A 61079-nucleotide genomic window follows, 5' to 3' on the forward strand; every position below is an offset into this window, starting at 1 on the left:
CAAAATAGGTTTTAAAACAAATATATTTATTTTATTTTACTTTTGTAAATATTTAAGTTACATAATTAACAAATACACAGTACAAATTTACAGACATGTATTTACAAGTACAGATAAAGAACATATGCATTATGATGTGTTGACATTATTTTTAATAAATATATATCTAGGCACACAGGACATTTCAGCATACTGGTAATCAGGATGTAAGAGCCCCCCCCCCCCCCCCCACCCAAATTTTATATATATATGGTAAATATTTTACAGAGATCAAATTTGTTTTAATAACAGACCATAGTCCAAATTTTTAGCTTGAAGGCCACAATAAATTTTTAATTGGTTTATTTTCCAAAACTGGGGATACTATTAAAACCACCCCCATCTTGGTTGCCATCAGTTATGAGGTACAATGTACTTGTATTTTAAATCTCAAAATGTGTTATTAACTTAATATGCTAAAAAAAAAAAAAACCTGTTTCATTAAAAGCTGTCTTTTAATATGGACCAAAATTTACAGTATAAATTTCAAGATTTTATTGTAATTGAGGGTAGCTATTTTAATATTACCTATGAATGTCAATATATTTACTGCACAAATGTTTATTCAAACCATGTACAGTAGGTAGGTAGCCAAAAGTCTAGCTTGAAAAGGTACAAAAGAATAAACTACTGTAGTTTAAGACCATTAAAGAAATACTAACAATAACAACCTAATTCCATACATGTCAGTTAATAAAACAGTGGTATAACACCCCATTACAAATTTTATTCAAGAAAAACTTTTCAACAGCTCATTAAATGTTGTTGAGCAAAAATCTGGTAACAGAAACTCTTTTCTTTTTCAGTCAGAATTTATATCAATTTGTAAAAGACAAATGCCAATTGTACGGAGTAAAATCAATTATTGGAACTGCTACAGTAGATCTGCCCCATGTTCAGCCAGCAAACATTTCACTAACGTTCGCAAACTATTTGATATGGATTTCGACATGGCCATTTGGTTTATCATGAAGCGCACAAACCAGTCTAGCGAACGTTGTTCTGCTCGGGCTGGCTGAACACAGCCCAGTTTCCAACATCTTTAAACATAGCAAAACTATTTAACAAAAAGAGATTACAAGTAATCAGTGTACACATGATAATAGCAATTAATTTTCTTTTTAGATTTACAAGACAATTAAGTAGCCAAGTTTGAAATGAAACAATAAGTAAAACATTAATACAAATTTCATTGAAAAATATATGGAATATTTTATAGATTGAAAAAAAAAGAAAAGAATTATATTTGTTCATTTTGAACTTTTCAGCTGCCATTTTTGCTACCCTAACACCATGGGGTTAATTTTTAAACAATCAAAGTGGTCTGATTAAACATATGTAAGTATTGAGATGAGTGAACAGCATATGTTTGTACCAGTATCAACACGTGATATTGGTGTCAACAAAAACCACTTTAAATATATATAATATAACAAACAAACAAAAATAGAGAGATCTTTTGTGCATTATATCTTTTTCCTTTTTAAAGGTATGTCTGAAGAACGAACATCCATTTTTATTGATTTCTGCTTTACTTAAATTTAGCACAATACCTACATAGTCAATCTAAAATCTACTTGTGGAATACATACACTATTAAATGGTGAGAAAAAAGTATAATAATATCTATGATGATAATAATAATATATTATTATAAAAAATGTACAAAGCCTGTTTATGTCTTCTACATGTGTAAACCGGCCTCGGTGGCGTCGTGGTAGGCCATCGGTCTACAGGCTGGTAGGTACTGGGTTCGGATCCCAGTCGAGGCATGGGATTTTTAATCCAGATACCAACTCCAAACCCTGAGTGAGTGCTCCGCAAGGCTCAATGGGTAGGTGTAAACCACTTGCACCGACCAGTGATCCATAACTGGTTCAACAAAGGCCATGGTTTGTGCTATCCTGCCTGTGGGAAGCGCAAATAAAAGATCCCTTGCTGCTAATCCGAAGAGTAGCCCATGCAGTGGCGACAGCGGGTTTCCTCTCAAAATCTGTGTGGCCTTAACCATATGTCTGACGCCATATAACCGTAAATAAAATGTGTTGAGTGCGTCGTTAAATAAAACATTTCTTTCTTTCTTTCTACATGTGTAACTACATAACACTTACAATCCTTAATCACCTGCGTTTAAGAAAAACAGGCTTCTTAATTCAGCTCTATGTTTTCAGAGGTAAGCACATTCAGTACAAGTTGACTGGTCTCCAGTGAGATCCTCTTTAATTTACATACATATAATTATATAACATTAATATATCACAATGCACGAGAATTACAGGTACATAACAGTTAAAAAAAACCCACCAGTGTGTGTGTGTGTGCATGTGCACATGCATATGCATATATATATATATATATATATATATATATATATATATATATATAAATAAAGATCGAATTTAATGTTCTATCTTTTCATATATTCATCCAATACACTTCATTCTAATAACTTTTATACATATATACATGTGTATATATATATATATATATATATATATAAAAGTTATATATATACATATACACACACACACACACGCACACACAGTTGAATCCCGTTGGCTCAAACCCCGTCGGTGCTCGAGAAAGTGTTCGACCCACTGGGTAGTTCAACCGAACCATTCGGTCAACATCGGATATTTCCGTAATATCAGTTAGAAAGTTGAATTAGATACATATTTTGGTAACTGCAAACTTAAAAATTTCATTAAGGTGTTATATAGCAAAATATCAGAGTGAAAGAATTTATTACAAATTATTTCGACTGTGTGAAGCAGAGGCCATTTTGTGCACTAATATAGCTAATAACACAGACAGGACCGATAATTTAGTTCGAGAAAAAGCTTATAGTCGACCCTGGGCGTGTTTGACCCATCATCAGTTAATGTAAGGGTTTACCGAACAAAAAACTCGGGACTTCGTTTTTGGTTCGAGTGTTGCGGTGTGATCAACCCTTCCGAGGTCGAGCCAACGAGATTCTACTGTATATATATATATTTATCATATAATATCTTACATTTTCAGTGCAATCAAAGTATGTGATATTTTTCAGATCACATACTTTAAGAATTTGATAACTTTGCAAATTAGATGTAAATTAATCGAGGTCACGACACTAGCTTTATTGACATTTAAGCAAATGTACTAGGGTGACATTCCATAACTGACGTATGCATTCGTGTGTTTTGGTATCGTCAATATCATATATTAGGAATAAAAATAATGTATTATGCTCGCATAATACAATTTTTATTCCTAATATATATTGATGATACCGAAAAACTCTGGTAATAACCTCTATATATACATGTGTGAGTGTGTGTGTGTGTATTCAAAGTGAACCATATGTCCAAATGTAATGGTGTGCAATACAAATTACAATTATGTAGTAAATATGTCTCACCTATATGTCAAGGATGGGAATTGTGAGAACTTTGTATCATGACATATTGAGACATAGGTATCCTGTATCACAATACATATCATAATTTCTTACACACCCATTGCAGGGCTTCAAATAGCGGCCTGCGAAAGGCAAAAAAGAAGACAATATTTTTGACCTAGCAGATACAATAGAAATTCACCTGCTACCAACCCCCATCAAAATTGCAGGTCATTTTTCAAGAGAAAAATGCATGCATGATTAATTGGCTCATGATTCTGCAGTAAAATACATCTCAGAGGTCCTATGTCCTATCCCAAACCCTTCCCTCATCCCATACTGTCTATATTCTCAGAGGTCCTATTGTTTTCACACACCATCCCAAACCCTTCCCTCATCCCATACTATCTATATTCTCAGCAGATCATATTTTGTCTTAGCAGGATATATTTCTATTGTCACGCTATTAAAAAAAATAACAGCAAGCTATATTTTACTTCATACATGTATTTCAAGCCCTGCACCATATGTTATTTATGATCACACACGTTATTGATTCAAATACATTGTAATGGCTGGCCCTAGGTGATGACCCAATTGCCACAGCCATACCATCCAATGAAATAAACATTATCAAAATTGACAGCCTTATGTCATATACGTTAGTGTGAAAATGACTGCTCCGTAATGCATAAATGTACTCTAATACTACATGTAATATTTTCTCTGTTACTTACAACAGCAGTAAAAGCATTGAGCAAGGTGTCAGTCCTCTCCCCCCGGCCTACCCCTATATGTAGTCCGAATTACCAAGTGTATCTGTATAGGCTGCATGCAATTTTGAGGAGTCTGGGAGCCTGAGGCTCACAAAATTCATATAGGACTCTCTAGCTTGGCTAGCATACATGTACAAGGCCGCATGGCTCATAAAAGTTATTTGTACAAATTACATTGATTCTTAGAAATGACACAGTCAACATATATCTCAAAATCCTGGGAAAACACAGTCTTGAATAGCGATCTTTTCCATGGTTTCATGCAAAACATTTAGTGTATCTTCTGTTCTACTGGAGATGCACGGCATGGCTTGCTGGGTTGGTGGCGGGCTCTAAAGACTTGTAAACAGGGAGTTCTTATGACACTTAAACTTTTTAAACCAAAATCGCATACTGATATTAGGGGCGTGTTGTACTAGCTCAGCACTGCTCAACACTGAGAGTGAAGACCCTCAACAGCATTCCACTGTAAACAGTGTTGTACAGATCACTGAGAAGTACTTCTCAATGCTGACAACTTTCTTTTTTTTAAACACAGGTTGGGTGTATCGTATAGGTATAATCACACAGGTAGGTAACAATAGGATATGAAGTGTATTCAATAGTAGGTGACAGGCGGTGATTTCTGTCAGTTATTCCTACCATTACCAGTCTTCTATGCATTGAATAAATATAGCACACCAAAAGGCCAGTGTAGTTTTCATGCTGGGGTGTTGTTAAACATTCATTCATTTAGTAAACATAGCCATCCCCTTATCTTAAGTAGCTTCCTATTTTTAATGATGTTAACACCCTGGATACGCTCAACTATGCATTCAGGAAATATAACACACCCAATAACTGATGTATTTTTTGTGCTGGGGTGTCATTAAATATTCATTCATTCATTCAGTAAATATAGCCATCCCCTTTTCTTAAACAGCTTCCTATTTTCAAAGATATGGACACCCTGTATACGCGCCACTGTATAAATATAGCACACCCAATAGCCGATGTATTTTTCATTCTGGGGTGTCATTAAACATTCGTTCAATCGTTCATTTAGTAAATATAGCCACTTTTCTCCAACAGATTTTCAAAGATATGAACACCCTGGATATGCACAACTACGCATTCAGGAAATATAGCACAACAGCCGATGTATTTTTCATTCTGCAGTGTTGTTGAACATTCGTTCGTTCGTCCTTTTGTTCATTCATTCATTCAGTAAAAATAGCCAGCCACTTTTCTCCAACAACCTCCTATTCTGACAGATAATGAATAACCTGGATACGTATCCCAAAATGTGGGTTACGAGACAATACGGATCATGATACATGTACTTAACTTTTCATATCCATAGATATAAGTTTTAAGTACAATTCAAAAGGAAAATATCTTGTATTTGACATGACAACAATTCTTTCTTCAGGCATGTTTTAAACGTATATATGTATGTATATTTTTTATCATTTATGTCATCTTTTTGCTCCAAATGTATTAAAATATGTACATATCGAAATATATCACGATACAGCTGCCCTAAATCAGTGTATCACTTAATAACACAGTATCATCATACATCATTTCAGCTCTAGAATATCAAGAACACGGCTCACCCTGCCCACTGCCAAATTAGACAATCGCTAAATTTGATACAAAGTGGCTACAATATTTAGGAGATAACCATATGGAGTTTTTAGATTTGTGGGTGTTATTGTCGACCCTTGAACTGTCAACTTGGCCTGTTCCAGTTGCTAATGACGTCCCTTTCTAATGATGTCATTAGCTTTCCGGGTGTTATTTTCATTTGATCCCAGAAAAAGAATGCAGTTTACCAATCATATTACAGAACACACTCGCCATCAGTTTACAATAGTATCCGACTACTAAAATTTTCCTTAAACTAGTCTCAATCATTTTCAGAATATTCTACAAATCTGAAAACTGGCTAAAAGAAAATTCTTTCCAGCGTGTTCCCTTGCGTGATACATATGTGTGTTCTGGACACTGACAGATGTAACGTAATTATAAATACAAGTGTGTCCTGGACATTAACAGATGTAACATAATTATAAATATGTGTGTTCCCAACACCGATAGACGAGTTTAAAACACTGTGCTCCTATTGGATCAAGTCCGTCTGTGTAGCGAGGACGGTGATCGTGATCAGTATGGCGAGAATCAGGAAGGGCAGCCACGTCTTGATGAATGCACACAATCTGTAAGAAAAGGAAAGGAATGTTTACACGTCAACATATTTTAAACTACAGATATTTGGTGTTTAACAGGGTTATTTTGATAGGAGAGACGGAGCAGGGCAGGGCAGGGCAGGGCAGGGCAGGGCAGGGCAGGGCAGGGCAGACAGAGTGACAAGGGGAAGAGACAGTGGAAGAGAGGAAAAGAGATAGGGGATAGAGTTGGGGATGTGGGATAGAGAGAGGTGGGAAGGACAGACAGGGGGAGGAAGAGAGAGATTGCAGTGAGAAAGATATTCACTATCACAGGATAGTACATACAATGGGGTTTTTTATGTATCATTACGAAGCAGTGGTCGGGATGGGAAAACACCCAAATCCACTATGGGCAACCTATACTGTGAAACATCACACCTACGGCAATTGCTCTCCCACTGAGCTATATCCCGTCCCACATGTAAATAGTGTTTTCCCTAACTTGTTTTAGCATGGTGCAGCATCATGCCTCAATAGTCTAGCACCATCTTGCCTTAATCAGCACCATGCTGCCCTGAGATTAAATAAGCCTTTTTCACTAATTAATTCTAAAATTGCCTTTATAAAACACCCAAAAAGGTATTATTAATAATTAAAATATGCCTTTTATATCTTTTGCCATTCATTTATTAAAGCAAGCACATAAATTACATTAATGTTTATTTCAATTAATTTTTGTGTATTTTTAATGAAAAACAAGTACCCCGAAAATGGTGAAAATGCCCCAGAAGTGTTTGGTCTACCATGCCTTGCCAAATTTCTAGGGAAATCACTATGTAAATATAAATGATGTTATGTCTCGGGTATAAAACATTTCAGCTTTAATGCAATTTCATTACAACCGAAATACTGTATCTTCATTCACTGTTCCATTAAAAAATTAAACTATGGTTAGCTTTTACATTTATTTTAGGCATAGAGTATTCTGGAATACTGTATATTCTTGGATCTAACACACGGAAGAATATTATTTCCCGATGGACTTGATACACTATGACATACTAACCCGACATATCTGCCAAATATCAGCATGAGAAAGCACAGCTTAATCATATTCCACGACGAACTGTTCCCATAATTCATCAAGTTCAGTGCCATGGCAACATGTGAGTGACAGTTGTCACAGCAAAGGTTGTGCTGAAATTGTGCAAATCAGCACTGATATTACAAACACAATAACTCATAAATACAAACAAAACTAAACACAAATAGCAACAACAATTTATATCCTTTACAAAAATAATAGCACAACTTATGTATACTTTGTATAAAAAGGGTGGCAATTTTTACCTCCCATGTAACATGTAAGTTTGTATGGTATCAATATAAAAGTTAGAGAAGCAATTAATCACTCTCCTCAATTTTATTTTCTTGGAGAGGTTTGCAGTAAATGTACAATGGCAGAAAGTTTTGTAATTTTTATTTTTTTAAATTAATATTTCACTTTTTTTGTACATAATCATATGATATACATAGTATGGAGAAAACTTGGACCATTTTCTTTCTTTTTTAATCCTTAACCTGACCTCAAACAATAGCATATTCCCCTGTGGAAACTAGACTAGTCTGAATATCCCAACAGCCAGTGGGATGCAGTAGTGGATCCAGGGGGGGGGGGGGTGTCCAGGGGGTCTGGACTTCCTCCCCCCCCCCCCCCCCACACACACCTTTGAAAACCAATCATAACCTTTAAGGGGAAACCTGATTATATTAACTGTTCTAAATGCTGTAAGAGGTGCGCTGTGTAAAAGGAGAGATCAGTTATCACATTTGGACACACACACCCCCCCTTTCAGAAATCACACATCCACGCCTGCAATGTCTAAAATCTTCCAGCGAGTCTTCTTCTTCCTGTTCCAGTCACGTGACTAACACTTCCTTCTTTCTCCTTCACTGGTTTGGTTCGGACGTCTTTTTTCTTTACTCCAGTCAAATCTAAGCCATTGTTTGAGGTCAGGTTAAGTACAAAAGAAATTGTTTGTTTCTTTTTAAAACAGCACCCAATTTGAATACAACAATATGTGACATAAATGACCGGAAACTTTAAGTTTTCAAAAACGAGATGTACATAATATAATGGCTTAATGAGAAAAGACAAGGAAGAAAAGAAAAGGAAAAAAACAACACAAAAACATGTGTAATTATAACATGATAATCAAGTTTCTGCGGAACAGCCCTTACCATCCGGTGACCATATTCGTCCGAAGCTTTCGCCACCGCAGCATCCCACCCATCTTTCCCACCTCTCACCTTCTCAACATCCAGCTGCCAATATCTGTAACACAAAACCACTATATCTAATACTATAGTAAAAGACACCAGACCCTGTACTTATAAATCTTTTAGTCTAGACTCAATCTTTAATGATGTCACACGCATATAATTTGTATGGAGTTGTCATGACATTAAGTCTCAGACTCTATTAGAGGCTTGAGTCTAGACTCTAAAAGGTTTATAAGCACCAGGCCAGACCATGTGCTTATATAGAAGATAAAACATTAATTTCCAGTTATTATCAAATTTATGTCCCGAGTGAAATGTTTTTTTTTTACTTGTCACAAGCTTTAGAGACAAATAAAAATTATTTTATGAGGGCCATAAACATGATATTAACTGGTAACGAGTTTGTTATTCTATTTATTACCTCAGCTTTTTAGTTTCGATATCAATGCATGAACATACCACTCTGTTTTGAGCATTAAGAAATTGCTGTAACTTTGTATTCTATTCACGTTCAAAGATAATTAAAAACAAAAAGTTCTATTTATTCCATTCAAAAATTCTATAATGAGTTTTATGCAAATACTATTTGATTACAAATTTAACACCTAAAAAACTGAGAGGCTTAAAAAAAAGAAGTTTGTTTTGTTTGCTGACACCACTAGAGCACATTGATTTATTAAACATCAGCTATTGGATGTCAAACATTTGGTAATTTTGACATACAGTCTTAGAGAGGAAACCTGCTACATTTTTCCATTAGTAGCAAGGGATCTTTTATATGCATCATCCCACAGACAGGATAATACATAGAATCGTCAATGGCCTTTGATATACCAGTTGTTGTGCACTGACTGGAACAAGAAATAGCCCAATGGGTCCACCAACGCGGATCGATCCCAGACCGACCACCTACCAAGCGAGCGTTTTACCACTTGGCTACATCCTGACTCTGTGAGAGGCATAAATATAAATGTCACGTCATTATCTATGTTTGCCAAACCATAATGACATCATATTTAGTACTGACTAAGTCAATGTTTTGCACATGCAAGTGCCAAATCGTCCAATAATATTATGTTCCACATATGTGTATTAATTTCTCAGACGAGCACTCTACCACTGACCTACATTCCCCCCCCCCCCCAAGTCTGTCATAAGATGAATACTTACTTTGTTGGATCTCCAAAGCCCATGTTGTCTTCCTGTAATTAAATAATGATTAATAATAACACAAAGTTAGATAAATAAAAACAATAGTGGAATAAAAAATATATTAAATTTAGCCTAAGGTGTCATTAAAGAAATATTAATTTTCTTATTTCCACTTTGAAAATGACATACTAGTATATATTTGATTTAAAATTACATGTATTTGATTTAAAATGGCACATACAGTCAAACCTGTTATAGCGGCCACCTGTAGTCAGCAGTCACCTGCCTTAAGCGGCCACTTTTTTCCCTCAATAATCGATTTATAATGTAAATGCACCTGTAGTAAGTGGTCACCTGTCTAACGCGGCCAGCGGCCACCTAAATCAGATCCCAAATCGTTAAAAATTGTGTAAAATACCTGTATTAAGTGGCCACATTAAATGTTTACTATTCATATTATTATACAAAGGGATATTTTAACAACAGCGATAAGGTGCAGCAAATAACCGATCTTCACACCTTCAGGAATACTAGTACCCATTCAGTCCCGACATCTGTTTATCAATTAAGAAAGTATGACTCTGTAATACATCTACGGTAATTGGTTCTGGACAGGCTATGCTTGACATTTGTAGTTTCACTTATTATGACAATACACCGCATGAAGTAGTAACTAAGGAATTAAATAATTAAATAGAAAAAGAAAACAAACTTGTTGAGAACAGTTAATTTAATACATTCCATTTGCATTTTTTTTTGGAAGGAGATGACATGTCATAAGTTGATTTATAGTCAACTGTGAAGCACACATCTGTTGATTAGCAGTACAGACGGTAAAATAAGAAACAACAACAAATGTTTTAAAGACTATATATATGACAACCTGTACTCAGCGCCACCTATCTTAAGCGGTCACTTTTATCTACTCCCTTGTGTGACCGCTTAAGACAGGTTTGACTGTATTTAATTTACGAGCACATACTGAGACATAGTAAGGCCCAGCGAAGTCCCGGATAACACCAGCTGTGGTGCCAATGCCCATGTGTCCAATGAACGGGAACAGCCACCTAAAAATAAAAATAAATGAATGTATTATTAAAAAACAAAATGCATAACAGTATTGGTATACATGTATATGAACAAAACACATTTTAAAAGCACACTATAACGACACATAACAAAACATACACAGTCTACCAAGTTATTACATCTTCATTATGCATATATGTTAAACAACATCAAAAAATGTTAACCTTTACCATGAAGATTCACAGTACTTATTTTAAAAACATTTTAATTGCCATACTATTGTTAAGTACCATGTCTAAAATATACGAATCTTTATAAATTTGGCATAGCGAATCACACCAGAACGCTTGACAAACTGAATTTTTCCTTTAAAAAAATAATTAAACAATGTGTTCGTCAACTGTGCATAGTTACATGTAAGCAACATATTTTTTCATGTAATGGCCTTAAATTTGGAAAATGACAAACATCACATGTGCAGTATGATACTGTTTGCAAACGCATGCGCCTGAACATTTAAATGAAACCCCTTTCAATAATGTTCTGGTTAAATATGTAGGTGCTGATGGGATCTTTCCTGTAGTGTGTAATAAGTGAAATATTTGTTATCAGTTAACTCGAAAATGATTACGGTAATGGTATTTAACATCAAACAAAGGGTTATTGTTGTATTAGACTGGGAATCTTTGCCTACCCAGTGGTACTGGTAGGCAGCAATTATCTGTTTTCACTACACAATTATCTCTGACAGCAGAGAGCAATGATAACTGTCCAAATGTTTGCTTAGCTCTCTAACGGCAGAATATCGTGGAAAACCATGAATCGGGCTACCCCGTAAACCGGTCTATTTACATATATGACTGGGTTTTTTAAGAAATCTGCATTGCCTGACATTAAAATATATTTGTTGAATTAAGAAAACCTTCCCAAAAACAAAGTTCACAAATGAGGAAAAGACAAGTAGACATTCAAAATATTTTTATACATAGGGAAATGTATGTACACAACTGCCATTTTGCACTGTGCACACTATATTAAATGGTGTGTAAGAATCATAGTCACTTCGTACCCAAGTCATATCGTACCATCCATTTCGTACCATGCTGCCTGGTCATTTCGTACCCTAGTCATTTTGTACCTTGGTCATTTCGTACCACTGCAAAAAGTTATTTCGTACCCTAGTCAATTCGTACCATTGTGAAAAGTTATTTCGTACCCCAGTCATTTCGTACCCAAGTCATTTCTTACCCTAGTCATTTCATACCAGTATATAGAAAACAAATTGACTATAGCATAAAAGCAGTGGGGTTTTTTTTTAATACTTTATTTGGACAGTTTGAAAATCACAACACTTTATTGTGCAGCATATCGTTATTGATAACCATAATACCTGTCAACTGTTATTTCCATTTTACCTGACAAGAGCCGTATATGGTATTTACTACTAACTGCCAACTTCGATTTTGTGTGAAATGGCTCCAGATAATTGGTCAAAAACAACAAAACAACATAATGGACCAACAAAATATTATTTATTTATTAGGTCTTCTTTTCAAACTTTATTTTGTAAAAGACACTACCGGGGTGATTGTTATAAATTGTTATGCTATGGTACAATATGACTTTCAGTTATGGTATGAAAAGACTAGGGTACGAAATGACTTTTTACAATGGTATGAAAATGACCAGGGTACGAAATGACCAGGGTACGAAATGACCAAATTAGGTACGAAATGACTATGGTACGAAATGACCATGGCACAAAGTGACTAGCAACCGTGTGTAATATTAAACAAACCTAAATAAACAAGTTGTACACAGCTGTCAATGTCACGTCTCGTCTGCTTTACAGATTCATTGCATAAGAGTTTTGATGACATCACATGACATGCGTCACTCTTGTAAAACAAAGCTCGGTTTACAGGAGTAGCTGAAGATTGTCAGCATTAGACTATGACATGCCTTTAATCTCTTCACAACAGAAAATGGCATGGATATAAAAAAATAAGTTTGTTTTGTTTAACAACACCACTAAAGCACATTGATATATTGATCATCAGCTATTGGATGTCAAACATTTGGTAATTCTGACTCGTAGTCAATAGAGGAAACCCGCTACATTTTCTTAATGCAGCAAGGGATCTTTTAAATGCACTTTCCCACAGACATGCCACAGCTAGCCTTTGACCAGTTGTGGTGCACTGGTTGGAATAAGAAAAAACCCAATCAGTTGAACGGATCCACTGAGGTGGTTCGATCCTGTGATGCAAGCAAATCTTGAAAGCAAGCCCTCAACCGACTGAGCTAAATCCCGCCCCCAGCATGGATATTAAAACTTTTTGGTTGATTAAAGTCAATAAGGTAAAACATTACTTCATCAAATCAATCTTACATTACAATATGTGTGTGCAGAAACCATTTCCCGTTAATAAGCCGGTTCAGCCAACTTCAGGGTTAGGCTAGCCCGAGTACTCTGACTGTAAGAGAGCTAGACGGACATTTGGACATAAATACGCTCTCATTACACTCAGAGACCAAGCTATGTATTTTTTTGGCAATTCCCGACAACCAAAAAGTTGGCAAAGATTTCCGCTCTAATATCACAATCCTATGTTTGACGTTAAATACTTTTACATCGATCATTTTCGAGTTAATTGATTTAAAAAAATCCACATATTAATCAGTATTACACACACTACAGAAAGAAACCCGACAGCACCCACATTCAGCTAAGCTTCGGCAAACTCCAGACAGCAGAATTCTAAGTTCGCCCAGTGGACGATCACGTGATCTACATCACGAAATAGGTCATCGAGCTTTGTAATTCTTGCGACGGAGTGTCACGAAGCGTAGCTGAATGTGGGTGCTGTCGGATTTCTTTCTGTACTATGTGTATTAGTGATTAATATAGCTCTCTTACAGTCAGAGTACTCGGGCTAGGTTAGGCCTACTCTTAGTAACTCTACATACCGGGCTAACATCTGATGTACAGAATTAAAATTAACAAATTAAGCAAAAAATTGCTGTGCCAAATTTATAAAGATTTGTATATTTTAGACATAATACTTAACAACAGTATGGCAATTAAAAATTTTAAGTAAGTAATGTGAATCTTCATGCTAATGATTAAAATTTTGTGATGTGTCGGAAACAGGTTCAGTGGTGTTACAATATTATGAAGACGCTTACGTTAAACAAGGGATTGGAGTCCACACGATGCAATGCGGATATCTACATTTTTTGTGGTCTATCAAGTTGTTTCCACTGTATGAAGGAAGCGAGTCCTTCATTGTGATAGTCGTACGCTCCGATTTTAAATCTGAAGATGACATTTGCAGGTACTTGTTTTCCGGATGTTGATGTTTTTATTGGTAGTCTGCGAACGCGGACAAACGGCATACCATAGGACCAGAGTAGACACCAGAATGCGCATTATAAAAGTTGGTTAAAGTTAGTTTTGTTTTGTTTAACGACACCACTAGAGCACATTGATTAATTAATCATCGGCTATTGGATGTCAAACATTTGGTAATTCTGACTCGTAGTCATCAGAGGAAACCAGCTACATTTTCCCCAATGCAGCAAGGGATCTTTTATATCATATATATGCATTTAACGGTTAACCACAGACAGGAAAGCACATACCACGGCCTTTGACCAGTTGTTGTACAATAGTTGGAACGAGAGACCCCCCTCCCCCAAATAAATTGAGTGGATTCACCGAGGTGGTTCGATCCTGCGACGCAAGCACCTCAAGCGAGCACTCAACCGACTGAGCTAAATCCCGCCCCTTATAAATAAAAGTTGGTCGTCATTGAGTCACGCGCGGATTTCTTTGGGTTTTTTTAATAATAATAATAAGAACAACAACAACAATAACAACAATAATAATAATAATAATAATATTAATTAATAGTGATGATAATAATAGTAATGATAACGATAATGATATAATAGATGATGTCCCAACAACGAACCAGTTAAAATTCAAAGTAATATATAACCACTCACGTACCCCCCACCCCCACCCCCACCCCCATTATGTTGGTAGAGCGCGTACCTTAGGTGTCTGGATCGTAGGTTCCAAACTCCTTGACTGATCCACTGGGTCTTTCCCGTCCCAACCAGTGCCCTGCGGCTGGTATATCAAAGTGAGTATATACATGTGTATATGTATGTGAGATTGTGCATATTAAAATATCTGGCTATAGAATTACTAAATGTTTATTAAACTTTAATATTCAATAGACGATACATTAATCAATTAATATGCTATAGTGGTGTCGTTAAACAGAAGAAACTGTTTTATATATATATACAAAAATTACTTGAGAAACTCGATCGTATACGAGCTGGGGGTGGGTGGGTGAATAGCAGGCGATCCTTTCATGGGCGGATCCAAGGGGGGGGGACCAGGGGGACGCGTCCCCCCAAAAAAATTGTTCAAGTGCCCTCAAAATGTCCAAGTGCCCTTTTTGTTTGTAGAATTTTTTTTTTTTTAAGTAAACAATAATTATATTGTAGATAAATGAAATCAAGATTTTCGTGTACATGCGCAAGCTTGCAGATATGTGTCTGTGTTATTGAGTCTCAATGGGGCCCCATTGAGGTTCTAACGCGAGTGACGCCAATTTACTTCATTATTGCTAGTATATTATGACGTAGAACTGTAGGAATTCATATTAATTGTAAATATCAAAACTTGTAGTAAGGTGCCCTTTTGACGAGTCAATGTGCCCTTCTTTTTTGGTCCCCCCCCCCTAAAAATATTTCCTGGATCCGCCCATGCCTTTCATTACAGCAATGAATTTAGGGCTTTAGTCAAGGCAATAAACGTTGTGCCCAACATGCCTATACCCAAAATAACCATGCCCAAATTAACTACAAATCTGCCGACCTCAAAAATATTTCACCTCGAAACCACTGAAAAGTAAGTCTTATTAGATAAATAACTTGAAATGCATTTCCCCTTATTGCTATGTTGTAGAGGAGAGCTAGAGAGGATTGTGTGTAATACTTCGGCAATCGTCGATGACGTATCCCAGTGGTAAAGCGCTCGCTTGATGCGCGGTCGGTTTGGCATCGATCCCCGTCGGTGGGCCCATTGGGCTATTTCTCGCTCCAGCCAGTGCACCACGACTGGTACATCAAAGGCCTGTCTATGGGATGGTGCATATAAAAGATCCTTTGCTGCCAATCGAAAGGAGTAGCCCATGAAGTGGCGACAGCGGGTTTCCTCCTTCAATATCTGTGTGGTCCGTAACCATATGTCTGACGCCATATAACCGTAAATAAAATGTGTTGAGTGCGTCGTTAAATAAAACATTTCCTTCCTTCCTTCGTCGATGACTAAATGGTAGTCGGCTACTGTGTCTAAAATACTTTTTTTATTTCCTAAATCTGATGCCACAGAGCTTTAGTTTGATTATTCTCAAGTCTAGTCATGACATTAAACTTATAATCATACCAGCACTACACGAAAAACCCCGACACCTCTAACCTATGCATAACGAACCTGCGCTGTACTTTCTCGTGGTGACGTCGGTCTACAGGCTGGTAGGTAGGCCTACTGGGTTCGGATCCCAGTCGAGGCATGGGATTTTTAATCCAGATACCGACTCCGAACCCCGAGTGAGTGCTCCGCAAGGCTCAATGGGTAGGTGTAAACCACTTGCACCGACCAGTGATCCATAATTGGTTCAACAAAGGCCATGGTTTGTGCTATCCTGCCTGTGGGAAGCGCAAATAAAAGATCCCTTGCTGCTAATCGGAAAGAGTAGCCCATGTAGTGGCGACAGCGGGTTTCCTCTCAAAATCTGTGTGGTCCTTAACCATATGTTTGACGCCATATAACCGTAAATAAAATGTGTTGAGTGCGTCGTTAAATAAAACATTTCTTCTTTCTTTCGTGGTGACGTAACCCGAGTACTCTGACTGTAAGAGAGCTGGACGGCCATTTGGGCAGATATACGCTCTCATTACAGTCAGAGACCAAGCTATGTAATTTTCATTCAATCGCTGCCCACTAAAGAGTTGTCAAAAATTCCCGCTTCGGGCACTTGTATTATTGCATGAGACGGCCCCTGGAAAACGTCCAATGGCTGAGTGGCCGATCATGTGACGCTACGTCACAATATAGGTCGGCGAACTTTCTGCTGTCCGAAGTTTACCGAAGCTTAGCTGAATGTGGGTGCTGTCGGGTTTCTTTCTGTAGTGTGTGTATTAGTGATTAATATCTGGATTCTTTTTAATCACGGAACTCGAAAATGATCATGTAAATGTATTTGACGTCAAACATAGGATTGTTGTGGTATTAGAGCGGGAATCTCCAGTGGCGTAGCGTAGGTTGCCAACGCCCGGGACAAGGCAAGTATTGCGCCCCGTCCCGTAACCAGTGGACCGTTAGCACTCCCTGAGTCCCTTCAACCAGTCCAGAATTTTGCGCCCGAGGCAACGGCCCCGGTGGCCCCGCCCACGCTACGCCACCTGGAATCTTTCTGACTACTCTTTGGTGGGCAGCGATTTCAAGAAAGAAACTTACGTAGCTTGGTCTCTAACTGTTGGCCTAATGAGAGCGTATAACTGTCCAAATGTCCGCACAGCTCTCTTACAGTCAGAGTACTCGGGCTAGTGGTGACGTAGAGTAAAGTGTGTGCCCACGTGTCATTTTCTTCATAAACTTGGCTCATTTACCTTCGACAAACTCAAATTGCCCTTTTTAGAATTTTACCACCCATCTCCACTTGTATATTCGCCAATCTGATAGGATGTCAGTGGCGTAGGAAGGTGCCAAAACGTGGGGAGTGCACACACACACACACACACACACACACACACACAGTTGAATCCCTTTGGCTCGAACCCCGTCGGTGCGCGTGAAAGAGTTCGACCCATCGGGTAGTTCACCTTATCCATTCGGTCAAGTGTAAATCGGGACTTCGTTTTTGGTTCGAGCATTGTGGTGTATTCGATACTCCCGAGTTTGACAGAACGAGATTCTACTGTATATATAAACCATAGCTGCTGCTACTGGATCAAAGTGCAAAGCATCTCCCCTTGCGCCCACCCCCACCCCGATTCCTTCGCCAAGTATGGGAATGGGAACTGTATTTACGTGCCCAAGTCCCTAGGGTTCAGGTACGCCTACCCCGGACTCAACCTCTGACTTCGCCAGTGATCGATTCCGGGGCAGGAGGGTACGCCAATGTATGTTCTCTTGTCTGTGAGACTGCATGTATAAAACTGTTTTGCCCCTTTTAAAATGGTGGATTCAAGTAACAAAACCGCTAATCGATTAATTGTATACGATTCTGTTGAATCCCTGATTACAAAACCAATAATATTATCATTTCCAATATAACAATATTTGCATGTCAAAAACTACAAGCAGGTATTGTACTGAACACCGTGTAGGCCTAAATTATTCACTGGATCTAAAATTATAACGGTTCATAACATTTGTTATGTTTTAATAAATTATGCAGTCACCGCGGTAACAAACACTAACTGCTGAAACGTACGAATATTAATACCATAAAGCTGTATTAAATATTTAATAATAGCTTATTTCGGTCAAGTGCTGTTGCGTATAAATATATACTCTGTCAAAAAAGAAACGCATAGGTGATAGGGAAAGAAGAAACGTTTTTGATTTTACAAAATATCGGGATTTTTTTTACAATGTTGCTGAAATTCACAAAGCTCTCTTAGGTTCTGCTAGACAACAAAGCGTCCTCTTTGCAAGTCTTTTAGCATTGCACTGCGAGATCGCAAAGTTGCGAGAGTTTAGTGAATTAGGCCCATGGAATGGGACAGCATGCCCAAATGCACCCTAAAACAAATTTAACGCACGTTGTGCGACAATTGCAGGAAATCGGCGTTAAATGGTCAGATTTTGGCGAATACACGTGAAACTCGGGGAAAAGATTGAGGTAGTGATGGGTATTTAAAGCTGCAATGTTCGCAATGATGCCTCATTTCCATTTCGACGTAGATGAGTTACAAGATGCCGACATTGCAATAGGCTGCCTCCAGTGAGGTGAATCGCAGTCAGCAGTCGCACGCCACACGAACGTCCATCAGAGCATCATTTCACGTCTCTGGGGCAGGTACCAGCAGTTTCAGTCACCTGAAGACCGGCCCAGAAGTGGAAGACCTCGCATAACAACTGCAGCACAAAATCGCTACATCCGGGTTCTGCACTTGTGCCATCGAACTGCCACAGAAACGAACACTGATGGACGCATACCTGGTTTGAGAAGGGTGTCTGCACAAACTATTCGGAACCGACTTCGAGAAGCTGGTTTAGAGCCTATGGGCTAGGAGACAGTATGTTGGCCCCGTCCTGCGACGTCAACATCGACATTTACGTGTTCGCTGGTTCACAAATGTACAGGGGTGGAACTTGGGAAACTGGCGGCGGGTATAGTTCAGCGACGAGTCACGTTTCCTTCTACAGCGACGTGATGGACGACAACGTGTTTACAGACGCCGCAATGAACATTTTGCCAACAACTGCGTCACCCAAGTTGACAGATTCTGTGGAGGGAGTGTCATGATGTGGGGAGCCATCTCATACACCGGCAGAAGTGAACTTGTGTTCGTACAAGGCAACCTGACAGCTGTACGCTACCGAAATGAAATTGTTCGTCGTCACATGCTTCCCATTTTGGATCGACAGAGAGAACTCTTTCAGCAGGACAATTCCAAGCCGCATACGGCACGTGTAACAATGGATTTCCTTCAGAATGAGAACAATAATGTGCTGCCATGGCCATCAAGATCGCCAGATCTCAACAACATTGAACATCTATGGGACGAACTGGACAGACGTGTACGCCAGCGTGACCCGGAGCCTCGGACGCTTCCGCAACTGTCACATGCACTGCAGGAAGAATGGGCTAGGATTCCACGTGCCCGGACTTAGATACTCATTCAGTTTATGCCAAGGAGATGTCGCGCAGTGATTGCTGCTGCTAGTGACCACACAAGGTACTGCCGTCAGCGCCCTCGCGCGACGCTGTTTGATGACAAAATCGCCTCCACTGCCGTCAGTCCATAGCAAGAACATTGTCACATACTCATGTTAAATTTGACTGTGATACGATCATAAATAACGAAATTATGCCACTTTGTGTTAAAGTGCTGTTCCAGATGTATGATGTATTGAGCTATATCAATCAAGATATTATTTAATATGATTAGAAAATTAAAAAACAAAAATGTAAAAAAAATTATATACCGGTATATTTTCCATTTAAAAATATTCCCCTAAAAAACAGAACCAGCTGAATTCGTTTCGGGAATTTCCGTAAGATTTGATCCGTGACGTCACGAAGGGAACTCCTTTCGATAGTCAGCGCCATTGTGCATTGCTTCTTTTGTGTTTATTATGGTTAAACGGCGTGTTGTTGGCGGCTGTAGCAATACAAAAGCCGATAAATTTAGTCTTCACGCATTTCCTAGTAATGTTGCTGTGAGAAAGCTGTGTGAATTTGATTAAAACAACGTGGAAATACTCGACAGGAAGAAAATGCCGGAGACCGTTGCGACAGCAGACACTTTAGTTTCGATTCGTCCGAACTGGCTTGTCGGCTTAAGCGAGATATGGGAATATCATGTGTTATGGCTTTTAAAAAAAGATGCCGTACCAACAATTTTTCTGCGACACAAAACAAATGACAACATGCCGACGCCATCCACACCGAAACGACCTTGGGGTGCATATCGTCAATGTCGCAAATTGCGTTATGCTTTCCAACTCCGGTCAGTTTATTTTCTCATGCACGGTTCGTGCAATCATCGAAATCCGATTTGTTGTCGTTTGCATCTCGTCCATTTGTGAGATTTTTCTTTACAGTTCGAGAACATTAAAACAATAAAGTACAGACAAGTAAGTATCTATAGCCTAGTCCGTCCCATCCTACAAAAATGTAGGGTTGTTGTTTTTTGTAAAAAAGAAAAGAAAAAAAAGAAGAAGCTAATTTTGTATGCATCTTAGAAAACAATCGGCTCAGAAATAAATTACTTGTAAATTCCATAGTATGAAAAAAGGCGTTCTCTGTAAAACAGACTATAAATACATTAAATTAATTTTACTATACCTTCCCAGAGAAAACCTTTTTTCATACTATGGAATGTGCTATAAGTTATTTATTTCTGAGCAGGCTGTTTTCACAACTGCACACAAAAATATAGTATTGTTTTGTTATTTCCAAAACACTTTTACTTGTAATTTTTACGCCAAACTAAACTGAAATTATTCACTTAAAAAAACATCTTCATAGATGGATGGGACGGACTAAAAGTCGCTTTTGTTTATTTCTTAAATTTAAAATAAGTTATTTATTTCTGAGCAGACCGTTTTTACAACTGCACAGAAAATAGTATTGTTTTGTATTTCCAAAACACTTTTACTTTTTTTTTTTCTTTTTTTTTTTACGTCAAACTAAACTGAAATTATAATAAATAAAAAACCCATCTTCATAGAGGGATGGGACGGACTAAAAGTCATTTGTGTTTATTTCTTAAAATTACCGATATCGGGTCCACTTGACTCGTAGAATTCAAGAGTTATTTATCGTCTTTTCTACTACATCACAAGTATTAGAACATACAGTGTAGCAAAATAATTTGCACGAAAAGCTAAAGAACAAAACAAGAATAAAAGTTGTAAATTAGTGGTAAGCTGTCTCCACGACCATTTTCATCGTCATCTGTCAGGCCGGTGGTTCGTCGGAAGATGTTCCAGGTTCAAACTGATAAGGCATTATTTGTTAGAAGAATCGCATGATCAATGAGCTTGGCAGTCGCTGTCGGTCCCACTTTCGCTTGCGCTGGAAGTCATCTCGTGGTATGTTTATGTGAAGCGCGTTCTCTTCGTGACGTCACGGCTATTTACAGGCAAATGTTTTTACCGAGAATTTTACTCGGTCGTTTCCGGCAGTGTTCTACGGGAGTGAATGTTTTAATACTTTTATGGGGCATTTTCGTAATTATTGATTTACATATCAGTATAAAATATTATTGCAATGAATTAAGAAAGCATTTAATTGTGGAATTTGAAATTTTAGTGTATGGTCTGGCACAGCACTGTCATTCCATGAATATTTCGCCTATGCGTTTCTTTTTTGACAGAGTATATTAGTGTTCGGTGCATCAAACTGAAACTATCAATTACAAAAACATCACTGGGAAGGTTGGAATATGAACTTAATGAACCTTCTGTCTACTATTGCACTATAAACATTATTTTAGCCTCGCACTCTCAGGTAGGCCTACAGGTGGGGCTGTGAGGGCCACGCCCTCTAACCCCTTGGGCCCTTAAATACATCTATTTTCCTCCTCCAGTGTCGTTCCCCCCTCCCCCCTCAAATATATTCCACGGGCTCTAACTCCAGAGTTGAAACTGAGGGGTGGATGTAGCCCAGTAGTAAAACGCTCACCTGATGCAAGGTCAGTCTAGGATCGATTCCGATCGATTGGCCCATTGGGCTCTTTCTCGTTCCAATCAGTGCGCCACGACTGGTATAACAAAGGCCTTGATATGTACAGTCCTGTCTGTGGGATAGTGCATGTAAAAGATATCTTGCTTGCTTGCAAACATATTTTATTGTGCAAAGAACAAAATAATTGGGCACAAGTTTGACAATTTACGAAGCCCTCTTCTATATTCATACAATATACATGGCTACCTATATATTACATAGATGTAAATATAAACTACATGTGTACATTCAAGGATAACCAGTGTAAGGAAATGTATTGTATACAAAAGAATGTAAAGGAAAGAAAAACAAATATGATACAAAAGATTACATAAATAGTACATCACGTGCAGTTAAATTCGCTATCACATTTACAAATAATGTTTTTGGTAATTTAAATAATACTTTATTAATCAAAACGATGAGTTTTTTAAATATATATTTGAACATAAGTAAATATTTCTTTATTATCGGCATCGCTTAATGTGTTTCTACCATATAACAGTAACTGTAAATCTATTGGTTGAAAAAGCTGTAAGGAATTACATAGTTCTCTGTTGTTCATATTGTTTACATTGTAAGAAAAAATGGATATTGTTTTCTAATCTGTATCCACATGAAGGGTCTGTGGTTAAAGTCCACATCTGTACAAATCGGCTACTGATGGATACATGTAGCATGTTTTCTCCAAGACCACGAGTCAAAAATTACCAACCAAAACAACCAACCAGTGCCCCATGATGGTATATCAATGGTAGTGGTATATGCTGTCCTGTCTGTGAAAGTGCACATAAAAGATACCTTTCTACTAATAGAAAAATGTGTCGGGTTTTCTCTCTAAGTCTATATGTGAAAACATACGAAATGTTTAACATCCAATAGCAGATGATTAATAAATCAATGTTCTCTAGTGACGTCGTTAAACAAAACAAACTGTGTAGGCCTAAGGTGTAGTGTCCAGCAGATCTGATAGAAAACATTTACCCATTGACTTCCTAATAATACTTAATCAATGATGATGTAATATTAGAAAATGGTACATAAGATCCTAACAATTATTGTCAGGTTCAGGTACATTATTTCGGAGGAATGTCTAAATTAATGTAATTAATTTCAATAACCCCTGATGTACCATCTCATATACTACTATGCTGTATTTATTTAAAGTGACAGACCCTGGTTTTTAAATACTACGACGTATTTTTCACTATTAAAGCCGTTTTTGTAAATTTAAATTAGAAGTATTTACAGTTTATTATTTAGAATATTAATTTTCGTACACCTGAAGTGGTTCTGGTCATCTAGGTTTTTGCTGTACCCCAAAATATATTTTTCGTAATTCTAAAAACACACGTTCGTCTGAGAAGTAATGTTATTGAGACAAGCTCTATTTTTAGACGGTATTTATCTGTTTAAAGATCATAGACTTTAGCTTCTCTCTGTTATAATCTTATGCAAATGTGTGTTGCATGTTTGTAGATTAACTAATCTTAGTGTCCATTTTCAAGGGTTAAAACTAGGTATACGCCTTTAATAAAGAAATTCAAATCATAGTCAAAACAGACTAAGGTCCAAGTCATCTAGTTCTCTCATTACTAAAGAGAAAACGTTAAACATAAAACAGTGAACTCCTCACAAGATCTACGTGTTAGATTGTAATTGTACATGGTCAACTGCATAGGAAGTTTAAAAGTTTGTTTTGTTTAACGACACCACTAGAGCACATTGATTTCTTAATCACCGGCTATTGGATGTCAAACATTTGGTAATTATGACATAGTCTTAGAGAGGAAACCCGCTACATTGTCCCACTAGTAGCAAGGGATCTTTTATATGTACCATCCCACAGGCAGGATAGCACATACCACGGCCTTTGATATACCAGTCGTAGTGCCTGGCTGTAATAAGAAATAACGCAATGGGCCCACCGACAGGGATCGATCCCACACCGACAGCGCATCAAGCGAGCGCTTTACCATTGGGTTACGTTACGCCTCGACTGCAGAGGAATGCAAGCGAATGTTCTTGTGTATTCGATGATTACAAAAAAACAATGTACCGATGGCAGTGAAATAGATGACTTCAAATGACCGAGTTTTGATATTATAATGTTAAAGTTTGTTTATTTTGTTTAACAATACCACTAGAGCACATTGATTTGATATTACACATGTATAATGATTCGAATTGGTTTATTGAATACATACAGTATAAATTATGTTATGATTTTGCAATCGATGGCATTTGATGAGTATGGAAATTGGTGGCATTATTTTAGACATTCGCTTTTCTCCGAGATAATACAGCTGACAGTAAGCACATTGATTATTAATCATCGGCTACTGGATGTCAAAAGACAGAATAATGATTTTTATTGTCCTGTTTTTGACATCCAATAGCCGATGATTAATAAATCAATGTGTTCTAGAGGTGTGTCGTTAAACAAAAAACTACTTTTTTAAAATTATGAAATAAAGCATTATTTTGAAGTCACAGTCTGCATCTTTGAGTTCACTATTGTATCGACTTAAAGCGTCACGACTATCTTAAATGAGCCACTTTGAGTCCTAATGACGCAAAGTGACATCGAATTTGCGTTATGGCGTCATAACTACGTCATAGTATAGTTTTAATAAGATATTTTAATTCTTTGATAGCATATTTCTATTTCCTTATAATAATTTATGGGGTCTAAAATCAACCTCAAAGTTGGTTTTGGTGGCCATATTGGATTTGTGCTAATAAACACCTTTCCCAGAATCTTAACAATATTAAAAAAAAAAACACCCAAAAACCCCATTCTGTTGCAATTTGTTCTAGTTCCAGTCAATTTTTTACTGGACTATATGCGACATTTTTTGTGTTTATCAAGCAAAGAATAGTAAGTATTTGACGGTTAATGTTAACAATTTATTTTGTTTAACGACACATTGATTTATTATAATAGTCGGCTATCGAGTGTCAAACATTTGGTACTTCTGACATATAATAGTCTTGGGGCGCGACCGGCCTAGGATCGATCACCGTTGATGGGCCCATTGGACTATTTCTCGATCCAACCAGTCCACCACGACTGGTATATCAAAGGCTGTGGTATGCGCTAAACTGTCTGTATAAAAGATATCTTGCTACTAATGGAAAAATGTATCGGGTGACTGTGTCAAAATTACAATGTTTGACATCCAATAGCCAATGATTAATAAATCAGTGCTCTAGTGGTGTCGTTAAACAAAATAAACCACATACCACGGCCTTTGATATATACCAGGCGACAGAAATATTGCTAAAATTATTTTAACCTGTAGGCCTGCGCCAAAGTTTGAGATGATCAGTAGGCCTATTTATGACTTCCATATAATCATAAGTGACGTCGGTCTGGAATTATCCCCGTAACTGGGCACATTGGGCTATTTCTCGTTCCAGCCAGTGCACCACGACTGATATATCAAAGTCCGTGGTATGCGCTATCCTGTCTGTTGGATGGTGCATAGATGAAAGATTACATGCTACCAATGGGAACAAAATATGGCCGGTTATTAATAAATCAATATGCTCTAGTGTTGTCGTTAAATAAAAACTCGAGTGTGTGTGTGTGTGTGTGGGGGGGGGGGGGGGGGGGATGACCACGTGACGTTTAATGGACCATAACTTGGTCGAACTCGACCTGCGAACCCTACTACGGGATTTCCCCCACAACACGGCTGTTGCGGCCATTGTCGCGGCAATTTTAAAGTCCAATGGGCAGTGCCCAAATCTAGTTGGCGTTGTTCAATGATGGACACAACAAACTCAGACCATTGGCAGTTACGTCGGATAGGTAACCCAGCAACTTGTCCATTAGTTCTGGACGTGTTTCCGTAAGTGTGACTTGTGGTGTTTAGCTGTTAACTTCTTGGATTTTGGAAATCCATTTTTAATTTTTTAATTCCTTTAGGCCTACTTCTTATCACTCGTGATCTACTTTGCTGTAACTCTTTTGCGATCTTTTTTTTAACACAATATGTTCTTTAAACGTTCATACATTTCATGGTATTTTTGTTAAGTATAGATAAGAATGTGCAATGTGTGGGTAGTTCGCTTAAAATGTGTAAATCCTTTGTGTGTGATTGAAAGTGTGTAATGAATGTATTATCGTGTTTTACCTATTATCGGTTTTCATACAATAACATTGATAATATTCATTACTGTTACAGATTAATTCAGGTCCATGTCATTTCATATCATTTCGAAAAGTTGTATTTTTTCCCCCACTGTATGTGTGTCTTATTTATTGACAAAGAAAGTACATTTATGATTTACATTTTGTCCAATGTATCTGCCAAAAGTCATGTGAACACCCCTCACACACACATTTTTAGGACAAATAAATATATAAAGTTGAGACTGACGCCATTCTAAAGAAACTAGTATATTATGAACTTAGTATATACTAATTAATACAAATCAAATCGGATATAATTATCACCTTTTATATGTTTTGTCGATACCATGATCTTGCCAAGTGGGGGAGATGGTCAGAACAATACAATAATAAACATTCTTTTTTTATTTTAAAAGTTAAAATGTTTAATTAATGTATCCCCCCGCCCCTCCTGATTGATATAATAATATTATGTATACTCACCTTTGTTAAACGCACTCTCTCACAGATGGTTGACCTAATTATTGACCCAACAAGGTATTATATGACAATATATACATTTGATTTGTACCTAAAAGTACTTTATTGAACCATCTACATAACAACCATATCACACTTATCATTGATATTTTATAAAAATAATTGAATTATGGGTATGGTCCATAATTCTGCGAAAAATAACAGCTATTTGGAGAGCAGATGTGTGACATATTTTTTGAGTCACGTGATGTGCATTCCCCGAATAACCGCAGTGTCAAAACGATTTACGAAGCTCATGTAACGAGAACGCTTGATCGTCCTATGCGATGTAGGGTAAATAGAAAAACAACAATTAAAATAAGTTAATAAAAAATAATTAAAACATGTACTGAATGATAATAAGCTTATACATTAATTTATTTTAGTAACAGAAGCATGTTAAATGTTGACAATCCCGACTAGTTAGGCCTTTGCATCTAGCCTATAGATAAATTTATCGTTAGTCGTATGCGAAAAACTCTAAACATCTGGATCACGAATACCTTCATTTTCCACCATGTCAAATTCATTATTATGCAAAATATGCCATAATTTTACAGCTGACTTGGGATAGGAATTGTTAAATTTTTAAAGAATACGCTGAACTAGACGATGTTTATATACGATGTGACTGTATATATGAAGGCCATGTACATGTATATAGTTTCCGCTAATGAGGGCTGGCTATATTCACAGCAAAAATGTTTATAGGTGGTAAATAAGTATTTGCTTAATCCATATTACCGAACCATCTCGAACAGGATGAATACATACTAAGTACTGTACGAACAGAGAGTTTTCAGAACAGGGGAGGGGGAGGGGGAGTACATGAATTTAGCAGACCCTTTTGTGTACATTTTCCATAGAAATATGATTAGCGTAATATTGCCCGTACAGTACTAGCAAAATAAATAATAATATAAAAATTAACATTAATAATAATACACAATTATTATTATTATTATTAGCCTACTTCTACCTTTTTGGGGTGAAGGAGGCAGTGTTTTATCTGGGGGAGTTTTGGCTATAAAAATGCTAGATTAAAGTGCATGTACACACGCACATATGGCAGACTGAACTTGTCCCTGCACGTAGAACTGGATTCAACTGGGTTAAGTAATAATTCAATCTAATTAAAATTAGCTCCACTATTACATGTGGATCTAACAGCAGCTCGTTGGAGCTCATATCCAGTTGACCTTTCATTCGACCAGTCAAAACCTTATTTGTAGAATCATGCCAGATTGGTAATAATTAATCCAACCTTTGGACGACAAAACATGCGACAGTACACTGGGTTTTTTTTTACGCTATACATTAAATCAAATGACCACTTTGCGAACCAGTCAAAATAATTTTATAATAATAATAAATGTTGAGTTCATGTTCTGAATGTTTATTATTTTATTTCAGCGTATTCGCAATTATTTTCGTTATGAAATTAATAATATATTTTTTATTATTTGCCATGTATATAGCCGGCCCCCATTTGCCAAGTCTCTATACACAACGGTCGTTTATATAAAATTCAAAAATACATTATACGGTTGTCATATATATAGCCTCATCAATACGAGTTGTTTTGCCGTAATTTTTTAACTTATAAACATGAAAGTTCTATCTTTTAAAAATAAAGCATGTCATGCAATTCCCTCGATCGTAGTTCAATTAAAATGTTTTGGATCATACAGTAACTAGGTTTGGTATTCCAAATGAATGTAATTTCGATTTATAATCCATATTTAGAGAAATACGGAGCACTAAATCTGTGATTGAGCGCCTTTAATACATGTATAGCCATTTCTGATTGTTAATATTCCAGTATACTTACATTTTATTTATTTATTTATGTTAAAATACTTCAACTTGTGTTCAAGGGTGAAACAACCCATCATCCCTAACTTTTAGGACAAAACACTTGGGTTGAATTGATAGCAAGGGCGAAACAACTGGTTAGGTTTATAAATATAATCTAAAGGAAACATTTTATAATACTAGAGCAAAAATGTCCTTGTTCATAGAAAAAATTGCCAGAATAAAATTGTAAACATACCAAATGCCAATGACTTTTGTTTTCCTCTTTTTTTGTGTGTGTATACATCAATCAGTTTTGAACTTTGTATTTCACAGGGTTCGACAAATCCACTAGTCCTTGGTGCATTAAGTACTATAATATGTTAGCCACTAGCCAAAATTAAGCTTCGCTGAAGGCTAGTGCCTTTTTCGAACATTTGTCGAACACTGGTTTAGGAAAAATTCGGTTAGCAACACGGAACATTTTGTTCACTATTGCATCACGATATGCTATGCAAATTTTAAAGATTATTACACAATTCTAAAACAGTAAATAATATTAATAGTTGCTACTCAATTTTCAACTGTCGCTAACCAACATTTAAAAAAAAAAAGTTCCCTGTAGCATGTATCTAGCAATCGGCCTTGTTTTAATGCTAGTTTTTATGATAGACTGAAAATAAATGCTGAAGGATAGAAGTTTGTTTTGATTAACGAAACCACCAGAGCACATTGATTAATCAATCATCGGCTATTGGATGTCAAACATTTGGTAATTCTGACACGTAGTCATCAGAGGAAACCTGCTACATGTTTCCTAATGCAGAAAGAGATCTTTTATATGCACTTTCCCACAGACAGGATAGCACATACCACGGTCTTTGATATACCAGTCGTGATGCACTGGCTGGAATGAGAAATGGGTCCAATGAAGGAGATGGTTTTACCACTGAGTTATGTCACACCCCCTGAAGGATAGAAGTGTATTGGTCAGTTAAACAATTAAAACCATTATTTGTTCCAAGTGTCTACCATCCTGGGCCCCGTTCCACGAAGCGATCTTAGCCGTAAGAGCAACTTAAGTGCATAGGGTAGCTATACGCTTTTGGGTAATCTTAGAGATAAGATCGCTTCGTGGAACGGAGCTTTGCAATGAAGGGAAAATTTTGAGTATAGTTTAAAGTTAGTATTTGATAACGTTTTTCTCTTTTATTTCGACTTTTAATATTTCATGATGCCATACATGTATATTTTTGTTTGGGTAAAAAGTACATGTCTGCATGTATATACTATGGCAAAAATGTTTTACATTTTGGTGCCAGCTACAGCATTGTGCATGGACCCTCAAGCTATGTTCAATGACATGACAGCTAAACATTTCATTTTGTATTTAAAATCTTCTATAAACAGTGTTCGAGATTAAATTTTTTGGGCAGTATCCCAGTTGGATACTAACATTTCAAAATCTGGTATCCCATCTGCGAATTTAGTATTATATGGTATTCCGGTGTGATACTGGGTTCTTGAAGTTGAAGTCTGGTATCCAAAATTAAATTCTGGTATCCCCGGGATATCGGGACACCGTTAATCTCGAACACTGATAAAGTACATTAGAATCTTGTTGGGTCGAATACACCGCAACGCTCGAACCAAAAACGAAGTCCCGAGTTACTCTTACACCATGTTGACCTGTATATATGAATTATTAAGATATATCAATATATTATGGCATATATATGCTTACATACAAATGAGAGATCAATTAAATCCAGTGTATACATTGATCAATACTTTATGGCATGTGTGCATGCATGCTTACAAATGATAGATCAATTAAATCCAGTGTTTGGATACACTTTGAATGACAACACACTGGAACACACTGGCACAAAAATACATTGGCTATTATGTGTCGAACAATGGTTAAATATATAAAAGAAGTGATGATCAATATCAATATAAAAATTCCATTTAAAGTTAAGTTAAAAATACTTCAGTGCTTCTAGAATTGTTTTAAAATCCACTAGCCATGGAATCAGTGATTTAAAATTTTTACTAGCCATGGTTACAAATTCACTAGCCCTACTTTACTTTAAGTTAATAAAATTTTACTAAATAATAGTAATAATCAGATATGTCACCTAAAGATGGAGATACAGCTTAAAAACACTAATATTTGGGGGTGTTGGGATGGGGGCAGGATATTCATAGTTATAAAATAGACCTAACTGCAACATTTGACAAAAAAAATTCACTAGCCGTCAGGCATGGCAATAGTAGTTATTTACTAGCCCAACATTGAATATCACTAGCCATGGGAGTGGGGCTACCATAATCTAGAAGCCCTGTACTTGTGGAGAACTTTGTTGTTTTAACACCTTTCTTATTTATTACAAAAAAAGGGGGAAAAGTAGACCCTTAGGGTTTTATCAGCTATGTTTCTAGACTGATAATCGACACCATTCCCCACCATTTTCCAAAGGCTATGTCGTTTTACATTCCCAATTTTGAAGTAAAACATTCGGGGTGTCGTTAAACATTCATTCATTCATTCATTCATTCCAAATCTATGTAAATGTAAATAATTACCCTTTTTTATTATTATATAAAGATATATTTTGAAAATGATTAGTAACTCTTGACAAATAACCCTTCCCTCCCCTATAACGTTTCATTTATGCAAAATATATGTATTAATTTGACTTAACTTTAATCAGGAATGTGAGAGCTACGTGTAAATATGCTTATCCATTTCGTCTAAAAAAAACAAAAAAAACATGATGTTCAATACTTTTGACAACACAAGGTTCATTTGCATGTTTTCACGGTTTCAAGTTTATGATGTGTGTCTTATATTATAAGTTATAACCAGTTTAGATTTGTTAGCTCATATTGAATGCAATTTTTGGCAGTTCCAAGGCTTGCAATCGATAATTTTTCTTCAGGGGCCCTTCAGCGGCCCCTGGACCCCTGCCGCAGTAAGCTTTTTTGTTCCAGCCCCTCTCACATTGTTGTTTAATGAGATGTTTTTGAAATGAAACTGAAAATTCTAAATTTTTTATAAAATGAAGCTCAAATCCCCAAAAGCAAAGCCATGGGCATCAAGTCAAATTTGAGAAATAAAACCCTGACCCTAGACACACCCTTAATGTTTGCAGTTAAATGTACTTTTGCAGCTATCTCAGTATCTGTTCTGTCTAAATTGTGTATCCTCCATGAACTTCTAATTGCTACATGTACATTGTCAGGGTTTCTGCCAGAAAGAAAGTTTTGGATATGGTGCCATAGAATTGAATATTTACAGTGTGTGTGCTGCATGTGCCCACTCTTCCACCAGAAAGAAAATAGGTTAGGGTTAGGTTAAGAAAATCATACAGTAATGATAACAGTCATTAATTTTATCAAAAGGTTAACTTACAGTGTTTCTGCCTGAAAGAAATTTTTTGGGTATGGTGCTATGGAATTGAATGCAACCACAGTCAACCACAGTATGGAGGGCGTCCCCAAGAAAGAAAATGGGTTACGTTTAGGGTTAGGGTTAAGAAAATCATATAGTAATGATAAAACAGTCATTAATTTTATCAAAAGGTTAACTTAAAAAAAAAAGAGAGAAAAATCAACAAACTTTTTTGGGTATGGCGCCATACCCGTTTTACCCTCTGGCAGAAACCCTGACTTAAAAAAATCGGACAAATCAGTTTGGTATGGTGCCATACCCGTTTTACCCTCTGGCAGAAAACCTGATTGTTCATGTATATAATGTGAATATAAGATAAATATTGTGTTACTGAGTGTTACCCTTTTTTTTTTCTTTTTTTTTCACGGCATAAACTCTTTTGATAAAAAAAGAGCTCTAAACTGCAGAATAATTACATTTATTTAACAATATAGTATAAAGTGTTCAGCTTATAGATCAATTTAGCTTATATTTGTAAATTTATCGGTGTCATCTTTCTGTGCTCTCAACCAGCAATGATATACATACATGTATATGTATTTATGTATATTTAGCATTGTCATGAAATGTTTCGCTTGGGTTACCTTGCTGATAATGATGATGATAAGTTGTTTAACGAGCCCATATACCACTTGGGTTTCGAACACGCCCATCCCGAGTCCGACCTCCGATAAGATCGGTGACCTGACTCGGGATGGAGGAGGGGGGGGGGGGGGGGGTCCTTGCATTTATTATATACAAACATGTTAACAATGTTAGCCGTTTGTAATAAAACATGTTCAACTCGCTTTCACTTTTTGTCATGCATGCATTATATATATATATATATATACGGCTGATATATGTATATCAGGGCTGCTAAATTGCAGCCAGATGTAAATTGTAAAAATTTATTAATACATGTATAACTTACATGTAGAATGTAGTATTATGTACACATATTTTCAGGGGCGGGGTGGAGGTGGGGGGGGTGGGGTGGCAATCTACATGTAGCTCGGTTGATTGACGGTTCATTTCAGGTGAGGGAGGGACATAACTCAGTGGTAAAGCACTCGCTTGATGCATGGTTGGTTTGCGATCAATCTCCATCGGTGGGAACATTGGGCTGTTTCTCATTCCAGCCAGTGCACCACGACTGGTATATCAGAGGCCATGGTATGTGCTAACCTGTGTGGGGTGGTGTATATAAAGATCCCTTGCTACTAATGGAAAAATGTAGCCGGTTTCCTCTCTAAGACTATGTCAAAATTACCAAATGTTTGACATTCAGTAGCCGATGATTAATAAATCAATGTGCTCTAGTGGTGTAGTTATACAAAACAACAAAAACATGTCAGGTGTTTTGGTCATAACATCAAACCCATTCAATGAACCCATTCTCTGATTTTTTAAATTTCCAAACCAGTGACCCCATGACTGCAATGCTTACACTAAAAATAATTTAGTTTTAACCAGTTTTGAGGTACATGTATGTGGGGTATTCCTTTGAAAATTAATAAAAAGTCTCTTTATTTAAACCACATTTTCGTAAGCCAACTATTAAATATTATGTCCACTTTGTATGAAAATTAGCAGTTGGCTAATTTGTGTATGGGCAGAGTACTGTAAGTCCTGTGGCTGGTATCAAAGGACATTTATGAGAATGTGCATATAATTTTTATAAAGGACCTTTTACTGCGAATAGGAAAATGTAGTGGGTTACCTCTAAGACTATGTACTGCAGGCCTTCGAATTTCACGTAAAAGAAATGTTTTATTTAACGACACACTCAACACATTTTATCTACGGTTATATGGCGTCAGACATATGGTTAAGGACCACACAGATATTGAGAGGGGAAACCCGCTGTCGCCACTTCATGGGCTACTCTTTTCGATAAGCAGCAAGGGATCTTTTATATGCACCATCCCACAGACGGGATAACACATACCACAGCCTTTGATATACCAGTCGTGGTGCACTGGCTGGAGCGAGAAATAGCCCAATGGGCCCACCGACGGGGATCGATCCCAGACCAACCACGCATCAAGAGAACATTTTACAACTGGGCTACGTCCCCACCCTTTCGGATTTCACGGTAACGATAATTTCTGGTACTGTGTTGGTAGCGTGTCGGTAAAATCACGGAACCAAAATTTTGTTTCCCATGGTTATTTTATTGAGTACAGCTACCCATCGGAACCTAAAAAAGGTTACCGATGGGTTTCCATGATTACAAGGCACGGAATCGAAAAAAAATATTGAAATTTGAAATCCTATGGCCTGGTATTGGTCAGAATTATCAAACATTTGACATCCAATAGTCGATAATGATGTACTCTAGATGCTGTTTTTCATAGAGCAGAAAGCACATACAAGTTCTTTTGATACACCAGACCTTTTTATATATATAAAAATTGAGACTATACATAATATTTAAAAGAGCAAATTGTTTCATTTTCAGATTAAAAGAAGGTACCCTGACCTTTGGCAGAAACCAGAAGAATGATTATTTTTTGGATTCTCGACGTTTGAAGAATTTCATTTCTCGCACTCATGCAGAAATTATTGGTTACTATGGAGACAGTGGATTGGAGTTTAAAATCCGGGAGAAAGGCCTGAATGGAACGTTTATTAACGATATCAGGGTAATTATCACATACTCAGTCTGATGTGATTTTAATATATTTTTTTCTTCTTTTTTTTTGTTGTGTGTGTTTGTGTGTGAGAGAGATACAAAGACGCAAATGCAGGGAATAATACTAATAGTGATGACGACTGTGTTTTTAATATACTAAACAGCATACGGAATAAGAATATTCGGTTGGGCTGACCCCTGTGATTGCCCCAAACCTGACCCATGCCAATTAGCGACCTGATTTCGATGTGTTTATAACTGATTGCCAAATATTTATTTTTTAATGGATTTTTATATAATTTGACCATGAGGCAGAATGCTATAATGACTTGATACTGACAAAATATCACATTAATCCATTAACAATAAAACAAAACATGGGCTTCCAAACTTAAAGGATTATAACAGTGTAAGCACAGATTAGCTCCAAGGTGTGATGGGCCTCTGCCCATGGGACCCAGTAACAGTCCAGTTTTAAGGGGTATTTGGATATTCTGTTCTGTACTGGTCTTTAAAAAAAATCCCGAAAAACATCCGAGTCGTTAAAACTTGCTCTGGATGGGAGCCGGTACCGGGCTGCGAACCCTGTACCTGCCAACCTTATGTCCGATGGCTTAACCACAATGCCACCGAGGTCAGGTTAAAGGAAGAGTCACAAATGGCTTGAACTATACGTGTACACAGTGTGTGTGTGTTCATCTTGGAATAAAGTTCACTACACGTGCCTTCAGCAAAGCTCGATATTAATTTTTGTGGAGTTTAATCTGGCGACAAATGCTAGAAAGTGAGCAGTAGTTCGAAAAATTAAGATTTGGAAGTGTAACGTTTTTAACAGCTCAAATAAAAGAATATGAGCCCATATCTTTGAAGCAATCTTAGTGCTACGAAATAGCTATGACGTCACTGGCATTTTCTGTAGTGACGTCACAACCTACAATGGTTTTATGATGTTGTAGTGCTCACTAAGATAGCTTTGCAAATGTGGGCCCTGGTTTATAATACCGCTCCTGAAATTAAAGATTCTGAATATGTCTGAAAGACTCGAAAAGAAAAACAAAAGCAAAAGTTTGTAGTAATACTGATCATCAGAAAACATATTTTACTTTTTCAATTCTAGATTAGGCCCTACATCAGTGCTAGCTGCATGTTTTGACAAATCTGCATATTTATTTAATGATCACTGACTTGTTTTTTGTTTTGTTTGTAGATTCAAGGGTCCTGTGTCCTCGAAGAAGGCGACAAAGTTACGTTCGGTCATACAAATGGCTACAAGATTCAGCCGGGAGAATACTCAGTTCAGCATAATTCAGAATTTGAGTTTGTTGTAAGTGTAAATTTATATTAAGCGTTAATGGGAAGTTTTCATACAAAATTTAAAAGATCCCTTGTTGCATTAGGAAAAAAATGTAGCGGGTTTTCACTGATGATTGTGTCAGATTTACCAAATGTTTGACATCTAATAGCTGATGATTAATTAATCAATGTGCTCTAGTGGTGTTGTTAACCAAAAAAACATTTTTTAATTTTTGTTTTTTTCATAAAAAATTTAATTCATAAAAGGAAGTGAAAGAAGAATCAAAGGTGAAAATAAGAAAACAAGTTAATTGAGAGGGTTATTATGTGTGAAATGGATAAAAACAAATCTGCACGAGATGAAACTAGGGTCTGCGTCTTTAAAGTAAAATATACCGGCCTCGGTGGTGGCGTGGTTAGGCCATCGGTCTACAGGCTGGCAGGTACTGGGTTCGGAGCCCAGTCGAGGCATGGGATTTTTAATCCAGATACTGACTCCAAACCCTGAGTGAGTGCTCCGCAAGGCTCATTTGGTAGGTGTAAACCACTTGCACCGACCAGTGATCCATAACTGGTTCAACAAAGGCCATGGTTTGTGCTATCCTGCCTGTGGGAAGTGCAAATAAAAGATCCCTTGCTGCTAATCGGAAGAGTAGCCCATGTAGTGGCAACAGCGGGTTTCCTCTCAAAATCTGTGTGGTCCTTAACCATATGTCTGACGCCATATAACCGTAAATAAAATGTGTTGAGTGCGTCGTTAAATAAAACATTTCTTTCTTTCTTTCTTTCTTTAAAGTAAAATAAAACACCTTTTTATTTTGTAATAGATCTACAGTATATTTTATAAATATGGCAGTCTTACATGGGTTATTATCGCTGACATTCGTAACCAATTTGCTATTTATTTATTTTTTATTTTAGTTTGAGCGTGTTTCCACGACCATGTGCAAGCAGCACAAACTTCCATCGATTCACGACTACAATGATCGCAGCGAGTGCTTACAACAGAGCTGTGACTGTAAGATCAAAGAATTTCCGCACTGCAAAGTGAAACCTGCTGATTCACCGAACATCGCAAAACTCCACCTGACACACGAAAACACACTGTCCTATGTTGGTAGTAGTCCCGGACCAGAACTTATGACCAAAGACGGACCACAGTCTGAATTTACGAAAAATAGTCCCGTATTAAACCACCAAAGTGAAAATGAAAGTAAGAACTCTGTGAAAGAAACGTTTGACGAGGATGCCAGTTTCGTTTGCGATGATGCCCGGTTCATTCAGGAGGTGTGTTTGGAAGATGGGTCGGATTCTTCAGAAGAGGACCCCGAGATTCAGATTTTAGAAAATGGAGAGCGGGAAGGGGTCAGACACTCATCCGGCGATAGTAATTGGTGTGACAGTGTGGATGGGTTTCATTCGGATAATAACTTGGAAACTGCTACTGCTGAATTACAAGACCCTACCGAGAAACTGGTTTCTACAGATTACGACGTTAATGAGAATTTAAGAGCTAAGGATGTGTCGTTAGAGGTGTTGCAAACTTGTGATGAAACGAAAGACGTTATGGTCCCGTTTCAAAGACAAAGTCCGTGTAATTTTGTTCAGGAAAGTACGCCGGACGAGAGTTTGCTAAAGGCGACTTTACAAGATATACAGAATTTAGATCAAGTGACAAATAGGTAAGAAGTGTCGAAGAATTGTGTTGAAAATGGAGACATTTTATTAATTTTATTTTAAATTTATGTTGGTGTTTATACAGGGCTTCTAGATTATGGTAGCCCCACTCCCATGACTAGTGATATTCAATGTTGGGCTAGTAAATAACTACTATTGCCATGCCTGACGGGGCTTCTAGATTATGGTAGCCCCACTCCCATGGCTAGTGATAATCAATGTTGGGCTAGTAAATAACTACTATTGCCATGCCTGACGGGGCTTCTAGATTATGGTAGCCCCACTCCCATGACTAGTGATATTCAATGTTGGGCTAGTAAATAACTACTATTGCCATGCCTGACGGCTAGTGAATTTTGTTTTTGTCAAATGTTGCAGTTAAGTCTATTTTGTAAGTATGAATACCTTGCCCCCACCCCAAGCCCCCAATGTTAGTGTTTTTAAGCTCTATCTCCCTCTTTAGGCGACATATCTGATTATTACTATTATTTAGTAAAATAGCATTAACTTGAAGTAAAGTAGGGCTAGTACATTTTTAATTGTGGTTAGTAAATTCTTTAAATCACTGATCCCATGGCCAGTTTATTTTATAAAAATTCTAGAAGCCCTGTTCTTTTCCAAAGGAGCCGGCGGCAGCAACGTAATTAATCTGACACCATGTTGATTCCTAACGGTAATTACAGGTAGGAGAGTGATTCATGGCTTTAGATCTCACTAATTTGGACACAACAGGGACTTAAATTGTCTTTTCTGGTTGCAGGAAAGTCGGTTTAGTTCAGTACTGTCATTAACAGCTGCTGTAGAGTTGTCAATTTTCAGAAATATTTTTCAAATTATTTTAAACAAATTAAACATAACATTTCAGTGAAGTATTTTGAGGTCAGCATGTTTGTGCTTAATTTGGGGGCGATTATTTTGGGTATATGTATTTTGTGCACAGTGTTTAATACCTTGACTTTGATGCAATCAAAAGCCCTGTAGTTTATTGTAATTGTTACATACATACAAATGTACATGTATGTACATGTGTAACGATGTGGTTTGCACTTTAGATGATGATAGCTTTATCAGGGCTTGCTCTTGCACTCGCCAAATTTGCCAATTGCGAATTTTAAAAACAACTGGCAAAATTTGTTTTAATTTGGCAAATAAATTTCTTGTAGTAATTGTTATTTTATTAGAAAATACCTGGGTTTTTGTCATTTTTAAAGTTTAAATAGATGATTTGAAGAAATTTTCTGATCACCCAGAGCATGCCCTGGTTTATAAAACAAATTCTCTCTACAGTGTTTTGTATTGATTTCCTTCGTTGACAGGTCTAAGATTGTTCCTGTAACAAAGCATTCGGAACCTCAGCATATTCACAAGTCATCAAACATAAAAAAAGGTGCGTACATAACATTTTTTTATTATCCACATAGTTCAAGATGTACATGCAAATATAACCAGTATGACACACGTGTCATAAAGATTTTTCGTGACCAACTTGATGATGTCACAGGGCTAGCTCTGGCACTCTCCAAATTCGCCAATTGCAAATTTTAAAAACAATTGGCAAATTTTATTTTAATTTGGTGAAATAATTTTATGTAATAATTGATATTTTGATACAAAATAACTGGGTTTTTGTCATAAAGTATTTAAATTAAGAACAATGAAAGTAATACAAATGTCCCATTAATTTAAGGAAATACACAAACAGTGCATACCAGTACTACTACTACTACTACTACTACAACAACAATGACAACAACAATAATGATAATGATGATAAATAATAATAATAATAATAATAATAATAATAATAATTATTATTATTGTTATGATAGTATTCAATTTAAAAAAAACAACAAAAAAAACAACCTACCTACCTACCCTAATCTTGGGGGGATGCAATCGAAAACACACCTATTTTATTTTTTTGGCCTTATACCCCGATGAACGTAAAACAAATAACAGACAATACTTATAATTAAATTTGAATCATACAGACTAATAATAACATAAAACGTCACACTTTATTTGAATTATTTTTTATCCATAAACAATAAGACAACTTGCCCATATAAAATGACGTCATCAGATATGACATTCCCTGACGACGTAATTTTTACGTTCATCAAAAAATAAACAAACTCCCGTTGCTATGTCTGGACCAATGGGATGACATTATGCTGTAATGAATGTAACAGAAATGTAATTAAATTACTTTTGCAACAAAACTTTACTTGTATACACATGTAATATGCTAATCATTTTACTGACAGAAAGAAATATTTTCAGTAATATTTTGTTTGAATTGTGTTTGTAGACAACAAAGAAACGAGAGAGTTGGTAGTGAAAAAGAACCAAGCAATTGAGGTGAAATCACAGTCAAACAACAAACGAAAGAAAGGTAATATAACAGTCTTTACTCATTTATTTTATTAATTTTTCCATCCATCCATCCATCCATTCATCCCGATTCAGGGCACAATATTTCACGAGAACCGTTGTTCTGTTCACGTGTCGGTTACGTAACTTTAAAATCATGAGAACCGTCAATCGGTTACGCTGTGAACAGTTACATTCTAAAATTAAAAGTACCATATATCAGTAATGAAAGAGAAAATCAGTTTGTTTTTAAATACATTTGAACCACCAATGTAGCATAGAACCGTAGTTCAAGTGTCTTAGGATTAGGTAGGCTTAACTCATCAGTTACGAGAACTGTATTCACATAACCGAACAATCGGTTACCTAAGTAAAACTTACGTGAAATGACTTCCGGTTATCCTAGATTTTGAAATATTGTCCCCTGCAATTATTCATTAATTACTTTAGTAATAATTTATCCATCCATCTTTTTATCCTTCAGTCCATCCATCCATCCATTCATTTATTCATTCACCCATCCATCCCATTCTTTTATTAATTTAGCTCGGGTTTTTTCTCGTTCCAACCAGTGCACCACAACTGGTCAAATGTGGTGGTATGTGTTTTCTTGTCTTTGAGAAAATGCATTATAAAAGATCCCTTGCTGCTAATGAAAATTGTAGCTGGTTTCCTTTGATGACTATGAGTCAGAATGACCAAATGTTTGACATCCATTCGTTGATGATTAACTAATCGGTGTGCTCTAGTGGTGTCATTAAACAAAACAAACTTTTAACTTTCATTAATTCATTTGGTGTTCATTTATTCATTTATTCATTCCTCCATCCACAATGTATTCATCCATTGATTTATCCCGGGCAGGACGTAGCCCAGGGGTACAGCCAGCGCTTGCTCGATGTACGGTCGGTCTGGGATCGATCCCCGTCAGTGGGCCCATCGGGCGATTTCTCGTTCCAGCCAGTGCACCACGACTGGTATATCAAAGGCCGTGGTATGAGGTAGAGAGCATCAGCAATGGCACTTTTAGTGCCATCGATAAAGCTCCTCAACAATGGCAAAATGTAAACACCTGGTGTACATTATCTGCCAATATTTAACATTTGCACATTTAAAAGATGTCTACATATAACAAGATAGCCTTTCAGTCAAGTTTATTTGCTGCAAATGTCACTTTTAAAAAAATTTCCATAGGCACTGCAGGCTCAAAATTGCCGTCTGTGGACTGTTTCACCCATGGGAATTCTTTAAAAAATTGCCGTGGGAGACAAATTCTTAAGTTCGAGCCTTGTGCTATCCTGTCTGTGGTATCCTGTCTGTGGGATGGTGCATATAAAAGATCCCTCAGTATTAATAGAAAAATGTGGCAAATTTCTGCCAATAGCCGATGATTAATAAATCAATGTGCTCTAGTGGTGTCATTAAAACAAGACAAACTTTTAACTTTCGTACTGATCAGGGTTCCTGTCGGAGGGTGAAATGGGTATGGTGCCATACCCAAATCTTTTTAAAGATTCAATTTTTTTGTGTTGACTTTTTGACAGAATTAATCACTTGTCATTTACTGTATTATTTTTTTAACCCTAAACCTAACCCATTTTTTTTCTGGGGGAGGGCCCCCCATGCATACTCCATATCGACTGCAGTTGCATTCAGCACACATTCAGTTCCATAGCGCATACCCAAAACTTTCTTTCTGGCAGAAACCCTGCTTTTCGGTTTTTGTATGATTTACTCAATGTTCACTGAATGTTATTCTATGATAAAATACGGAAAGGAAAATGGGACATCATGACAAAATATTTATCATAGAAAGGACGAAAGAAATTGATTTATTTGTAATTATAAGAATTGTTTCTTCTTTTTATGTGAATGTATTGATGTATAACAGTCTAGTAACGGTCACCCCAAAAATATAATTAAATATACATGTATGTGTGTGTACCTGTCTCTGTCTCTGTCTCTGTCTCTCTTTCTCTGTCTCTGTCTGTGTGTGTGTCTCTCTCTCTCTCTCTCTCTCTCTCTCTCTCTCTCTCTCTCTCTCTCTCTCTCTCTCTCTCTCTCCTCTCTCCCTGTCTCTCCCTCCTCTCTCTCTCCTCTCTCTCTCTCTCTCTCTCTCTCTCTCTCTCTCTCTCTCTCTCTCTCTCTCTCTCTCTCTCTCTCTCAAAACCAACCAAATATCAAATTAAGCATGTATATGTTAAGACACCATTTAAAATGTGAATTCCTTTCCTTTTCCAATGAGCCCGTTCAAACTAAGCCTCCAGGCCTATTAGTAGTATATTAGATATTTATAACACTGTGTACTTTTGTTTCACGGGTGGTTCTTTGTTTATTGTGCTTATATTCCCTGCATCATTTAACAAGGTCAGTCTGTCACTGACATTTATAAATAAACAGATGGTATTGATAACTGTTACCTGCAGTGTTGTGAATTTTTTTTTTCCTCTGTGCTTTACATGTCATATGAGAGGCATTCAAAAGGTTTGTAGCACTGGTCTCACTACACAGATGTCATCTGCACTGGTGTAGGAAGTGGGGGTGGGTGGAGGGGGTATGTGCCCCCCCCCCCACACTTTTCAGATACTTTACTTTATATTTGCTTTATAATAGTGTAAAGTGTGTAAATTTTTATATAAAAGTGTGCCCGCCCTCCACTTTTTGGCACCTTCATATGCCATAATCTGCCATTGAAACCCATGTTAAATTGCCCAACTTCAAATGAAGATTGCCAATAGAATGGTGTCTCGTTGGCACTAACACCATTGCGAACATACATTATATAAGCATTTATTTTCACTCCAAAATTGAGAATATTTGTGGCTCAGTTTTTTGCTATATAACCGCATCTGGCTGTAGTACCGGTCCGAACAGGTGGTTGAACTGGTTCATTAACCAATTCACTCCGGCTGTCTCTTCTGATATACGACCATGTCCTAAAAAGTCAATGCACAATATTACAAAATAACATGGGCAAAATCCAGCCAGAAGGCTTACCATTAAACATACATATTGTTTTAATTCTTCCCCAATTGCTAGAAGTGAATATGTGAACCATAACATATGTCACAATTAGAAACTATAGTGGACCGTCATGAATGAACTCTCACCCGGAAGTGAACTATGTAGTGAGACCACAATATTACTTTTACGTGAGCCATTTTCAATTTCATCACCTTGTACCTCAATGCGGGATCTAGCTCAGTCAGTAGAGCGCTTGCCCGAAGTGCTTCAGTCATAAGATCAAACCCCATCGGTGGACCCATTCTCTGTGGGAATGATTTTTTGTTTTTTGTTATCCCACTCAACCCAGTGCCCCTCAACTGGTATGTCTGGGTGTTTATTTTGTTTAACGACACCACTAGAGAACATTGATCAGTGTTTGAGATTAAAAATTTTGGGCAGTATCCCAGTTGGATACTAACATTTCAGAATCTGGTATCCCACCTGAGAATTTAGTATCCCACTTAAATGAAATTCATAAATAACATCTAACAAACTTGGACGACACTGTTACTTAACTTCACCAGTAAATGACAACTTTCATTGGTTCAGTGAAAAATGAAAATAAAGGATTAAAAAAAAAAAAAAACATTATATGGTATCCTGGTGTGATACTGGGTTCTTGAAATCAGGTATCCAAAATTAAATTCTGGTATCCCAGAGATATCAGGATACCGTTAATCTCGAACACTGTTGATTAATTATTACATTAATCATCGGCTATTGGACGTCAAACATTTGGTAATTCTGACTCTTAGTCAACAGGAAACCCGCTACATTTTTCCTAATGCAGCAAGGGGTCTTTTATATGCACCTTCCCACAGACAGGAAAGCACATACCACGGCTGTTGACCAGTTGCGGTGCATTGGTTGGAACGAGAAAAATCCAATCAGTTGAATGGATCCGTTGAGGTGGTTTGATCCTGTGATGCAAGCACGTCAGATGAGTACTCGACCAACTGAGCTAAATCCTGCCTGGTATGTCTGGAATTGCACAGATATACAAAAGATCCTGTGCTGCTAATAAAAACATGTAGAGGGTTTTATCTGAAGCCTACATGTACGTCCAGACAGTGCTCCACAACTGGTGTAACAAAGGCCATGGCATGTACTATCCTGTGTGTGGGATAGTGCGTATAAATGATCTCTTGCTGCTAATAAAAACATGTAGAGGTTTCATCTGAAGCCTACATGTACGTCCAGACAGAGCTCCACAACTGGTGTAACAAAGGCCATGGCATGTACTATCCTGTCTGTGGGATGGTGCATATAAATGTTCCCTTGCTGCTAATAAAAACATGTAGAGGGTTTTATCTGAAGCCTACATGTACGTCCGGACAGAGCTCCACAACTGGTGTAACAAAGGCCATGGCATGTACTATCCTGCCTGTGGGATGGTGCATATAAATGATCCCTTGCTGCTAATAAAAACATGTAGAGGGTTTTATCTGAAGCCTACATGTACGTCCAGACAGAGCTCCACAACTGGTGTAACAAAGGCCATGGCATGTACTATCCTGTCTTTGGAATGGTGCATACATAAAAGATCCCATGCTGCTAATCGAAAAGAGTAGCCCATGAAGTGGCGACAGTGGGTTTCCTCTCAATATCTGAGTTGCCCTTAACCATATGTCCACTGCTATATAACCGTAAATAAAATGTGTTGAGTGCGTCGTTAAATAAAACATTTCCTTCCTTAAGACTACATGTCAGAATTATTAAATGTTTGACGCCATTGCTGTGCCACACGACTTGTATATTAAAGACTGATGTATGTGCTGTCCTGTCTGTGGGAAAGCGCATATAAAAGACCTCTTCATGCTGATTGAAAAATGTAGCAGGTTTCCTCTAAGATTCCATCTTACAGTAGTTACCAAATGTTTGATATCCAATAGCTAATGATTAATACGTCAATGTGCTCTAATGGTATAGTTAAACAAAAATAAACTTTAACCATTTCTTTCATGTTTGTAAAACAAAATTTAATTAAAAGGAAAATAATGTTTAAAGAGGAACATTTCAGCCGATTGTTTTTTTTGGTTATTTTGTGTGTGAGTTAAGTGGTTTTTAAAGTGTGATGTATTTGTACGTTAATGCAGCTCAGCCAAAGACGAGACGGAAGAAGAGAAGAAACCCGCACTCGGACAGCGAGTCAGATGAACTGGAGGACGGGGTAGAGTGGTATGACAACGAAACGTGTGCGTCCGCCAGCTGTACAAGACCGAGAGCTAAACGTGTCGCTTGGGTAGGTCATTGTTAGGTCAAGGTCACTTTATTGGGTCATGGCATCTTTTATTAGGTCATGGCTACTTTTATTAGGTCATGGCCTCTTTTGTTAGTGCTCCATGAAAAGGCCGTGATATGTGCTTCGTGTATACAAGGAACTTTTTGTTTTAAAATTTCTTCATCAACGACATTTCTTCTGAATAGAAAATTTATTTGCAACTACTGTTTAATGACATTTTAATATGGTGTAGCAAGCTCTAAAATGATGTACAATGAATTACAATGTGATATGTACTGAACAAAATGTTTGCTGGTATAATGTCAAATAAACATTCCTTTCTTTTATAGATGAAGAGTTCTATATTGAAACGCAATATACATTATTTATTTCCTGATTTTGGAGTTGGTGTTGAACAGGGTTTATTACCCATTTTTCTACACTCCGATAACGGCATCATCCCCCACCATTCACAAAATGCTATGTCGTTTTTTATTCCTAGTTTTTGACTAAAACATTCCCAATCTGAACGTAGATATTCCTTTTCTTGATTATTACATACAGATATATTTTGAAATCGATAATAACACTTGACAAACACCCCTTCCCTCACCTATAACATTTCATAACACAAAATAGGCCCGAGATATATTAATTTGAATAAATAAAAGTGTATGTATATTATTAATTTTTAAAAATCTAACTTGGTTTAATAAGATTAAAATTCCTTCATTTGTTTTGTAAAACGACACAAGTCAAAGCCGTGGACGTTAAGTAATTTTTTTTTTAATAACACCCTCAGTGAAGGTATACTGATGTTAGGACATTTCAGCAATTTGACAATAAGAGTTTCTGTCAAAACACAATCTATTTGCATGGAACTGGATCTTATAACTGTGTTTTACGTTATATATGATAGGTCATTTTGCAAAGAAATAGCGTTTTTCTAAAAATGACCTAAATTGATATATATTGCGTTTTCGACTTGGAACTCTTCAGTTGCACTCAAGTCAGTGGGAAAGTGCTTATAAATGTATACCCTTGCTGCTTGCCTACTGTGCATGTGTGACAGCAGCAGGTTTCTCCCTCTCTAGACCGGGTGTCCAAAATTCATTTGTTAGATAACAAATACAGTGGAACCTAAAAACTAGAACCCCAGTAATGAGAATTCCATCATAAACCAGATGTCAAGGTCACAGTAAAGAACAAGCTGTAGCCCCACTCCCATGGCTAGTGATATTCAATGTTGGACTAGTAAATAACTACTATTGCCATGCACGATGGGGCTTCTAGATTATGGTAGCCCCACTCCCATGGCTAGTGATATTCAATGTTGGGCTAGTAAATAACTACTATTGCCATGCCTGATGGCTATTGAAAACAAACAGTTAAGTTTATTTTGTAAATATGAATATCCTGCCCCATGCCGCGTGCCCCCCCCCCCCCCCATTAGTGTTTTTAAGCCTTATCTCCCTCTTTAGATGACATATCTGATTATTACTATTATTTAGTAAAATTTTATTAACTTAAAGTAAAGTAGGGCTAGTGAATTTTTAATTGTGGCTAGTAAAAAAAATTAAATCACTGATCCCATGGCTAGTGGATTTTATAAAAATTCTAGAAGCCCTGATGCTTGTCATGAGCACAAGTTCCGACTTAACCAGTTCTTCTGTCCAGGACAAAAAAAGGATGGTGTGGGAGAATTCGGCAGGTTCAAGGGAGCACAGACGGTCTGACCACCGATCCCTTTTTAAATATCAGTACAGAATATAAATTATAATTTCGCTAAATTGGACACTTTTTAAAACCAGATTTTTTTTAACTTAGTGTCTTGGGCGTTTGGTTTCAATGAGGTGTCACTGTAGCTGTAGTTTTAAAAATGAACTGAATGGTTGTTAAATAGATATACAGAACTTCACATACGTTGTTTTCGCTTCCTATTTATTTCGTAATAATATATACCTCGAGACTGCATAGCAAGTGGTATGTTCTTGTGCAAAATAAACAAGTGCAATAGACAGGAGGCGAAAAGAACGTATTTGAAGTTCTTTATTTATTACATGCCATCTATTTTCAACAAAAACGGTTTGTAATTTAACATCACAGTTTCTTAAATCTATTAATCAATCTTCCTTTCATTTATTTTCTTAATGTTAAGAATCATCCTCTGCGGCAATCTTGTGTAATGTTTCAAATACGATGCACATGACGTAATTTGTAAATCAGACATTACAATAATAAAAAGGTGCAAACTCCAGTTTTCAACTCCCCATTTACAAGTTCTGGTGTAGATCGCACATATGTGTGATACAAGATAAATTTATCATACAGTTTAAAAATGTCTTTCTTACACACGTGTTTGTGAGAACATTATGTGTTATTTTTGATAACACATAGTTGTTTACACATATACGTGTGTTAACAATTTCAAGACATACGACTGGCTGCTCCTAGGTGATGACCAGGTCACCAAAGCCATACGTCCAATAAAAAGACAACGCGATGGAAATTGATTACACTGTGACATATAGTTAACCTGACAATCATATGTCTGTAAGTCAGCTACAAGTGCAACGGCTGTAAATAATTTTTAGTCAAAAAAGATGTTAAAATTTGCTTAAAACCTGTTTTTTGAGGATATGTAAGAAATAGAATAATACATTTGTGTCCATTAGATTCCATTTATCTCACAGCTCGTTGTTTAAAACCGTATCAAACACACTTTCACTTGTTGGATACATTTTAAAACAACTCGTGAGATAAATGGTATCTAATGGCCACCCATGTATTATTCTCTATTTATCACTATAGTGAGATTGAATACTGTATGTATGTAATAAAAAGTGTTATTTTCCTCTGTAGGTGCAGTGTGACGACTGTGACCAATGGTACCACACAGCATGTGCTGACTGCAGCTACGAGATGGTCAAAGACTCCAAGATGCAGTTCCACTGTGGATGTTGATCATAGATACACATGTATATACACAAGAGTGCTTCATTCCCCTTCCTAATCTCACCGTTCATATTCATTACTGGATATTGACCATAGATACGCTATATTCATTACTGGATATTAACCATATATACACTTCATTTTCCTTACCAAGATGCAGTTCCATTGTGGATGTTGATCATAGACACACATGCTGATACACGAGAGTGCTTCATTCCCCTTCCAAATTTCATCATTCATATTTATTAGAGGATGTTGATCATAGATATATACAGAGTGGTCCACTCAGCTGACTCAATTTACCGTTCATCTTCATTGCTGGATGTTTATCATAAGATACATGTTGATACACAAAGTGCTTCATTCCCCTTACTAAACTCACCGTTCATCTTCATTAGAGGATGTTGATCAGAGATATACACAGTGGACCATTCATCTGACTAAACTTAACGTTCATCTTCATTAGAGGATGTTGATCATAGATATTCACAGTGGACCATTCATCTGACTAAACTTAACGTTCATATTCATTAGTGGATGTTTATAACAGATCAGGGGTCTAATTCTCTAAACTCCCGCAACTTTGCAATCTCGCTGTGCAGTGCTTTTATGAATTGGGTCCCAGTAATTGACAGGGTTAGCACTGGCACTCACCAAATTCGCCAACTGCAAATTTTAAAAGCAGTTGACAAATTTTATTTTAATTTGGCGAAAATAATTACATGTAATAATTGACATTTTGTTTCAGAATTTTATCATCCATTAAAGGCTTTTATAGGGGATATCGCTGGCATTATAATTTGCAATATTGTCCTAAGAGATATCGCTTCTGATAATTTTGATTGGTCAAATTTTAATCACAAGACATTATTTTGTTAGGTCACTGTGCATGTTTCAGCGCTAAACCTATCACTAGTGATGTCACGCCATTGTCGTTCTGCTAGTTAACGAGTCTACCGCTTTCAAATATAATGACATTCAATCCACATTACTGACATTGTTTTCAGTTGTCACAAATGAAAAGAATGATAAAAAGAATACTCCAATCTTGTCTTGTGATATCATAATTTATTGAGCAAGCCTCAGATTTCATACTTTTATCAACTCGTGCTGATAAATTATGCTATCACAGGACACTCGAGGAGTATCAGCAATTCTGTTGTTTTTGAAGTTTAATAGATAATTTGGCGAAATTTTCTTTTCACCCAGAATTAGACTTGATTCATCATTAAAGTTGCAGTCAATCTTTAATAGTAGACACTGAATTCATCACTAGCAGAACATCCCAGTTAGTCTTTATTAATGAATGTTTATAAACAGATGTGTGATTCAATGCAAAAGTTGCTGTCTGTTTTCATTACTAGACTTTGAAGAATCAGTCATTCGTCGCCAGCAAGAAAGTCAAAAACCTGTGTTCATGAGTGGATGTTTATAACGGATTAATCACTAACGTCGCTGTTCACTGTCATTAGTAGATGGTAATCACAAGAAGAATTGGTGATCCATCATCGCTAATGTTGCTGTCGGTGTTTAGTATTATACATTGAAGAATCAGTGATTGGTCGCTAAGCAGTTCATTTGTAGATGTTTATAACAGATCTGTGGTTTGCATAGACAAGAGAAATAGTCCAATATCATTGGTGGATATTGATAGGTCAGAATCGGTCTTTGTTAGATTGGTGATTCGTCATCAGATGAAAGTCTCAGTCAGTCTTCGTTATATCAGTGTTTCGTCATCAGATGAAAGTCGCAGTCAGTCTTCGTTAGATTGGTGATTCGTCATCAGATGAAAGTCTCATTCTGTCTTTGCTAGATCAGTGATTCGTCATCAGATGAAAGTCGGTTAGTCTTCATTAGATCGGTGATTCGGCATCAGATGAAAGTCTCATTCTGTCTTCATTGGTGGATGTTTATATTAGACCGGTAATTCATCACTCGATGAGTCACATTCTGTCTTCACTACTGGATGTTGATGAATCAGTGCTTCATCGCTAAAGTCGTAGTCAGTAGGCATTAGTAGGGCATTTTATCATTATTTTTTCACTTAAAAGACAAACACATTTTTCTATGTAGCAGTCAGCCATTAGTAGGGTCACCATTTTCTTATATATATACCATTGTTAGTTATATGCAGAGGGCATGGAGATATTTGATTTCTCATTCCCAGACTTTTTTTTTCCACCAACTACAGCATTATATTTTCAAAAAATTGCTTATGTGCCTTTCGATATGACAGTAGACAAAATTTATGTTGAGTTATTGTAGATTACAGGGGTAGTATCCGATGCGTGTCCTTGGCTAGTATTAAGTGGCTGGGGACAGGTACAAGCTAAATGATACTTTTTCCCCAACTGCAGCATTACATGTATATTATTAAAAATTGCTTATGTGCCATCCCATATGATAGTAGACTAAATTTTCTATCAGTTATTGTAGATTGCAAGCGTAGTATTCGACATTCATCCCAGAGACCTAATTCACTAAACTCTTGCAACTTTGTGATCTCGCAGTGCAATGCTAAAAGACTTGCAAAGAGGATTCTTTGTTGTCTAGCAGAGCCTAAGAGACCTTTGTGAATTAGGCCCTGGGGCCCTGTTCCATGAAGCAATCTTAGCACTAAGATCACCTTAAATGTATTAGGTAGTTATGTATTTAAGGTGATCTTAGCGCTAAGATCGCTTCGTGGAATGGGGCCCAGGCTAGTAGAGTACAAGTTGAATGATGCTAGTCTTCTAAGAACGTAGATATTTTCCAATGTTGATTTTTGTTTTAAACATTTAATTTTCGTGATTTTTTTTTAGGGTCAGCAAATCCGTATAGCGAGCAGACAAAAAAGCCCTATGGTTGTCTTATTTTGATGGGACCTCAAAAGCTGCATGTTTATATTCTGGACATACCCCCCGCAAATTCGGGTTATGATTAGTTTATAATAAGAATAGGTTTTGCTTGATATGACTGCTAAATTCTGTGATACGATAAATGGTATGTGTGTACCAATCTGTAATTCTCCTAAGTCTCAATAAATGTTAATTCCTTCCTTTAAAAAACAATTTAAGGTTTCAGTGGAAAATTATATTTTCTCTTTGTGTTCAGCATCAGTTACATACATATACAGTGTAGTTCCAACCACTAATTGTGGGTAGTAATTTTTCATCGAAGCTAGTAATATTTCTAGTAGTCTCCTCCCCCCCCCCCCCCTCCCCCCCAGGCCAACAGAATTGTTTTTTTCCTGCTGCTGGTGATTTTACACTAAAAATTGTTCTTGTATATTTTACTTCTGAACATTGTGATTGTGTGTATTGTGATCTTTATTTAATTGTGTGTTCTGTTTTCCATTTGGAAAATTTGAAATAAAAATGGCTGCTGAGCAAAGTGAAACGGGGCCTGTGGTTATAAAAAATGTGTAGAGTTTTAGAGTCAAATCTCTAATGCCATCACATGCACACAATTTGTAAGACTATTAGTCTTGAGTCCAGACAGCAGACTAACAGTTTTAAAAGCACGGGTACAGATCTGTAGTTAAGATGACTGTAATGGTTTAAACAATGAAATGTCTGAACCTGTTTCAGTATAAATTTGTAACACAACTTTAAATCTTCATTCAGGGCCTCTAGATAATGGCGTCCCCACTCCCATGGCTAGTGATATTCAGTGTTGGGCTAGTAAATAACTACTACTGCCATGCCCGACGGCTAGTGTTTTTTTTTTAGGTCAAATGTTGCAGTTAAGTCAATTTGCCAAACGTACAAAAGGTGGACATTCAATTTGGGTATTTATTTTTTAGGCTTCCAAGTCTTAATCGTGAACAAAATAAGACGTTTATCTTATTTTATCCTGTAAACACCATTTCTATTGACAGAATATGACGGATAAAGCAGTCATATTCTACTAGCAGGATATGACTTGTGACGTCACACATAGCTTACATCACAAAATCACTCATTTGACCTCTAGGTCATCGTATAATGTGGCTGAAATAATAGCTTTTTCGCTTAATTTTTATGGTTTGCAGGATAAAGAGAATAACTAGTTATTGACGTTGGATATCTGCTTTATTCTGTTGAGGCCGAATGAGAAATTCCGCTCGGTAGAATTTTAAGAACAATTGGCGAATTTTATTTTATTTTTTGTGAGAAAAATATAAATTGTAATGATTTATATATTTTTTTTAAATAACTAAAGTCAATTCCTGTAAATTGCATAGACCTGGCACATGTCAAATTTATGGTAATAACTGGTATAACCGATTATCTGATAGAGCCCCATTTCCATATTATAACCAATGGTAAACTTTACAAATGCCTTGTGGACAGTCTATCTTACTCTGAACTGTGTCATAAAAAAGAATGCTGATACCTGTGTACATTTCATTTGTTTATACATGTATGTAGGTAGTTTCACACTTGGAAAATTTTGTTGCTTGCCAAAAACTATTCCTGGTGGTGATTAAAAATACGAATATTCATTATCAGACATCTATCTGCCCTTTGACAATCATCATGAAACTGATATGCTTGGTGCCATTTCACTGTTGAATATCCAACAGGTTCCGAATAGTTTTTATACTTCTATAGGTAACAGTATGTCTATACTGAAAAAAACCCAACCTGTGATAGTGAAGAATTGCATTACTCGGTGTTGGGAAGAGAAAAATCAAACTCCGTAAAATAATCAGGGAGGATATACATGTGCTCTCCCCCCCCCCCCCCCCCCACTCTTTTCAAATATTTTGCTTTATATTTGCTTTATAACAGGGTAAAAGTGTGGGCTCTCCTCCCCCCCCCCCCCCCCCCACACACACACACACTTTTTGGCACCTTCCTACACCACAGACATGGTTATGCAGCCGTTGAAATTTGCAATGGTAATTGGCATTGCTGGTGCAAAACATCTGTTGCAAAATTGATCTGCAATGGTATTTAATTTTTTTATCATTATGAGGTATTTACTTTGTTATTAGTTATACTAAGTTACCAACGCCAGATGATCTGAATTCTGAGGGATGATTATGTGATGTGTCTCGAATGATAGTGATTTATGTAAGGAAGTTTTTTTTATTATTATTATTATTAGTGTGAATTGGAAAGGGCAAACTGAAATTAAAATGGCAGAGTTAAAGAAAACTTGATGACTGTTTCTTCAAAGAAAAGTCTCTGTATTTTGTATATCATATTAACAGGATATATACGATATGTATGTATGGTCACAGCCAGGCTCGCGCCTTACTAAAACAATGTCTGAAAATAATGTGAAAATGTTCCTACACATTTGCGGTGGGACTAGTATGATGCTTGGCACAGAACAACGAGTTATTTAGTACCATTTTGTACTGAGCCAATTTTTTTTAATGTTCTATGCTTTAAGCTTATAAGACAACTGATGAATTATATTTTAACAGTTTGACAGAATGAAACGAGAAAAGTGTGCTGTTAAACCATAGCTTGTCATTTGATCTTGCACCTAAACGAAATATTAAAGGCTGAATTTACAAACCTGTTTATGTGTTTAATTAGTGTTTTCCCTAGCTTGTTTTAGCATCGTGCAGCACCATGCCTCAATAGTCTAGTGCCATCTTGCCTTAATCAGCACCATACTGCCCTGAGATTAAACAACCCTTTTTCACTAATTAATTCTAAAATTGCTTTTATAAAACACCAAAAAAGGTATTATTAATTAATAAAATATGCCTTTTATATCTTTTGCCATTCATTTATTAAAGCAAACACATAAATTACATTAATGTTTACTTCAATTAATTTTTGTGTATTTTTAATGACATACAAGTGCCCCGAAAATTATGAAAATGCCTCGAAAGTGTTTGGTCTACCATGCCTTGCCTAAGTTCTAGGAAAATCACTAGTAATTACATATATTGCATATATTATCAATGCTTAAACAATGCAAATAGGTGCAAGCAATAACCCAGTTGATTGGTTAAATGGATCTCTACTTATTAGAGACAGATTAACAAAATAATAAATCAAAAGATTTAATAGGATAAACTAATGACAAAAATCTTTATTCATGACTATGGGAAGTTTTGCTGCTTTATTTAAATACCAATGATTTTCACAAACTGCACATGGATATCAGTTTAAAGGGACATTCCTGAGTGCTGCAATTTTAAAGATGTTATCGACTAACAGAGACATTTTAACGATTGTAGCAAGGAATCTGTTATTATTGTTACCAGCGTATTTGATGATCAAAAATAAAACTGAATTACTGTTCTGTTTGTATCAAGATTAAAGGGACATTCCTGAGTTTGCTGCATTTTTTAAAATGTTATCGACTAACAGAGACATTTTAACGATTGTAATTACATATCAAATACATATATTTTTGCATAAAATATTAGTGGCTGTATATTAAACATGTTTCTGATCGTTCTAATATTTGTACTAGGTGATATTTCATTTTGTTTCTTAAAATATTTTATTTTCGTACGTACGAAATTATTTGAAGACAAAATCCAGTTTGGGCTTCTTACAAATATTAAGACGACCAGAAACATATTGAATATACAGGCACTGATATTCTAAACCAGAAAATATATTTAATATGTAAGTTTAATCATAGAAATATTTTAATAGTCGGAAACATTTTACAATGCAGCAAACTCAGGAATGTCCCTTTAAACACTTTTACTGTTTCCAAAACATTTTCTCCTTTTGTTCATTTTACCTTTAACTTAGTTTAAGCCAGATTACAATTATTGACAGAAAACATGTTTTGTGAAGGCTGGCACAGGGTTTAAAACCTGGTTGTTGTTTTTGCTTCTGCTGTGGCCGTTTCAGTATGTTTGTTTTATGTATAGGATGACTTGCTCAGTAAATATTCAGTAATCTGAAATGTTTGTTTCAGTAACATTTTGATACTCTTGATTACCGTTTTGTGTTCTCAGTATAAAAACATGAATATGTATCATCTGATCATCACATTATTTGTAAAGTATTTCATATCAAATTGTATCCAGAGCTTATTTTTTTATATTACAGTTACTACTTTGTTTTACATTGTATAACGAGGTTACTTGTTTGTGAGAGTTAGCATTATGATGTAAACTGTGGTAATATTGTGACCTTTTGTCTTTGTTGTTTTTGTAATACTGTAAACAAGATTAATATTGCAACATTTATTTGTTTTTTGTGTGAATACTGTACACCGAATTAATATTGTGACATTATTTTTATTTTATTTTTTGCAAATACAGAAAACTGAATAAATATTGCAACATGGTTTGTTTTTTTGCAAATAAAGTAAACTGGATTAATATTGCAACTTTTTTTTTGGGGGGGGGGGTTTATGTGAGAATATACACCTTAGCAGGCCACATGTTTACAATATGAACATTTAGAAAATCACCGTTGGTATCAGCAAAAAAAAATAAACGCCGAAAATCAAAGGATTGTTTTGGTGATGTTGGTTAGAAATACACACACCTCTGTCGGTGTAGTTACGGAATCATAATGTCTGTAAAAGCCATTTTTTGTTTGTTCTAATAAAAAAAAAATGCAACTTGAGGTTGGTCGCGAATGGCACAACATTTTAATGCACAATTATCTCTCCTCCCTTCCCCCCCCCCCCCCCCCCCCCCCCCCCCAGTTTACAGTATTAACATTTACATTTTTCCTGTTTACAGTACATGTATTTCCATTTACTCTTCTCTTTTTTTTCCACTGGTTTACAGTATTTCCATTTAATAGACCATTCATACCGTATTTATCATTTTCAGAACATAGTCATTATATGCTTGGAGGGGTGGGGGGGAGTGGGGGTTAAAATACATATACCTCTTGCAACATGTTTTGTGTGTATATTTAACATGGGAAGATGATAGCAACAACAACAAAAAAATAAAAAAAATAACCAATACTCTTTGTACATTTAAGAAAATGTTAACTGTTGTGAGTGGACCCTACATTCAAAGAACAAGCCAGTTAAAGGGACAGACCCTAGTTTTTAAACACTAAGGTATATTTTTCACCTAGACCCTAGTTTCAACACGTAAAAATGGACACTAAGTTTGGCTAATTTACAAACCTGTAACAAATTTGGATACAACAGAGTAAAACAAGAGTCTGTGATGTTGAAATACCCTTAAAAATAGACTAAAACGTGATTTCATAACCATTACTTCTCAGACGCATGTGCATTTTTAAAAATATGAAAAATGCATTTTGTGGTATTGCAAACACCAGGATGACCAGAAACACTTCGTTTGTACGAAAATGGATAATCTAAACAATAAAATATAAGTAATGTTTGATTTTAGTGATCATAGATGGCTTTAATTGTTAAAATTATGGCTTAGTGTTTAAAAACTAGGGTCTGTCCCTTTAAGTAATTTAAAATGTTTACGTTTAATAATTGGTATAAAATGTTTACTTTTAATAATCGGTATAAAATGTTTACCTTTAATAATCGGTATAAAATGTTTACATTTAATAATCAGTATAAAATGTTTACATTTAATAATCAGTATAAAATGTTTACATTTAATACGCAGTATAAAATGTTTACATACAATCAGTATAAAATGTTTACATTTAATAATTATAAATGTTTACATACAATCAGTATAAAATGTTTACATTTAATAATCATAAAATGTTTACATACCGTCAGTATAAAATGTTTACATTTAACAATCAGCATAACATTTTTACATGTAATAATCGGTATAAAATGTTTACTGTTAGAACTACATTGTATCTATTACAACAATGTCAAATATCCATACTTAATAATTAAGTTAATTAAATTCAGTATAACAATTGGTGTAAAACGTTTACATTAAAAACTAGTAACTACATGTACATGCTTTGTTCAGATATTATTAAATGGAACACTAGTATCAAACTGTTTAAATTTTATAACTGCACATTTTATCATATGCTTTTCTTTCCTTTTTTTTAATTAAAGCACACTGGTACAAAACATTTACATTTAATACAATGAAATTGTTTAGTACAAGACTGTCTGTGTATAGTGTTCAGTTTATTTTATATGCGCCAGTGTTTATACAAGGAAAACGGGTGGATTTAGACGGAGACCTAAGTATCGGTAATACATGTATGTTTTGCCTTTGTGTAAGATAACGAGTCTTGTTTGTCAAAGCCACTGAACAAAATTTCATAATTGTTACAAAAACGCTATTATTATATTGTTAGATCCCTGCCTGGTAAAGCAATGTTTGTTAGCAAATGATAAAAAAAAAAAAAAAAAAATGCAAATGTATTTTTTTTTTTTATTATTATTAAATCTTAAGTTTCTGTCACATTACTGTAACATCTGCAAGTATCATAACTTTTTAAATATTAATGTTATCATTTGTACATTCCATGTGTGTGTGTGTATATATGTATTTGAAAGGATGCCATTTTTATGTGTGTTTTTTTTTAAATAAATCTAGGGAAATAAAAAAACTTTTCCATATTACATATTAAATTAGGATTGCCAGCAGGTTTACTCTTGTATGATTTCTGCCATATCTTTGTTGAATTGTTACACTTAAATATATGTATATAATAATAGAAATTTAGATTTAACATTTTTTTAATTTATGGTGCTTACTTTGTAAATTTGTTTGTTAAAGATGATTTTTTCACCGTTTTGTAATATTTGAGCATATTTTCAAATACCTTAAAGTAGTGATACAGTTACAATCATAAAGGACATAAACATGTTTATCACATATATATATATATATATATATCATTTATCATATATTTGTTAAGACTTCACCTATAGCTGTAGATTTCAAGTGTTAAGAAATTAGTTAGTATATGTTTGTAGCTTTCAAATGTATACCTGTGTAAGTATGTAGTTTGTATAGTCTTTTGTTAAAATTAATTACCATAAAACATCCTTCAGTGCAGAATTACTAAGATCGTGACATCCCATATCCAGAGATTAATAAATTAATGTGCTCTAGTGGTGTCATTAAACAAAAACAAACTTTATATGTCAAAATTACCAATTGATTGACATCCAATAGCCGATGGTTAATAAATCAATGTGCTCTAGTGGTGTTGTTAAACAAAAACAACCTTTATATGTCAAAATTCATACCAGGGCATTTCACCACCAATTGATCCCCCCCCCCCCCCCCCCCCCCCCCACCCCCACACGACCCCCCCCCTCCAACCCCCACCATCGCCCCCCCATGGTACATTCCCCCCAATACATCAATGTGCCCTAGTGGTGTTGTTACCCCCCCCCCCCCCCCCCCCCCCCCCCCCCCCCCCCCCCCCCCACCCACCCCCCCCCCCACCTCCCCCCCCCATAACATTCCATCCCCCCCCCCCCCCCCCCCCCCCCACCCCCCCCCCCCGTACATTCCCCCCGGTCATTTCCCCCCTGGCATTTTCCCCCCCCTAGGTCATTTCCCCCCCAGTCATTTCCCCCCTATTATAAAGAATTACTAATACTATTAGTGATCAAAATTGTATTTTATTTAACTGAACAGTGGGATTACATCTGCAGATTGTGGGCAATTCCACATAAGGAAAGCAACACACGTCTGTTGTCATAATCATTGACGAGATTCTCTAGTCGTTTGGTGACATCCCTGTACTGGCGGCGTTGTGGTGGTCCATCTTCGCCGGCCAGTGCCTGTGTCATGGCTACTTCTGTCACAGTGGGTTCTTAAATCATAACGATAATAAGTACATTATTTATCTACAATATTCTGATATATATATATATATATAAATTGTATATATATTTACCTTCAGAAACAGTAGTCATATGTTGACTGATCACTTGTTGAGGAGTTTCCAATGTGTTGACAGCCCTGTCTTTCATGTCAGCTCTGACTTTCAATGCTTCAGGCCTGCCTACCACTGGAGCATGTGTATGTTCGTTAACATAACCAACAATGTCCCCACATAAAACTTTAATTTTCGCCTTGCACTGCCCACTGTTATGTTTTCCATTTTTGCGTAACTCGCATTCATACGAAATGACTCCATTTGCAAGATTCTTCTGTTTTACATAAATGTATCCTTCATGGACTATTTTAGTTTTACCCTTGGTGGATTTCAAGTTATCCATGATCTGCAGTAAATGATATTTTTAATGTTTGTACTTTGTTATTCAGGGTACTGGACAGCTACAGTCACACTAATTACCTAGGTTGATTTAACAACTAACATCTTGATTGTTTCTTTACTGTAGTTCCTTACTTGCTACTTGGATTAAGAGGATTAGCAAGTAACATATCACTACTTCAAACATTGTTCTTTTAGTAGATAATACAATCGGTTGATCTAAGAAAAAAAGGAATAGGTGGCTATGAGGGCTTCTTCACCAGCAGTTAAATCAAGAGGATTAGAAAGGATTAGAGGATTAGAAAGTAACTCTACTACTGCAAGGGAACCATTTTAGTGTGGTTAAAACTGTCAATTTAAGTATTGAAGGGGAGAATTTACCAGGGGGGAAATGACCGGGGGGGGGGGGGGGGTGCCTGGGGGGGAAATGCCCTAGAACCGTCAAAATTACCAAATGTTTCACATCCAATAGCCGATGATTAATAAATCAATGTGCTCTAGTGGTATTGTTAAAAAAAAAAGACTCTTAACTACACTTATTATAAACATGTTTGATTTAGCTTTAATTTTACACAGGCTATATATCAGAATTTAGGGTAATAACATTTGTTAGTTTGATGCAACTGCCACGTGCCATCTGTGAGATTTCTATTTTCTACTTATATGCAGCCATACGTTTTTTTCTCTTCACATATACAGTATGAGAATTTATTTGTTTTATTAATTTGGCGGCGTTTTTATGTTATACAGGCTCAATACAGCCACTGCAGTATTTAGTCTGTCCGGTCCGGTTCTCTAGCTGGAGTGGTGAGCTATTCCACAGTCTGCTTACAGTATGCATATTATTATAAACAGACAGATGAAAATAGCCTAGACTGATCATATATCTTATCCACGTTTCACTTTCCATATACCTCCGTGTGTCAGGTAACAGCAGCTTAATTTTATATGTAAGCTGTACGAAATGTATTGGAATTCCGTTAATAATTGCTCTACTTGTCAGTCCCGTGAATAAGAAAGTTAAACAAATTTTTTGATAAATGATATACATCACAAGTACTCATGTAATACGCTGCGTATAACCTGCCTCTTGATACGATTGATTAATTATTTTACCACGTTGGTAGATATACATTTGTGATACGTTACCGTATATATACATGTATATGTCAATCACCTTTTACTGTAGCTAAGTAGGTTTTTAATCATCATCATCATCAACATAAGTTTTGTTTTCAGTTTGTTGTCATGGATATGAATTATGATGACCAGGATAAATGTTTAAATTGTTTTTAGATATACCTCCCCCTACCCCCACCCACTTTTGTTGAGTAATTGAGCTATTCATGATCTGCGTTGTTTTTAATTGCAATGGTAATGAAATAGATGTATTTTCTTGTTCAGTGTATTGTTCTGACATTTTGAGATGTTAAAACAAAGGCATGTATTTTATTATTTGTGATATACATGAATTATTGATAATGTTAAAATCAGTTGATGTACAGCAGGCCTCAGGTTAATATCGTAGAGCGAAGTCACTTCTCTCTCACACTTTTGAGAGGGCGAACTTTCTAACGGGAGGGAGACCTGAATTTTTAATCTGAAACAATAAATATGCCAAAAGGAGTTATATTAACCCAATACAAGCAAACCTGTCTTTAGCGGCCACACAAAG

At 36.3% G+C, this 61079-nt stretch overlaps 2 protein-coding genes across 2 annotated transcripts; one reads left to right on the forward strand and one right to left on the reverse strand.

Annotated features, from left to right (window-relative positions):
• Positions 1 to 3259: 3259 nt before the first annotated feature.
• Positions 3260 to 14157, reverse strand: LOC121390708 (transmembrane protein 222-like). Its single transcript, XM_041522597.1, has 6 exons — positions 14001 to 14157; positions 10765 to 10849; positions 9801 to 9832; positions 8589 to 8682; positions 7414 to 7544; positions 3260 to 6395 (listed from the first exon to the last, which is right to left on the reverse strand). The coding sequence occupies exons 1-6, from the start codon at positions 14141 to 14143 to the stop codon at positions 6299 to 6301; spliced, it is 582 nt and encodes a 193-aa protein (XP_041378531.1). The 5' UTR covers positions 14144 to 14157; the 3' UTR covers positions 3260 to 6298.
• Positions 14158 to 26010: 11853 nt separating this feature from the next.
• LOC121390652 lies at positions 26011 to 49282 on the forward strand. Its single transcript, XM_041522517.1, has 8 exons — positions 26011 to 26154; positions 34652 to 34835; positions 36033 to 36149; positions 37040 to 37800; positions 39112 to 39182; positions 40107 to 40190; positions 45271 to 45416; positions 48258 to 49282. Exons 1-8 carry the CDS (start codon positions 26069 to 26071, stop codon positions 48357 to 48359), a joined length of 1551 nt encoding a protein of 516 aa, XP_041378451.1. The 5' UTR covers positions 26011 to 26068; the 3' UTR covers positions 48360 to 49282.
• Positions 49283 to 61079: the final 11797 nt, after the last annotated feature.

Source organism: Gigantopelta aegis, chromosome 15 (genome assembly GCF_016097555.1).
Source record: "Gigantopelta aegis isolate Gae_Host chromosome 15, Gae_host_genome, whole genome shotgun sequence".
Lineage (NCBI taxonomy): Eukaryota > Metazoa > Mollusca > Gastropoda > Neomphalida > Peltospiridae > Gigantopelta > Gigantopelta aegis.

Coding starts and splice junctions, on each gene's coding strand:
- LOC121390708 (XM_041522597.1), bottom strand. CDS start 14,143: ATGTCATCTTCAGATTTAAAATCGGAGCGTACGACTATCACAATGAAG. Junction 10,850..14,000: donor ACTCCAATCCCTTGTTTAAC/GTAAGCGTCTTC, acceptor TTTTATTTTTAG/GTGGCTGTTCCCGTTCATTG. Junction 7,545..8,588: donor ACGAATATGGTCACCGGATG/GTAAGGGCTGTT, acceptor GCACAATTTCAG/CACAACCTTTGCTGTGACAA.
- LOC121390652 (XM_041522517.1), top strand. CDS start 26,069: ATGATGGACACAACAAACTCAGACCATTGGCAGTTACGTCGGATAGGT. Junction 26,155..34,651: donor TTAGTTCTGGACGTGTTTCC/GTAAGTGTGACT, acceptor TTTCATTTTCAG/ATTAAAAGAAGGTACCCTGA. Junction 36,150..37,039: donor ATTCAGAATTTGAGTTTGTT/GTAAGTGTAAAT, acceptor TTTTTATTTTAG/TTTGAGCGTGTTTCCACGAC.